Genomic DNA, 72,089 nt, shown 5'->3' on the forward strand with positions numbered 1-72,089 from the left:
TATCACGGTTTCGATTTTAGCTCGTTGTAAAACGTAGTATGTTTTAAATGTTCAGTTCATTATGAAACGGTGGCGGCAGTACAGGGTCATTAATGGGAAACACTGAATGAATGTATAGCTGATAAATGTGCTAAAGTTGTCATTGTTATATAACAAAAACCCTTCCACTGGACCGAGAGAGAGTCTCGAGGCCTGCCGCTGCTCTGAGTGAGTGACAGGAGGCGTGGCTCTGTACAACTGCGGTGTGCGTAAACGCGCTGTCGGAGAGAAGAGAGAGAAAGCGCTGCCGGTGTATGGTCGGATACTGTATCAACTTAAGCCACCTTCTTTTCACTTTTTCCGAGGTAAAAAGCGGCAAAAGATAGTTTTGTCAACATCATTCTGCTTTTACAACACGGCACGCGTACGCCGCACTAGTTTGGACCCACAAGTGGCATGATGACGTAACAACTAGCTATCCCAGACAATGCTGGCGTTTTTTTTTTTTTTTTTTTTTTTTTTTTAAGGGGGGGGGGGCTCGCGAACGTTTTGCCCAGGGGCCCACACAACCCATAATCCGTCCCTGAGCTGCTTTGTTTGGTATTCTAGTGTAACAGGACAATCAGAGAAATACAAATAATTGATGAATAATGATTAAACAAATGCACTAAATCTGTAAGTGTTGTGAAATCTCAAACCAGGATCTGAATACACTTTATATCAAGATCACATTCTTCTGACTGATTTAAATAGTGTGCTATAGATCTGTACTAACATACCATAAATAAATAAATAAAATAAATAAATAAATACATTTTGCAACTAACCAGAAGACAAAAGCACAGCCAGAATTTTTTTTTTTTTTTTTTTTTTTTTTTTTAAATATTCCTCCAACAGCTCTGGGGTTTGAAATATGTTTTTATAAAGATTATCAGAGAGTGTTGTGGACTGTAGTGAAGTTATGTAGGAAAAATTATATTTCTGTCTCTGTGTTTCTGTGAGTGAACATGTGAGTAGATTGTTGAGGCTGTAGTTCAGTTTCTCAGTAGTGATACAGTTTTTTCTCTGGGCTGAGCCTTTGTGTTTATCATGTGGTGTTGATATCAGACAGCAAACACAAAACTGTTACAATGAGATAACTAAACTGTATATGTTTTTTATTATTTCTCTCTGAATATACAAATGTTCTGTTGCTCTTCTAAATGACTAAGCAAACTGCCATGATTTTACTTTTGATGTGGTATAAAATTAGACATGCTCTGTCCCAGATTGCTCATAATGTGGATGTGTGATCTGCTATGCTTCAGTCACACGTTCATACTTAATATGAATTTTTTTGGTCACAATGAAAGTGTGTGATTTGTGTGTGTTTGTAGCATAATTAAACCATAATATGAATCTGTTTTTGGTGCAGAGGAAGAGATTTTTTAATTTCTTGCTTTAGTTGCTCTTGCCCTCTTAACTTTAATGTGTTTCTAGCTGCTGTAACTGTGTTTCTGAAGCACATTTGTTATAGCAAAAGTTGTGAGAAGAAAAGCTGATTAAAGGTGCCCTAGAACCAGTTTTTACAAGATGTAATATAAGTCTAAGGTGTCCCCTGAATGTGTCTGTGAAGTTTCAGCTCAAAATACCCCATAGATTTTTTTAAATTAATTTTTTTAACTGCCTATTTTGGGGCATTATTAACTAAGCACCGATTCAGGCTGCAGCCCCTTTAAACAAATGAGATTTATATAAGAAGGAGGAAACAATGGAGTTTGAGACTCACTGTATGTCATTTCCATGTACTGAACTCTTGTTATTTAACTATGCCAATAAACACCTTTAAATGGTGATGATTATTGATGTTTCACTGATCTCTGAGGACATATATATATATATATATATATATATATATATATATATATAATCATAACCAGCGACCAGAAGCTGACTTCAGTTCATTTAGGCACATATGAACACTGAAATCACGCTCAGATCCTCACTAAAACCATCACTCTGAGATCATCTAGTCTTGGCCTGTGATCTCCGTCCTCTTAAACAAACTCTGGAGCGATTCGCTTGTGTTGAGAAAACAATCCAAAATAACAGACCAATGAATCAGGCAATGAATGATGGGTAATTACACACACAGTGTTTGTTTCGCTAATGCTTCTCAAAATGAATGGGTTCATCTGGAGCAAAGATAAAGAGAAATGACTAACTGAAATTTGGTCAAAGATATTTCAGAACAACTGTTCAAAACACACAAGAATACCAACGAACCCTTGAAGTAATAACAGCAAAGAAAGCCACAATAAACCCATGATCTGTTGTCTGTCCATCCTGACGGATGACCGATATGAGCCCAATCCTGGAACACACACAGCAGCACGCTGACCAATGAGAGGACAGTTCATTCACATGTGACTTGAATGAACAAATTTGGGTCCATAATGTGAAAGTGAACTGAACCAAGAAGAAACTGCAACATTGTAAAATTGTAACATTGTAATTTTAATCCCTGTTTCAGAACAAATGATCCACAGGAGTGAAAATGCCTTCAGTCATTGTCAGAATAAAAACTTTTATGTGGAGATGGTTCATCTTATTTTTGCACCTGGCTTTATGTGTTTTGAGAAATAATGTTAAATATAATTTTACATTATTATGAATAACTATGACAATAAATGACTTACCAACCAGACAGCAACAGCAAAAAATAAATGTGTGAAACATTTTCTTCATCAACTCAGTGGTCTGAAATAGTTTCAGTGTGAAATCCTGTGAGTGTCTGCAGTAAAGATGTGTGGAGAACAAGCTGCTGACAGTGTTCACTATTTACTAACTTCCTCCAGACTGAATTAGACCACGCCCCCGTCTCCAACCACACCCTCTCTCCAAAACCCCGCCCCCAATGTTGTGTTTGTGTGTTTGTGCATCATAAGTGTAAAAGTTTATGAAAAAAATGTGATGTCAGATCTTTTAAAGATGATTTTAGCAGTTGCTTTATTATGAAAAGATCTACAAAGAGCTGAATTTGAAATAATTTGTCTCACTTATGCTTAAATAATACTCAAATAAAATCTTCATATTTATTCCTTTAAATAGGGCACTATTTGATGGAACAGACATTTGTAATGTCCAAAACTATAGTGGATGTTATCGAGTGCACTCCCATAACACACCACAACAGAGTGTACAATAATGTTGCCCTCATCTGCTAATGGAAATTTTGTACTTCCCACTTCTGAAGTCGAGATTAAGAGCTCATCTCAGACTTGATAGGGCGCAATTTTTTCCTAGGAACCTTCAACAGTCTGGAGGCCATTGAAGTCCACTATATGGAGAATAATCCTGGAATGTTTTCATCAAAAACCTTCATTTATTTTCGACTGAAGAAAGAAAGACATGAACATCTTGGATGACATGGGGTGAGTAAATTATCAGGAAAAGTTTATTTGAAAGTGAACTAATCCTTTAAGTACTCACTTACTCCAAACACATAAGAACATCGCTCATCTTTGGAGCACAAATTAAGATATTTTTGATGATATCCAAGGGTTTCTGAACCACACATGGGTGCAAGAAACTAAAGACATCATTAAAATAATCAATGTGACTGCCGGCCAATAAGGAGTTAGTGTTCGGACGTAGAACATAGAAGCCTTCACAGTGTAAACTATTTTAATTATGTCCAAGTACCAAACTTAGGATTTTTTTCTCTTTTTGTCATGGATGGAGATTACCAGTTAGGTTTAAGCTGCTGTAGACAAGTCATTATCAGTACAGTACAGTATATTGTGTTCACTATGTAGTGATCTGTCATGTATTTGTGTTTCTTTTAGGAGAGCATGTACACACACCAAGTCCCAGCACTGCAAACCCTGTGTCAGAGAGCAAGGACCCTCCTAAAGTGCCCAGGGTCTGTGGACTACAATCTCATTTCTATTTATAGTACTATTAAACACTTATAGATTTTATGTTCATGCATTTAATTCTACCTGGAGAAAGCAATTTTATATTCAGCTACTAATAATAAATATAGTCAAATAAAAAAGGCAAAAATAATAATACAGTTTGTCTGTGGTAGTGTGTAGAATATGAATATTAAATCTGCTAAGTGCCAATATGGAATATGACAGATTTTATACCATAATCTGATATTCATGCTAAATACTGATTGCATTGCAGAAGAGATGTTAATAACTCTTGTTTCCCTGGACAGAAATTTAATCCGCCTGTCCAGGAAAGATGTGTTTCCTGCCAAAAGACTGTTTACCCGATGGAAAAACGTATTGCCAATCAGCAGATTTACCATAAGACCTGCTTCCGCTGTGCCTTCTGTAGTACCAAACTTAGGCATTTTTTGGCATTCATTCATTCCATTCATTCCATTATTTTTTATTTATTTATTTGTTTATGACTGAAATCTAAAGTGGATTTTGATTAAATAATGGGCAGACGTGCATTATTTGTAGTGTGTAATAAAAAACTGAACACTACACATTTCTCATGTAAGCATTTTTCATCATTTATTGTTATAAAAAATACCCCCAGTTGCATGAAAAACAACATCCAAAACATATATTGTTGTAATCATATATTTATTCGGCTTCATGTTTCATCTGTAGAAACATTCCTCTCAGTTGTATATGAACACAACGTCGTAGTTCGGAAGGATTACGATCACGTAATATGATTGACAGCTCTAGAGCACATGAGCTCTCTGCAACTTGTTTTCATGACAAAATATTTAAACATTGTTACAACAGAGACACGCAGGCAGAGGTAAAAGTAATCCAGGTAAGTTTATTCACATAAAGCAGAGCACGGGGTGATGGTAAGCAAATAAATGGTTCTTGAATGATGAAGGGAATGTAATACTGTCCTGATTTTGTCTTGCAGATGCAGATGGAGAGATGCAATGGAAGGAGATGGCTGAGACACTCACACACACAGGCAGGTAGGCACACGAGGAGAACAGGAGACAAAGGAGATGGAGGAGACGACTGGAGCAGGTAAGTATGGCGTTTGGAGTCCTTAAGGTAAGCATACATGGGATGTAGTGCAAACGAGACTGGACAGTGAGTGTGTGTGAGTGTGGTGGTTTTGTACTGGTGGTGATTGCAGTGCTGATGAGTCACAGGTGGCGGTGATCAGTATGCTGGTGATTGAGTGCGTGGGTAAGGGAGTGAGGTGGAACCTGACGTGTCTGTGACAAACATAGGCTATATTAAATAATTAAAGGGTTAGTTCACCCAAAAATTTATACCTGTATGATATAATGCTGTGTAGCCACGCTGGCCCAGCGGTTTGGAAAATGGATGGCTGGATGATTTAGCTGCAGGCGCCATCTTCTGGTCAGAAGCAGGAATTCATTAGGTGCTGTTACAGTGCATTATGGGTATTTTCTAGCTGTTGACTGCATAGACAAATAAAATACATTATTATATTATTATTTTTATAATTTCTATGGTTGAGCATACATTGGTTGTACACTTGTTATTGTGATGCACTATGGGACTGAATGAGTGCACTCGATAACATGTGCTATGGTTTCGGACACCACTAAAGATGGCTGTCTCCTCAAATAGTGCCCTATTTAGGGTTATGGGTAGCGATTTCGTACACAGCCTTCCATTTATACACATATGAAAGCTGGCTAACGGAAAGGCAAGCTCATGAGAAGAGGTTTCGCACTTCGACGTGTTCCAAAGTTTAAGTTTGATGAACTCTGACCTGCGAATTTGTATCACTGGCTGAATTAAAAGATTGCACATTTTGGCAGTAAAGTGGAAGAGATTGTATATTTTAATTGTATCCACAATTAGCATGACCTTTTTATCCATGATACTGTAATTATACAATTTTTGCATAACTTTTAATTGACATCCATGCAAAATGAAAGTTTTCTAGAGGCTCTCAAAACATATTTTTCTTGCTGGAAGAAGTTATATAATAAATTAAGCATAATATAATACAATTGTAATGTGTAATATGTAATTTAGAGGGATCAGTCACATGACATTTTGACTCGGGTGGTTGACGGCTGTCATGCATGTTTCTGAACTAGAGTTGATACTCCTAATGAACTTCTGCTAATTCATGCTAGTGCTGAAAATAACTACTGAAACTAACACAGTTTATCTACAGGATCACTGCATATGTATGTGTATTAATATTCAAGTACACATGTTATTATATATTATAATATATATTACATATTTTACAGTAATTTTTTTAGCCACTTTATTTCACAAAAAAAAGGAAGTTAAGTTGTGGAAGTTCTTTCAACCATTTGCTATTCACACACACACACACACACACACACACACACACACACGTTAGCCACAAAAGTCCAGGAATAGACACATTCTCATGCAGAAGCTGTTTGTCCATCCAACAAATGAAACCACATTTCTTTTCCAGATCTAAAGAAATCAAGCCACAGCAGGTTTCTGTTTGACTCATGAACTGAACTGCTCAAGTGATGATGCTCAATTTAAAAGATAATGATTCCTATTAAAGTGACAAAATTGATTCAGTCCAGATTATTGAGTGATTTTTGTTTACTTTTGTTGTTTGATTAACATGAAAGGGATATGGAAGCCCATTTCTGCCACATTAAAAATAAAAAATGCTTTAGTAAATCATAATTGTGACATGCTAAGTTGTAATTATGAGATGAAAAGTCAAAATTATGACATAAATATGACAATTAAGTCATAATGTTATAATTTTCAGATGAAAAATTGAAACAATGACAAAAAGTCCAAATTATGACATACTAAGTCGACATAAATCAAAATTAAGAAATTATTTCGACTTAATTTTGAATTTTTACATCATTTTTTTTCTTTTTAAATCATGATTTTTGACTTTTTAATTAACAAGTTAGTCAATTTAAGTCCTAATTTTGACTTATGTCAGTGTCATAATTTTCTCTTTTTTGTCATGATAATCATTTGCTAAAACATAAAAATGTTTGTTTTTTACTCAAAAATAACCAACTGTGTTATGTTAATACTCACCATGACAGGCATGTTGACATATTTTGTCTCCATCTCATTGCACAAGTGGAATAAACCTCAAAAGAGAAGTAAATTTGATACTTGCACATAAACTCTATAGCCTACTTTCTACACTGTAAAAAAAGAAAAGTTGAGAAAACTTAAAAGTTTAAAGAGATAGTTCACCCAAAAATGAAAATTTGATGTTTATCTGCTTACCCCCAGGGCATCCAAGATGTAGGTGACTTTGTTTCTTCAGTAGAACACAAATGATGATTTTTAACTCCAACCATTGCAGTCTGTCAGTCATATAATGCATGTCAATGGAAACACAATCTATAAGAGTCAAAAAAAATGGATTGGGTTAAAAATGGGTTGGAGTTAAAAATCATAATTTGTGTTCTAGAAACAAAGTCACCTACATCTTGGATGCCCTGGGGGTAAGCAGATAAACATCAAATTTTCATTTTTGGGTGAACTATCCCTTTAAACTTTTAAGTTTTCTCACCTTTTCATTTTTTACAGTGTATGCATGTTCTTTGGGTGTGTGTGTGTGTGAATGTAAAGCCTCCTGTCAGCATACCGAATTTACTTCTCTTTGGTGGTTTACTATGCTTTAAATAGCAGCTCTTAATGTCAAGCACTTCCCAATCATGCTCTAACATGTCAATTTAAGCCATAGTGAGCTGTGCAGATACATGTACATTGTGTGATATATAGTAAAATCTCCAATAACTGACACTTTATGTTGTAGGGAACAACCCAATTAATTAATCAAAAGTGTAACTAAATTACACTGAATGAACCAGATTAACCGTGAATGATTCAGAATCAATATTTTGATACTTTATCAATTATTTGTCCACCATTACTGTAGGGAACACCTGGAGGAAGTAAAATTAGCTCAAATGAAATAATTAATTTATAGGGAATTACAAAGAGTTGTTTAGTTTATGACCGAGCAACTGAGTCATCCAGCGTTCATTTGCTCGAGCCGAAATAAGCTCTTGTAGCGGATATGAATATCCAAAAATCGTGAAAACACTGATTAGAGCGCGGTAACTTAAGATCGACAGTTTAAGACATAAAATTTTAGAAGCACATAATACAAAGAAAGAAAAGAAAAGTGAAAGAAAAGAAAAGTGAGTGAAAGTTGGATGGCTTGAATGAGCTGCTTGTCTGTTCTTCTAGTTCACTCTGTAGTTCTAGTCCACTATCTTGTGATATGACTAATTAAACTTAGGTGTTTGTCACACCTCTGAGAGGAGTTTTGGCCAATCAGATATCATCCTGTTTCAAAAGGTGGCTTTTCTCTGCCCCCAATCATACATAGGTGTTACTTCCCGTCTCTGCTTTAGCAGAGAGTACCATTTTAAACATAATTTCTTTTAAATGGAATATGATACATTTTAAACAGATTTCATTCAAGCCAGGATTTTAGAAAAGAGGAAAACAATTCAATCAATTCCAAATAAGGCATACTTTCAGTCAGTCATTCAAGAGCTATCACATTTACATGAATTGTGGGTGTTCTAAAGCAAAACTGGTTACAGGTAGTATTTGTGGACACATGATGTAAAATGTATGCAGTTAAAAGATGTTTGATAAGTCCATTTAAAATTGTTTGGAACAATTTTGTTGCAGTTTTAGTTGTAGAACAGTCTTAGTTGGTTTTTCTGTGAAGTTTGGTCTCTCAGAGAAACAAAAGTAGCCTGCATTGTTTCTCTGTCTCTTTTGATCTGGTGATCAAAGACTCTTTATCTTATCGATGACCATTTGCTGTCACAAACGGCTGTCACTTCTCCTTCTGTCAGGAAACATGGATGTCGTGAAAAAAAAATCAGCATTGGTTTTCTCTGTAGACGAGCTGGAGCCGGAACCTCGATTCTGAATTAGAATTATGTTTTGAAAGAATCATCTGAATGATTCATTTGTCTGATTCGTCCACGGTTCCTACAATGTTTTCACCACAGTATACATCATCATACCGCCCAGCCCTAATTCTGCTTTATTGAAGAAAAAAAAAAGTTGATTCTATGTTTTCATAATTGTGACATATCTTGCATTGCAACTTTTTCGTTTGAAGTTTCTCAGCTTTTTTGTTGATGGAATGATACCATTGATATCATTTTTGCATGATTTGAATTTATGTTTAAGTGATTATGACCAGATGTGGAGCTGAATTGAGTGCACTGGACTGACCTGCCTTCAGGTTTGAACATTTATCTTGTGTTCATGGTCTTTCCTGTCAGAATTACTGTCATCTCGTGTTGCCAGTAATGGCACTGAATTATTATTATTTTGTTATTTTTATCACTAAGAGGTCCAGTGGACTTCTCGTTTTTATGTTAACCATCTGTGCTGCAGGATATTTTCTCAGAACTAACTTCATCTTTTTGATAGTTGCATAACTGGTGACGCAATAGATTTTGGGTTCCCATAAAGTTCCTCAGAATAACTCAGATGTATTTGTCGAAATTCCAAAAATAAGCCTGTATATCACTTTGTAATATGTAACATTTATATATACACAGCAAAAACAGCAGTGTTAAATTAACTCTCCAGGGAGTATATTTGAGACCACACTCACGAGTGTTAAAGTGTTAAAATAAGAGTGATAAATGAACACTGAAGCAGTGTTAAAGTTTATGAGATATTAGGTTACTAATTGAGTGACAATTGACCATTATTGAATGGAAAAGGAGAAAATCACTATTTAAGTGACCTTTATAGAGATCAGTGTTTGCTTTAGTTGGACTTTGACCCTTGGCACCCCTTTTTAATATTAGATTTTGTTTGGGCTGCTGTAACTGAGTTGTGAGCAAAGTTAAAGGAAAGATTTTAAGAAATCCTTTGGATTATTTTGAAGAACTGATTCTGCTTGTATTTTCAATAATGGTCAAACAATTAATGACTTAATTATCCTCTTAACTTTAACACTGATTCAGTGTTCATTTAAAACTCTTATTTTAACACTCTTTAATGTGGTCTCACATATATCAAAGAATATACACTAACAAGAAGCAAAACTCAATAGAACGTTCCATAGCAACACCGGCGCCCAGCAGCGGCCCTGCGTTTCCGCCATTTTGGGGTGAAAGCGAGTCGGCAGTCCACTAGGTTCTTTTTGCAGTTAAACAGTTTTGCATAAAGAGGAAGATCAATTGTGGAAGTACTTCAACCCCCAAGATTATCAGGAACACGCTCACGCTATTCACTCCTTAAAACATGCAAACACTGCCACACATTAACCACTAACGTCTAGTACAGAGATACTTTCATGCACAAGCTCTCTACTCAACAGATGAAACATCATTTCTTTTCAGATAAAATGAGGCCTTCTATGGTATGATTCTATTTGCAATACTGTAAACAGACACCAAAATAATCTGTCTGCTGCTAAGATGTATCTGTCACATGTTTGGTCGGTCTCTCTACTTCATTGTGTTTTTGGTTTATTCCACGACCTAGTTTCTCCCCTGTCAGTCTGAGCCACTGAGGACGCAGTGGATTAGTTTTATTTTTGAAGATAATGCACCCCAAAATTACCTAAATTAATTTATGTCTGCACAAATTGTTTCACTCAAGACTGTTTTGTGAATGAGTGGATGAGGCCTGCCAGTGTGAAATGAGAAAGTTCCTTTGTTTGAAAGTGAACTCGTTTGCATGAGGGAAGTAAGCAGCTGATTTGTGTCCATTTATACTCTGATAAATATAACAAACTTACAATGCATTCTATGGGATGGTGATGTCCACCAAAGTCAGAGTCATTAAAAATTTGTATTTTGATATGAAACACCACCTAGTTGGGCTACATTATCTAATAGTTTGATCTGAATGCACCGAGGAGAATAATCTTCTCAAACAAATGAAGTGGCTGTTTAAACTTTGCTGGGTTTTACTGAACAAACAGAGAGTAAAACATATATAGCTACTATATATATATATATATATATATATATATATATATATATATATATATATATATATATATATATATATACTATAGCTATCTATAACTGTTTCCATCCACCATATTTGTATGTATTAGAATTTTGGAATATTGCATAAAAACACTGGATGGAAACGTCAAGATGCACATAACTTCTAAAAATGTGCATAAAAAACTTGTATGCGCTTAGTTGAGCGGGATATATTTTTAAATTCAAGTCATGCAAATAAACTTTGATGGAAAAACCATTACCCGATAAATTTCTCGATGCACATCAAAAAAAGTCATGTGACTTTGCCTCAACAGATCATGTGATTGGTTTAACTGGACTAATCAGCATAGCGATCTTATTGCACACTATCTAAAATGTTATTTTAATAATTTTGAAATGTCTATCATCAAAATGATTTGGTATAGTCACCTCCTATAACTGTCTCACACGATTGTGCTCACATCAGGCATCTTAACGCCAGATCACGACAGCGTTTGTTTGCATTTCATCTGCATGCTCTGAGGTGCAAGTCAGTCATTTATTATGTAAGAAAAAGCTACGGGCTTCCCCAGTTGCAAAAGCTGATACTTTGCGCAAGTTTCCCAGGAAGGATTTTATTCTCTTGAACACATGGTATGGAAACAGTGCTTTATTTACAAATGTTTTATGAATTTTACACACAAGTTAAATTCACAACTTTAAATGGAAACATAGCTTATGAAACATTGCGCTTTTGGCCAGAATTCAAATGATTTACATTTACATTTATGCATTTGGCAGAATTTCGCTTTTATCTAAAGCGACTTACATTGCATTATAGTATACATTTGTATCTGGGTCTGTGCAATCCCTGGGATCGAACCCATGACCTTGGCATTGCTAGTGCCATGCTCTAACCACTGAGCTACAGGAAAGCAGATGCCAATGATGTACAGGAGCTCAATTTACTTTTAGTGCCTGATTATGCTAAACTTTTTCTGCATGTGATTATGTTTGACCTTTTGACATTTAGTACAACTGAAAAACTCATTAAGCAATCATTATCATTAAAAAATGACTCAACAAAAATAATCTAACACAACACACATATATACAAAAAAAAAATGAACAGGTAAAAATGTTGTTCAGAGTTTACATGCACTTAAGAAATTGGTATAGGGTTTTTGCAGTTCTGTGTTATGTTCTTGACCTGCATTTACGAAATGGTTGCCAAACCTTCAAACTATTGTTACTAGTCATGTCTTCTAGTGGCTTTCTAGTGTGCATGTAAACATGTTAACTATGAACAGAAGATCATTAATGAGGAAACTTAGCACAGAATTTGATTATCTTCTGGCAACGATACCTGCGTACACAACATCTTCCTCCTGTTTAACACTCTGAAAGAAAACACAAAAGAGAAGTTGCCATTAAGCCAACAATATTGATAGCAAGCATTGGCAGGGTTCATTTAAAAAAATGTCCTTGTTTATGGATATAGATAAGTTAAGTTAAGTAGTGGTGGAATAATTTGGTACAGTACTTTGTGCAGTTGGTTTTCTATCACTCATTTGCATGGCATATCAATGATATCATGTCACAGTCTGAACCAGCCAATGCGCATGTGCAGTCTTAAGTGCGCATCTCAGAACGCAGACGGTTTCTATGGTTACCGGAACTTCTAATGGCAGCTACAGTGAATCGTTGACTACCAACTTGCCATTAGCTTTTATTCAGGAGGCGGGACTTATTCCACCATATTGCATGTTATACTTGCTTCATAAAAACCTTCTTTGAAATTGTATTGACAAACATGTTAATAGTTTATTTTCAACATGTTTATTGCTGTTTAGCACTCCAAGTAATAAGTGTGTGGCACGTCATGATATTGCTGAGTTAGATGCATTCCTGGGTCAACATATTTTGTTCCTACCCCTAAACCTAAACCTACCCATAAGTTATCCCAAAAATCAGAGGGAAATGATAGATGAAAAACACTGATGTAGAAGCACCAATTCATGATTTTAAGCCTAAACTTGACATAATCTGTAAACTTGTCCCTCAAATCTGATTAGTTGATTTTAATGTTGTTCCAGGATCAGCAAAAATGTTGACCCAGGAACATGTTGAACTCAGCAATATCAGGTTATGCAAGTGGGTGATGTATTTGGTTGCCATGACAACCTCACCTGCTTGCTGCTGTAAGTGAAGTGAATAGAGTACCTCAGGGATGACGTGTTTTTGTAGGCCAACCCGGAAATTAGCGGCACATGGGTTCCCTCGATCAAAAGCCTATGCATTTTCCCCATAGACTCGCAAAAAATAAGCTCTGTGTTTAACAAAGGGTTATGACACTTACACGTTTTGTCTATCAAGATAATTTTTACAAGTTTAACTCATCCAAGTTAGTGGCAGCCATTTTTGCTGTGTTGCCCGAGCAATTGGGCTTAAAAGAATCCTGCTAGTATTAAGAACCCAAAAGCTTTGGGTTTCCAGTCTGACTCTCTAACCATTAGCCACGACTAACCACGATTGAACCATGACTGAACCTAAAAGCACATGTTTGCTAAAGTTTACAGTCTTGAGGCACACACGTATCATCAAAGACACTGCTGGGATTGCCATTCGGGCGAAATGTGACAAACATGCGAATATCAGAAATGGTGCAAAGGCAGCTTCAAACACATCAAACTGCCAAAGTTACACTTCTTAGGTCTTTTCTGGGTATTGAAAATGTAAATTAACTTCCTGTCAATGGAGGCATCACTGAGACATTTTATTTTTTGTTCTGAAGACAAAGGCTGTTTCTCAATTCCAAGAACGCAGAGAACGGACTTGCGTTCTCGTGGAGTCCGGTCTTGCCGGGCGACCTTGAAAGAATGAATTCGGAAGGACGCGAGGACACCGAACGCATCGTTTGAGAATTGAGATGTGCTGCGATCTTGTTGCTCAACTGACCGTCCCAGCATATTAAGTGGCTAATGCACAATAAATACAACATAACATCACACACAATTGTCATAACCTATAAAAGATTTCTTTCATATTATTATAGACATTGTTTTCATATCATTTTATATCTTTTTTATTTCACCACGTGTATTTATAAAATGAGTAGCCTTTGTGTCACATCCTTTGTCAATGTTAAGATTATTTTTTATATTCCAATAAACATACTGCAGGCTTTCTTCAGGTTATCACTTTATTCAAATTAAGCAAAACAAACGTTTTACTTTCACGAGCCGTCTCATATATTTGCGAGCTTGTAGCGGGAATCTCATAAGTGAGAACAAGAACTTTAAAGCTTACAGGCTTCCGTATGACGACCGCCCGCAGCGTCTTCTGGGATTTTTAACGGTTCGATTCTCTCAAGTTTGCATTTGATGCATCCTCGATATCAAGAACACATCCGGGTACTTTCATGCATCCTCCGTTCTTGCGTTCTTGAGTATTGGAACTGTACTTCGACGGTTGATGATGACGTAGAGCAAGAACACAAGGACGCAAGAACGCATATTGAGAAACAGCCAAACAAAGGACTTACGGGTGTGGAACAACATGAGGGTGAGTAATTAATGACAGAATTTTCAGTTTTGGGTGAACTAACCCTTTAATGTATAAGAAGCTTATACTGTACATTAAGAAATAATAACAAGCATTATTGCATTAGAACAAATAATGGATTTTTGAGACCAAGATATTACACGAGATGAATTATATCCCATATTTAACCATTATAGAAACATCCCAGATAGCAAGCAATGATCGAAATAATGTTAAATCAATGTTAATGTGTCAACGTTAACAGCATTGATTCAATATCACTTTTGCACTCACAATTAATGTTGAAAAATGTTGAAATTTCAACAAACAAAATCAATGGTAATGTCATTGAATCAATGTTACAATGTGATGTTGGTTCAACTTCATGCTTGAACTCTCAGAAAATGAAACACAACTACAACTGACTTAAAACTCTCGGGTCGGCGGTCACGCCGGCGTGATCACCGCGTTTTTTTTTCTAACCAGTGTGAAAGAGACTCAAAATACTCTGTCAATGTTGCACATACAATTAAGAGTTATACACCATTTTAATCTGTGGAATATCTTCTTTTATTTGTGTACACTCAGAGTAAAAACTAAATATTGTGCTTTTTGTAAAATAAAGAAAACTAACATGATGCGTGATCTCTCGTCTCCCTCTGAACGAAGTCCAATCTGATAGTTCTCAGAAAATGAACTGTAACTTAGTGAATACGAATGACAAAAAATTAGACTTATGTCTAAAAAAAACGTTGAAATGTCAGGTTTTAAATCGTGTAAGTCAAATCGAAAACAAACATTCTGTGTTTATGTAATCTGTATGAAAAGAGAGCCATGTCAGAAATCCATGATTCAGCTCATTATCCGCTAATGCGTCCACGCCCACGGAGCCAGCGCTATTCAGAGGCAAATACTGAGTCAATGCATGCATTCATCGTCTCAATCGTGTATTTATTGTCTTGAAAAGTGTTTTGAATAGCCATAGTTAGCGATCTCTGGCCTCTGTTAGTTCAGTTATTTCCTGGATTGCCTATTCTTCTTTAGTGCTCAGGCATTTGTGGACTAAATGTGTACAGAGCGCCCTCCGGCTGCAAGTATGAATTGAAAACACAGTATCCAGCACTCATAGTAATGACAATAAATCTTGAATAAATATTACTCCTCTGTATAGAAAATTGACAAACATATGAGAATCCATCAGTATTTCTCCAAATGTGCATGCTTTTAAGCTAAAAGCCTATATGAAATGCCATAGAGGTAACATAATTGTTCAGACACTTTGCATCACAGAAATACATTATATTTTAAAGAATATAATGGAATACCATTATTTTAAATTGTAGTAATATTTCACAGTATTGCTATTTTTTCTGTATGTTTGATTTACACCATGATGAGATTTGAATCATGATTACAGAGGGTTTTTTCACAGCCTATCTGACTGAAAGAGCTCATTATTTATGCAGCTCATTAGAGCTCTTTATGCGATTCTTTTGTCTTCTCAGTTGAGAATCATCCATTATTCATGATTATTCACGCCTCCACACATATTGTGTTTCTTGACCAAAGATGTTTTAGAAAATTTAAATCTCTCTATTGTTTTATATGAACAAGCAGGCAGCATAATTTTTTACCTCATTTTGAAGCAAAAACTCTAGTCTACAACCTCAAATACCCAGAAGTCTTGTGAACACAGATTTAATATATATTTTTTGGCTTTATTTCAGTGACTTAAGTTTTTTGTTTTTTCAATAACCACGCATAAACGTTATTCCTTCAAAAACACAAACATGTACATACATGTTCCTCACATATTATTGTAGCCTAGTTTGTGCTGAATACAGTGTAATGACACCTTTTTCCATTAATATGTTTATGAACAACTGAAAAAAGCACAAATCTCAGGGCATGTCAAAACTTCTCCAAGGCCCCAAAAATCCTCAGACCCCTGAGGGTTAAAGCCACACAGCCTGAAATCAACTGAAGATAAAAGAAGACAATAAATCTCTCAAGATCTCAGCAGAAGCTCTTTTTGAGAATTAACAGAGGTTTAGATGTTAATGTTTAATTGAAAACGTTTGGTCACCATTTTGGTGATCAGTGTTTCCTTTAGTTGGGCAGTTTGACTCTTGGCTGTTTGTGTGAGTTTGTGCTCTTTGTAACAGAGTAACATTGATTCAATGCCATTACTATTGATTTTTTGGTGAAATTTCAACATTTATTCAACATTAATTGCGGATGCAAAAGTGATATTGATTCAGTGAGGTTAACGTTGACACATTAACATTGATTTAACATTATTTCGATCATTGCTTGCTATCTGGGATCTGAGCCAGAAGGATTAGTCAAGGTAAGGCTGTCCTTAGCAGGGTACATTAGCACTGAGCGTCTGGTGATCGCCCGGATCTTGCAACTCTGAAAATGTCAGATCAGATTTTCAAAGAGGCACTATCTTTATCAATAAACCACAGATTTGAGCTTTAAACAACTACATTCACACCTGACAGAAAACCAGCAGCATTTTTAAATTACACAGGCTTTCTCCTCAGCTATTGATATTCACTGGTTGATCCACGATGCATTCTGGGATACCTGGCTGTCTCAAGTCACCTCTAGATGCGTCCTCGATAAAAGGGGCGGATCAAGAACACATCCGGGGATTTGAACTGTACTTGGCTAGATGTGAACTTTGAATTTGAACAGCACGTGGACAGCGACTGATGACGTTTCACAAGAACACAATAATGCATATTGAGAAACGTTTTCAGTCTCGTGCTGTTGTGGTGTGGCATGATGTGACAACATTTGTGCCTGGTGTAGAAATAGTGTTACTGTCACCTGTTTTTTTTAGTAACCCCAAATAATTAAATCTAATAGTTTTATAGGGAATCATACCCATTTACACTCATACAAAAAAAAAAAAAAAAACTCAGTCCATGTCTTTTTAGCCCTAATTGTGACAAAAAAGTGACACGATCTTACCGGTGCCTTTCTTTTGACGAATGTCGTGTCAGCGTAGGTTACCTCTTCCTCACGGGCCTTAACTGTTTCTACAATAATAACAGATGTGATAAATCAATAGCATGAAATGACTAAATTCATTTTCATTATATAAAATTTTAAAATTAATATATAAAATTAATTTCTTGATGCACATCAAAAAAAGTCGCGTGACTTTGCCTCAACAGATCATGTGATTGGTTTAACTGGACTAACCAGCGTAGCGATCTCATTGCACACTATCTAAAATGTTATTTTAATCATTTGAAATGTCTATCATCAAAATGATTTGGTATAGTCACCTCCTATAACTGTCTCACACTATTGTGCTCCCATCAGGAATCTTAACGCAAGATCACATGACAGCGCTTGTTTGCATTTCATCTGCATGCTCTGAGGTGCAAGTCAGTCATTTATTATGTAAGAAAAAGCTACGGGCTTCCCCAGTTGCAGAAACTGATACTTTGCACAAGTTTCCCAGGAAGGATTTTATTCTCTTAAACACATGGTATGGAAACAGTGCTTTATTTACAAATGTTTTATGAAATATTCTAATTTTACACACAAGATAAATTCACAACTTTAAATGGAAACATAGCTTATGAAACATTGCGCTTTTGGCCAGAATTCAAATGATTTACATTTACATTTATGCATTTGGCAGAATTTCGCTTTTATCTAAAGCAACTTACATTGCATTATAGTATACATTTGTATCTGGGTCTGTGCAATCCCTGGGATCGAACCCATGACCTTGGCATTGCTAGTGCCATGCTCTAACCACTGAACTACAGGAAAGCAGATCCCATTGATGTACAGGAGCTCAATTTACTTTTAGTGCCTCATTATGCTAAACTTTTTCTGCATGTGATTATGTTTGACCTTTTGACATTTAGTATAACTGAAAAACTCATTAAGCAATCATTATCATTAAAAAATGACTCAACAAAAATAATCTAACACAACACACATATATACAAAAAAAATGAACAGGTAAAAATGTTGTTCAGAGTTTACATGCACTTAAGAAATTGGTATAGGGTTTTTGCAGTTCTGTGTTATGTTCTTGACCTGCATTTACGAAATGGTTGCCAAACCTTCAAACTATTGATACTAGTCATGTCTTCTAGTGGCTTTCTAGTGTGCATGTAAACCTGTTAACTATGAACAGAAGATCATTAATGAGGAAACTTAGCACAGAATTTGATTATCGTCCGGTAACGATACCTGCGTACACAACATCTTCCTCCTGTTTAACACTCTGAAAGAAAACACAAAAGAGAAGTTGCCATTAAGCTAACAATATTCATAGCAAGCATTGGCAGGGTTAACACAACATTTACACATTTTGAAGCCTAAATAAAGTCATCAGCAGAGGTGGAAGTCCAGGGGTCAGAAAGTAAAAGTCCTGCTATATGTTTATTCCATCCACTGATGGCAGGATTTTTACTTTCTGGCCCCTGGACTTTCCACCTCTGGTCATCATATAAAAAGCTAACAGTAGGCTGTAAATGGACTACAGCACACCATAGTCGCGGATCAACGTCATCACCACCAAGCTTCCACAAACGTTATTTAACAAGCAACTTTATTTAAAAACATGCTCGCTGATTATGATCTGTGCTGTGTATAAATACTTATCCACTTTTTCATGAGAAATTCTGTCCAAATGTCCTGTTTGTCATGATGATGTCTAAAGTCCCCACCAAAGGAAGTATTCCCTTTTAGCAACTTGTTTGCAACCGCCGTTTTTAAGACATAATAAAGGTTTAAAAAAAATCACAAGTGGGTTATAACTGGTATGTTTTATGTCATAGATCAAAACTTGAAAATATTTAGAGGCTTTGTTAACCACAGACCTTATTTCAGGTGATTTAGCAAAAACCCATTTAAAGAACCCATTGAACAAATAATAGATTTTTGAGACCAAGATATACACGAGATGAATTATATCCCATATTTAACCATTATAGAAACATCCCAGATAGCAAGCAATGATTGAAATAATGTTAAATCAATGTTAATGTGTCAACGTTAACAGCATTGATTCAATATCACTTTTGCACTCACAATTAATGTTGAAAAATGTTGAAATTTCAACAAACAAAATCAATGGTAATGGCATTGAATCAATGTTACAATGTGATGTTGGTTCAACTTCATGTTTAAACTCTCAGAAAATGAAACACAACTACAACTGACTTAAAGCCACACAGCCTGAAATCAACTGAAGATAAAAGAAGACAATAAATCTCTCAAGATCTCAGCAGAAGCTCTTTTTGAGAATTAACAGAGGTTTAGATGTTGATGTTTAATTGAAAATGTTTGGTCACCATTATGTTGATCAGTGTTTCCTTTAGTTGGGCAGTTTGACTCTCGGCTGTTTGTGTGAGTTTGTGCTCTTTGTAACAGAGTAACATTGATTCAGTGCCATTACTATTGATTTTTTGGTGAAATTTCAACATTTATTTAACATTAATTGCGGATGCAAAAGTGATATTGATTCAGTGAGGTTAACGTTGACACATTAACATTGATTTAACATTATTTTGATCATTGCTTGCTATCTGGGATCTGAGCCAGAAGGATTAGTCAAGGTAAGGCTGTCCTTAGCAGGGTACATTAGCATTGAGCGTCTGGTGATCGCCCAGATCTTGCAACTCTGAAAATGTCAGATCAGATTTTCAAAGAGGCACTATCTTTATCAATAAACCACAGATTTGAGCTTTAAACAACTACATTCACACCTGACAGAAAACCAGCAGCATTTTTAAATTACACAGGCTTTCTCCTCAGCTATTGATATTCACTGGTTGATCCACGATGCATTCTGGGATACCTGGCTGTCTCAAGTCACCTCTAGATGCATCCTCGATAAAAGGGGCGGATCAAGAACACATCCGGGGATTTGAACCGTACTTGGCTAGATGTGAACTTTGAATTTGAACAGCACGTGGACAGCGACTGATGACGTTTCACAAGAACACAATAATGCATATTGAGAAACGTTTTCAGTCTCGTGCTGTTGTGGTGTGGCATGATGTGACAACATTTGTGCCTGGTGTAGAAATAGTGTTACTGTCACCTGTTTTTTTTAGTAACCCCAAATAATTAAATCTAATAGTTTTATAGGGAATCATACCCATTTACACAGTCCATGTCTTTTTAGCCCTAATTGTGACAAAAAAGTGACACAATCTTACCGGTGCCTTTCTTTTGACGAATGTCGTGTCAGCGTAGGTTACCTCTTCCTCACGGGCCTTAACTGTTTCTACAATAATAACAGATGCGATAAATCAATAGCATGAAATCACTAAATTCATTTTCATTATATAAAATCTTTTTATTTGAGGTGTATTATTAAAGTATAAACTCATTTATTATAATACTTAAAGGGTTAGTTCACCCAAAAATGAAAATGATGTCATTAATGACTCACCCTCATGTCGTTCCAAACCCGTAAGACCTCCGTTCATCTTAGGAACACAGTTTAAGATTGTTAAGATTTAAGTTTAAGTCTGTTGTTCATCCGGGTTCATGACTCGGGTTCAGTGAACCGCAGCGCACTGCTGATGTAAGACGCTGCTGACATGTTATCTGGTGCGCCAGAGTTTCGTTTACAGTCTGAGAGAGACGCCCGCTGTATTCAAGCTATTTTTTAAAATGGTGCGTAAGTGTGCATGTCGCGGATGTCCTAATCGCCAAAAACAACGATGTAAAAGTGCATTACCAACGCCGACAGATGAAAGGATTCAATGGAATCAATTCAATGGAATCAATTCAATGGAAAGGATTCCGGAAGAGAATACAATGCTGAATAAAGTCGCATTTTTTATTATTTTTGGACCAAAATCTATATAAGATGCTTCAAAAACTTCTAACTAACCCACTGATGTCACATGGACTACTTTGATGATGTTTTTATTATCTTTCTGGACATGGACAGTCTACCGTACATACATTTTCAATGGAGGGACTGAAAGCTCTCGGACTAAATCTAAAATATCTTAAACTGTGTTCAGAAGATGAACGGAGGTCTTACGGGTTTGGAACGACATGGGGGAGTCATTAATGACATCATTTTCATTTTTGGGTGAACTAACCCTTTAATATATTTTTTACAGATGTGTCAACAGTAAGTAACACTTGCCCTGCTGATCTGTTTTTCTGTGTTTCCTGTAGATGAAGAAGATCACAAGTGCAGCCACAATCAACAGAAATCCGGCAGAAGCAGCTAAGATCGGCACTGGGTCAAAGTCTGAACCTGAATGATCAGATGGAGTTTGACCTGAAGAAGATTTTGAAGCAGAGGGCAGTTTTGGTGTTGTTGGTGTTGTTGTTGGTGTTGTTGTTGTTGGAGCGGCTGAAGAGGGACAGTTATTAGTTTGAGTGAATGAGTGGGAGAAAGTAGTAGATCTTTAACGAAACACTATAAAACATGAACACTATTATATAAAAGTGTATTGCGATGTCAGTCAGTCTTTTTTTGTGAGAATGAACTCTGACTCTGACCACCTGAATAAAAAGTTTGCTTTTGGCCCTGGTTCTTAATTCTTACATGAATAAGTAAACATGAATAATAGAAGCCTGTTGAATACTGTTGTATATGACACAACTCGCTGAAATGAGATGTGTCTAAACAGTTCAAGATGGCAATCTTGTAAGTATTATCATAGTCAACACTTTGTCTCACAGTGATCTCACCCTGCATGTGGTCAGTCACAATGTAAGGTTGTGGTGATCTGACTGAAAGTGTAACTTCACAGCACACTCACTGTGTGCTCATATACTATTGCCACACTGTGAAGTCACCCAAGCTAGACATTTTACTGGAAGTAGACTCACAGCAAAATGCCCAGTGTTAAATGAACACCCAAAGTGTACATATGACTCCATCTTGTCGGGTGTTAAAAAGTAACACTGACGCAGTGTTAAAGTTAATGAGATAATTGATTGATAATTGAGTGATGATTGACAATTAGTGGAGACACCTGATGATAATAAGCAGAATCACTGAAGAAACAACAAGAGAAAAAGAGAGAGACACAACAACTACAACTGACTTCCAGCCATTAAACATTATTACACTTATTATTAACCAGTTTGATTTGATTTCTGTCATACATCAACAAAAGTTCTTACTGAGAATTAACAGATGTTTAGATGTTAATGTTTGAATGAAAGTTTAGTTTGAAGTCACCATGATGGTGAAAAGCATTTCCTTTAGTTGGGCTCTTGACTCTATTTATTGACATTAATTTATCTCTGGCTGTTCCAACTTTGTGTTTGTAAAGCACATTTGTTGTCGTCAGAGAAACTATGATCTATACTGTGTTTCCCAATAGTGCTGTAAGCCAAAGGTTATTAGTTTAGGTTTACAATGCTTTGGGAATCACAGTCATAATGGTTGTGTTTTCTCATTGTGAAATGGTCAGATTCATTGGTGACATCCAGCATTAACTGGTGATATAGATGTTATATTATTTCTTTACAGTAAATCTGTTGAGATCCAGCAGAGCTCTTACAATCTGAAAAGTTTTTATTTTTAAACACAAACAGACATCAAGAATCAGCATATGACCCTCAACAATGGTGACAATCAAACAAAGTGCTTCATGTTGCAGTGCATGATGGGAGCCACCAATCAAAACTCATCCATGGCTCCCATCATGCATTGCTGCATGAATAAATTATGCAGCTGAATTGTCCTGTAATTTTCGTAGATTGTTCATGTTTGCTTTATTTTTCTGTTGTTTTGTTGTGACAGTAGCTTGTTCTGTGATGTTCAGAGTCGATCTGTTTGTCAGTATTTTGTATTTATTTATCGTCACCGTTCTTGAGAATCAGATGCTGATTCTTGATGTCTGTGTGTTTAAACACTGAAGCTTCAGTGCATAATGTATTATTCTTAAAAAAAAAGAGAAAAAAAAGGTCTTCCTGCTGTTGGATCTCAAGCTGTAAACTCACATGACTACAATCATTAACACTAAAGCTACACATCAAGCACACAGTCAAAGATTTAGACTTTAAATGACAACTGGCTTAATTCAATATTCATAAAATTATATTGTGACCAGATCCTTTTTTCTCTGACTATAACAAATGTGCTTTACAAACACAAAGTTGGAGCAGTCAGAGAAAATTAATAATAAAAGGTAAAGAGTCAAGAGCCCAACTAAAGCAAACGCTGACCTCTTTCATGGTGACTTGAAATAAAACATTCCATAAATCATTAATTAACACCTTTTTTCTCTCTTTCCTTCAGTGATTCTGCTTATTAACATCAGGTGTCTCCACTAATTGTCAATCATCACTCAATCATCAATCAATTATCAATCAATTATCTCATTAACTTTAACACTGCTTCAGTGTTACTTTTTAACTCCCAGTAAGATGGAGTCATATGTACACTTTGGGTGTTCATTTAACACTGGGCATTTTGCTGTGCTCCAACATCGCTCAGATGTCAAATTTTGGTTGAAAATGAATTTTGGGTTGACATCTAAACATTTGTTTGATGTCAGGCTTCAGCATCATTAAACAACTCCATAAACAGCATTACCAGCTTCACTTATTACAAACCTGATCGACTTTATTTCTGTCATATGTGTACAAAAGCTTGTATTGAGATTAAGAGAGGTTTAGATGTTGATGATTAATTAAAAATAATAGTTTGGTTAGATGTCACATTATGGTGATCAGTATTTGCTTTAGTTGGGCAGTTTGACTCTTGATGTTTTAAGGTGCCCCTATTATGGATTTTTGAAAATGACCTTTCATGTAGTGTGTAACATAGCTCTAAGAGTATGAAAACATCATACAAAGTTTTAAATCTGAAAGTGCAACGTATACATTGTCTCTTAAAGTAAAGGTGCGTTCACACTGCACTTTTCTTCCATTGACTTCCATTCAAACGCATGTGAATGTGTCAGACCGGAAACGCAAGCTTGTGCGGAAAAATTTTCAAAGTTCAAGTTTGGTGAACTCTGACCTGCGAATCGATTTGTCACGGCTTGACCTCAATCAAAATTGACCCTATTTAATTTGTTAGTGCATATTACTAGTCTTGTGGTGAACAGATAATCCATGCAAGTTAAAACACAGAAAAAAATAGTTTGTCATGGTAATCTGTAATCAAAATCTGAAAAGTTACTTCCGGTCTGGAATGGTATTTCTTCTCTGATGACGTCAGTTTGACGGCTTGGGTTGAAAACGCTTAAACCACTCTCCTCCAACCGTTAGTCTGCTATGAGCGAGAGATGGAGAGGAGGAGCGCTAAAGTAAAACTCTGCCCTCTATTCAATATTCCGTTTTGCTTGGAAATACACTGGAGAAAAGACGTTTGTAACTTCTGGTTCACAGGGACTTTAAAATAATGATATTTTTGCAATAAAATTGAGTAGTTTCTATATTTTTACATTTTGAATGTTATATGTTGTATTCATGTTTATAAAAAAAAGACGACGTTACAGCATCCAAGAAATTTTGCACGTTCAAAGTCGTGTGACCGCGGCTTTAGAGTCGTCTCTGAGTCAATTAAATGAGTCGTTTCGTTGTGACGTCAAGCCGAATCATTAGCATATTGCCTGCCCACTTATTGCACCCAAAGACACCAGAGAAAACTTGAAACTCCTCAAACACTGCCAATATGTGAAGAATCATCTTTACAACGATACCATAGCAGTATAGCCCGAACCTTGTGCTGTGTTCCTGCCATTTTACTGACGACTGCTTCTTCAACCTAAATGCGTTCAACAAGGGATTTGCAAGCCGGTTGTTATTGAAGGATGGGTCAGTACCCAGTTTATTTGGACCAGCTTCTTCCTCCTCCAAATAACAACCTGCAAGTATGATTAGTAGTTGTTGCTGTTTCTCTGTAGCATGCGCAATATGTATTCAGTTGTGTGTGTTGTGTACGCTTCACACAGCTAATATGTCTCCGGTGTTGGGGAAAATTTAATCACAGAAAAAGATTTTATTTTTGAGTTCACACAGAAGTCAATATCTGTTTCAGCTATGCAAAACACCTCTCTGAGCTCAACAGACAAAGCGTCTGGGGGTAACGATGGGACATCCAAACTGAGAGCTTTCCCGAACCAAGGGTGTCGGATCATTTAAATAAGTTCTAAGACAGAAGGGGGACCATTGTGTTAAAGTTCTAAGTTCTAGTTCTAGCCATTTGTGTATGTGTATTGTCACTTTTACCCTGTATGGAAAAGTACTGAGAAGAGTTGCTCAAACATTGGGGGTATAAATGTTTGTGGGTTCTCTTGTGTCCTTAGTTCACACTCGGGGCAGACATTGTATGGTTGTGTCGACTGTGGACTCTTTCTTGCAAGAAATAAAATCTTTATAAAGTGAATTCTCCTAAGGTTTGTCTCTTACTAGTGATGTCAGCTAATTAATTTTTGCCGCAACAATTTTGGTGTCAGAAGTGGGATTCCTTGGATGGACCTTCTGGACCTGGGCAGCACCGGTGACCTGCAATCCTGACCCAAGTCAGCCCTAACCCCGTTTAGATTCAGGGACGAGGGGCCGATGCTGTGTAGGTCCGGGAGGACGACCACTGGAATCAAGAGAAAAGAACCCGAGACGGCAACGGGAGCTTCTGGTAAGAGACAAACTTGGAAAATTCAGGGGGAGATTTTTTTTTTTTAAATAGAATTTGGTTAAATAGAAAATTGAATTGATAGGGATAACCATAAGGGGAGTCTGAATCTGTGGCAAATGCAGCGTGAACTGATGTTTTTTACGAGGTAAAAAAAAAAAAAAAAAAAAAAAACTGAAATCACGTGGGCGAATAAGAGGGACTGAGTTGTGTGCGGTCCGGGGACTAGAGGGACTGAGTTGTGTGCAGTCCGGGGACTGAGTTGTGTGCGGTCCCGAATAGGGCGCTATTGAGAGCGTCCGCCCGGCTGATCTTGGGTGAAGAGATCAGATCTGTACGGAGACGTCCAACAGATTAATAGCGCGCGCGCGAAAAGCCACAGAATCAGACTGCCAATATGGGGAAATCCCAAAGCAAGCTAGCTGAATACGAGACACCGGTATTTTGTCAAATGAGAAAATTATATGGCCAAAGATGCATGCAAGATATAGAAAAGTTGATCAAATATCATGATTTCCCAAAAGAAGGAACACTTAGTAGTACAAGATTGAAAACGGTAAAATTGTCGATTGAAGAAGGGAGTGACATAACAAAGGGTTGTGCTAAAAAAACATGTATGTGGGAAATGTGAGAAAACAATTAATTGCTGGGTGGAAGAGGCAGATAATAGGGAAAGAAGAATGTTGAAAAAAGAAAAGAAAAATGAAGAAAAGGCGACTGCGCCTCCACAGAATGAGATTACTATTACTAACACATCTTATGCTTGTGCTTTTCCACATGAAACACCGCCGAGCTACACAATTTATCCCAATGTGGAGCTCCAAGGCCTGAAAGTGGACCCCGACCTCGACTGCTCTCCGTTTCCACCGAACCAACCAATTCTACCAGCCAAACCAACTCCAGCTCCCCAGCAGAGAGACGGGGGAGCACGCGCCGCTGAGATAAGAGAAGAGAGAGCACGCACAGCTGAACGGTCAACAGAACGAGGAGCATGCGCAGCCGAAAGCTTCTGGGGCAAAGAAACACTGCCGTCCGGAAGGAGAAAGAGACTAGTGATCCGGAAGACAAAGCAAAGAAAGAAAGGTGCGCAATCATATGTTTTACGTTCCAACACACATGCACGAGCCAGAATGCTGGAGTCAGACGGGGACTTCAATCTGAATCCTGATACCCTCACAGAGAGCGACGAGGAAGAGGAAGAGGAAGATTGAGATCCAGAGTCCGAAGAAAACAAAGAACTGGGACAGAACTGCGAAGGAAGAGCGGGTGAGCATCACAGCACCCATGGTGGAAGTTATGGGAACAAATTCAATAGAATTAGTATACCGCCCTTGGAATTTAACCGACATGAAAGAGGCGATGGCCCACCTGCCGAATCCCGACGACGCAGGGGACCGTTTCGCCACCGAACTGATGACATTCTGCCAAGAGTTCAGCCCGACGCTAAATGAACTGAAAAGAATCATGATGGCAAAGCTGGGAGGAATGAACTGGCACAAGATCAGCGCAGAATTACCAGCAGCAGATCACAGACGAAGTCACGTTAACTGGCATCATGCTTCAAACGACGGATATCGAGCAGCTGTGACGGGACTGACTGAGACTGTGAGAAGAGCATTTCCAGCGCGCATCGACATGTCCAGAGTGAGCCACTGCCGTCAAGAACCAGGTGAGAGCATTCAAGTTTATTATGAGCGACTCTACAGTGTGTTTTGCAAGCACAGCGGGTTAAAGGAACCAGCAGATCGTGGCGACAGACCAACCACGTGGGAAAGTTGTTTGGCGAATAGTCTTTTGAATGGACTGAGACCTGAGATTTCCCAAGCCGTGAAACACAGCTATATTGAATGGACTGAAGGACGAGTAAGCACCATCATGAAACATGCCATGCACGCGGAAGATGAGCTGAGGGCAAAGAAGGAAAGGTCAAGAATAAAAGAATTGCAGTTGGCAGCCGTGCAAAGACCGCAAAGATTCAGCGGGAACATATGGGGACACAATTCAGATAAAAATGGCTGTTATCTGTGCGGAGCTGATGACCACATTGTTCGTGAGTGCACGAGATGCAGGAAGTGCAAAATGGACGGACATTGGGCAATAAACTGCCCTGAACTGCGAAAGGCTGACTGAGAAAAAGGATGCGGAGAGCAGGAGGAGATCGGGTGGACCACGGCCAAGGATGCAAAAAACGCCGCAAAGGGAAGTACACATTTACTAATATCACACACACACGCACCCACACCTGAACACATGCACTGATAATGCTCTCCACAATGAAAAAAAAAAAAAAAAAAAGAAAAGCTTGCACCTCTTTGTGTGTTTCTGAAACAAACAGAGAAGATTTTGACAAATGTTTGATTATGTATAGCAGTAAGGGATTTTTAAACATGCCTGAATATCCCCTGCTAGTTGAAGGGACAATGATTTCATTTTTGGTAGACTCAGGGGCGACCCGATCTCTTTTGCGATCATGTGACTTGCCATGTGAACCAGCGCTAAAAAATAAAACGCATGGTTCTTTGTCTATATCAGGATATTATATAACAGAACGGTTCACTGTGCCAATTAAGTGTGAGACGGAAGGGGGCCACATGCTGAAGCATGCATTTTTTAACTTCAAAAACATGCCCAGTACCCGTTCTGGACCGAGATTTAATGTGCAAATTAAATTTGGTAATGGTTGCAGATCCCTCGGGCATTGTAGTGAGAGAGGGTGAGCAAATGTATTTGAAAACAGAACCAAAAATGGGTTTACAAATGGCACATAACCAAAACTGAGTGGGCAAAAACAATCTGTGAATTGGGGAAAAATAGAACGTTGTCATTTGGTACAGATTATATGATGCCTGACAATTTGCATTGCATGTCACATGTCGCAACAGAATGAGATCAATTTTATGAAAAACAATGGTTTGAACAAGAGGAAGACATCACATTTGTCAACAGCACGATGGCTGAGGTATCACACAATTTTGCTGGATATGCCAAACATCAGAGTCAAGCATTGCACAGTGCTGAATCCTGCCACTCTCCTTCCTAAACAGAGGAGGATGGGGAGGAACATCATTGCTGTTTGACTGCACTCAAACAGATATGTACCCCACGCCCTGACCATTTCGGACACACTGCTCGAAAACAGTGAGCATATCCTGTTTGTGGATGGCTCTGCGTTCAGAGATCCACAGACAGGTCTGAACAAAGTTGGTTACGCGGTGACCACTGAATTCGAAACATTGACATCTGGCACATTGCCATCAAATTTTTCTAGCTCAAGCGGCGGAGCTCGTAGCCCTGGCAGAAGCATGCAAGCTTATGGAGGGTAAAAGTGTAACGATTTACACAGATTCACGATACGCGTTCGGGGTTGCGCATGATTTTGGGGCTTTATGGAAACATATAGAAATTTTTTGAAATCTGATGGCCGGCCAATTCTAAATGCTTCTCTTGTGTCTACTCTTTTAGACGCAATTCTCTTGCCAAAACAACTTGCTATCTGTAAATGCGCAGCGCATACTAAAAACAAAGATTTCATTTCAACAGGAAACACAAGAGCAGATATGGCTGCGAAGGCCGCAGCAGCACAGCAGTCAAAGGAACCAGAATGCATTTTATTATCTGAAACTAACACAAATGCTTTGACTTCTTTACAGAGTATGCAGGCGTTTGCTACAGTAGCGGAGAAGAACCTGTGGAGACGTTGTGGTTGCAAACTTGAGAATGATGTGTGGATGAGTGTGGATGGCAAGCCTTGTTTACCCCGACATTTTTTCTCTCATTATGCTAAATGCCTCCATGGGCGTGACCATGGAGGCAAAGGGGCTATGGTAAGACAAATGAAAGACATGTGGTTCACGAAGGGCTTTACAGTGGTCGCTGAAAATTTTTGCAACAGATGCGTCATCTGCAACACACACAATGTGGCGAGAGGAGTGAAAATGCCCCTAGCATCTCAACCAGCATCAGAAGGCCCATTTGAGTATCTCATGATGGATTTCATTGAATTGAGTCCGTGTGAGGGAAAGAAATACTGCCTGGTGATGGTTGACATGTGGTCAAAGTGGGTTGAAGTTTTCCCCACCTCCAAACAGGATGCAGCAGCAGTGGCCAAAGCCCTGCTGACTGAAATAATTCCCAGATGGGGAATTCCAAGAAAGATAAGTTCAGACAACGGAACACACTTTGTGAACGAGGCAATAAAACAAGTGGGTCAGTTTTTGGGAATAGATATGAGAACACATTGCAGTTACCATGCTTCTTCAGGGGGGGCAGTGGAACGTGAAAACGCAACAATCAAAAACAAATTGGCAAAATGTTGTGAAGACACTGGTCTCACATGGATAAAAGCCTTGCCTATTGTGTTAATGTACATGAGAATGAGAAAAAGAACCAGAGTAAATTTGAGCCCGTTTGAAATTGTTTTTGGACGACCGCCATTCATGGGAATGGAAGGGGGTAAACAACAGCTGCCATCCACAGATTTGTGTGAGCACAATATGCTGAATTACTGCAAAGAAATGTCTTCTCTGTTGTCTGATGTCTGCGTGCAGGTGAAAGCTGCTCAGGGGAAACCGGCTGAGACTCCCTTGCACAACATCAAGCCAGGAGATTACGTGGTGATAAGGGACCTGAGGAGGAAGAGCTGGAAGGCGAAAAGGTGGTTAGGACCATTTGTCGTGCTTCTGACGACACACACCGCCGTCAAGGTAGCTGAGAGAGCGACGTGGGTGCATGCGAGCCATTGCAGAAAGGTCCCACCAGTGATCGGGGAGGAGGAGCCGAGAGGAGAGGAGCAGGAGGCACACGTCTGTGCGGGTAGAGATCAAATATAAACATCATTTGCCGTTATCATCTCAAGAGTAGAGACCCTGGCACAAAGTGGTGCTGAGCCAACCAGTTTTTTTTAAAGAAAAAGCACATCAAAGACTAATCTTCCTCACACGTTCTGGACGTACAACTGTGCGATCCATTTAGCCAACTGTAAAGAATGGAGCAAGTGAGACCATGGCACCGGTTTCAAGTGCCCGGAATGTGTGGCATAAAGGTAACCACGTGCATACTGACTTTATTCAGCTTGGTGATGAGTAAACCAGCACCACAACAAGTGAAACCACCTGTTATACCAGCATTTGAACCTGACATTCCCAGCTGGGATGAAACAGTGTGGATGGGAAATGAAGGAGTAGGAAAAGGGGGAACAAAACCGGAAGTGGACAAGGCAATGACAAAATGCCAAGGGAACAAAGCCTGCACTCTGGCACTGCTGCAGAAACAGGAACTGAAGATAAACACCAGCTGCTGGCTTTGTCTGCAAATGTCTCACGCCTGGAAGACAGTACCATTGACTGTTGCAACAATAAATGAGACTGGACTGTCTGATCCCAAAGCAGATGACGGAGGTGCTTAGAGCTGCAGCAGACATCGAGCAAGGGAAGATTCCAACAAAACATCCAACATCTGCCTGCAAGAGAACACAACGGTATAATCACACAGACATGTTGATTCCACCATTGAGAGTGATGCATGTTCAAGGAGATGTGTGCGTGTGCTCACAGAGACTGAAGCTGAACGTGAACACAGGATGGTCTGACTGCAGAGTCAGAATTGACATCAAGAATTCAACGACAGGGAACTGCACAGCCGTAATAGACGGTATCACAACAGACTTTACCTGCCCGTTTAGCAAACCAGGTGACACTTCACCTGCGGCAGTTTGGGTTTGCGGTGACAGAGCATATCATTTCATGCCACAGAAAGACTGGACAGGTTGCTGTTACCCAGCCTTAATGAATGTGGGAACATCTGTGTATTTTCCGGATAATGAAAAAGGAGAAAAGACCAGACAGAAAAGAGATATTGTTTCTGAAATAGGGACATTGCCAAACCATTACAATGGTTATGTCTTGTCAGATCCGTGGACAACACCTGGGGCAAATGTGGGCTGGTCTATTTTTCTGGGGGTGGGAACAGCAGTAACGATAAACAAAATTAATGGATTAGCATGGAGTGTGTTAGCTTTAGCCAATAGCACCGAACATGCCATGACAATGGTGAATGAGGAAATGAGACAGATCAGAGATGCAGTTATTCAGAACAGACTGATTTTAGACATGCTCACGGCAGAAAAAGGAGGAGCTTGCAAAATGTTGGGAATGTCATGTTGTTTTCACATTCCAGATTACAGTGACAACATCACAAACATCATAAACCATATGAGAGCAGCTGTAAGGGAACCTGAGAAAGCTGATGATTCATGGTTTGGGTGGATAACAAATCTGAGAGTTTGGGGACACTGGCTATGTTACACTGTATTGCCAATTTTTGCAATAGTGGTACTAGTATTGCTATGTTTACCATGTATTTTTCAGTGCACTTCCAGCATAGTACAGAGAATGGTGAAGACCAATATGTCTCAGCAAATGGGTAAACTAACTGTTTATGACGATTACAATGAGTGGATGAGCGAATTTGATGAGATGTTTAGCGAAGAGACACCTAAAACAAATTAGGGGATTTTTATTTGTTTTTTTTTTTTATTATTTTTTATTTTTTTTTTGTTTTTGTTTTGTTTTGTTTGTTTTTATTATTAGGGAACCCAGATATCTAAATGTTTCTTTATTTACAAATTTAAGAGAATGATCATTTATACAAAAAATCAGAAATGAAGAGTGTAAATGTGATGAGTGACTTAAATTAGCTTGTTTTATTATTACTTTTTATTACCTTTTAAATACCTTTATAATTGTTATTTTTTATTTATTTTTTTCTTATTATTATTATTTTTTTTTTATATCTACACATTTTAAATTTTCCTTGTGAGTTATCAAAGAATGATAAAAGGGGGAATTGTTGGGGAAAATTTAATCACAGAAAAAGATTTTATTTTTGAGTTCACACAGAAGTCAATATCTGTTTCAGCTATGCAAAACACCTCTCTGAGCTCAACAGACAAAGCGTCTGGGGGTAACGATGGGACATCCAAACTGAGAGCTTTCCCGAACCAAGGGTGTCGGATCATTTAAATAAGTTCTAAGACAGAAGGGGGACCATTGTGTTTCTTGCTTTTTAATTTAAAATAGTCTGAGACAAAAGGGAAGGCCATTTGTGGGCCATTTGTGTGTGTGTTTGTTACCTACATCCTGTATGGAAAAGTACTGAGGAGAGTTGCTCAGACATTTGGAGTATAAATGTTTGTGGGTTCCTTTGTGTCCTTAGTTCACACTCGGGGCAGACATTGTATGGTTGTGTCGACTGTGGACTCTTTCTTGCAAGAAATAAAATCTTTATAAAGTGAATTCTCCTAAGGTTTGTCTCTTACTAGTGATGTCAGCTAATTAATTTTTGCCGCAACACCGGCTAACCAGCTAACAGCAATATGTGCTTGCTCACAACTGTCTAGAAATGTGTCAAATGTTGTTATTACTTGGAGTTATGATAAAGAATAGAGCAATACGTTGGTGTACAACTGCAGTGCTTTATCAATACATTTCTGCATTGGGCTAACGCATATACCGTGACTCTTTGGGTGTTTTTTGCCCTTGCATGCATGTAAACCTGTTGTTGGGGACTTCTCATACAAAATAGGAACCTTTCAAATGCCATAATAGGAACACTTTAAAACTACGTTTTTCTCTGGTTGTTGTAACTGTTTGTTTTATGGCAAGAGCAGCAAGAAAAATTGTAACTAGATGATGTCTGCTACTCGATGATAAAGATATAATCATCATGTAGTGTTCTGATCAGCTGATGTCATCTAGTCCATCACATGTGTTTTGTATGATACACCCCAGAATCCATTGCGGCATGAAGCATGTCACCGTTATTGAGATTCACTGATTTTTTATTCGGGTTTGTGTTTGTCTTGGTGAAGGGGTTTGAGAATTATTAGGGAATCTTCTAGTTCAACATTCTGGTAAGAAAAATAAAGCTCACTACTGAAAACATTACAAGAACACAACATAATGTTCTTAGAACTATAGCATGTCTGGCTGGTGTGACTTCACATTGTGGCAATAATTCATGCACACAGTAAGTGTGCTGTGAGGTTTTCAGCTCACTGTGACCACATGTTAGATTACTGTGAGTACAAACTGTTGACTGGGTAACAATTATAAAGGAAATGGAACAAGAAAATATCTTGTTTGAACAACTCTGTTTGGTGTGTAGGAATAGCTGTTTTGTTCTTGTATCTACTGGGCATCAGTGGTCAAATCAATCATGTTTTACTGTGGAGACAGTCCTGTGCTGACATGTTTCATACAGTAATGTCGTAATGTGGAGGAAGTAGAGAACCAGTTTTTGTTGCAACTTTGTTTAAAAAAAGTCATAAATCTTTGTAAGGAGGAAGTTTTCAGGTTGGAAATGTAAAGTTAATTTTTATAATAAAATGACCTTAAATGTCAAATGATTATGTCAATAAATATGCAGAAACTGTAATGTAATATAATAGAGTGAGCTGTAGTTGTGTACTCACCATAGACAGTAACATTGAATATGTGTTTATACGATGAGCTCCTGCTGATGCTGATCTCAACTTCATAAACTCCAGCATGTTCAGTTGTGATGTCTGTGATGGTCAGAGATCCAGTTTTAATGTCCAGCTTCAGTCTGTCTCTGAATCTCTCAGTAAGATTAACAGGGATGTCGATGGTCAATGCAAAGATTTTAGCTATTAAACTCCCATTAGCTCCGAATTTCCACTTTATCCGATCACCTGTCTGTAGTTCAGTAAGATCAGTCTGTAGAGTGACTGAATCTCCCTCCTTCACTGACACTGACTTCAGTTCATCAGCAAACACTCCTGAAGAACACAGTCTTTCAGTCACATATATTAAAGTTCGGTTTAATAATGCTTTAACTAAAGTTTGAATAACTGATTTAAATGATTTAAATTATTACAAACTTTGGAAAGGTAGAAAGATAAAAACCATAAAAGATAGAAACAGCATTGTGTAAATTATATGGCAGGGTGCAAATCATACTATCTAAATTCACACATCTTCATATATTTTAAATTTTAAGTTTTGGTTTAGTGTTAAGAGCTCATAGAACAGTGAAAATATCTCACATTTTTTTATTGATGGTGGAACTGAAGTTCATTAGAGCTCCACGCAAACAACTTATTGGCAAAATATAAAAACCTTGTATCTTAAAATAAGAAAAAATGAAACAGATGTTCTGCTTAGTATCCTAATTTAACAGGACAATGAGACAAATAAAATTGATAAATACATGAATAATGTTGATTAGACTAATGCACTAAATCTGAATCCAGACTACAACTTATCGTAACATCGAGGAATAAAAGCAAGATCAAAAAAACAAACTTTTATGACTTACCAACCAGATGAAAAAAGCACAGACAGAAGAAAACAAATGTTTTTTCTTTAACCATTTTCTTCCAACCGCTCTGGGGTTTGAATTAGGTGTATAGTAAGCTGTAGCAAAGTCTACTTCTGTCTTTGTATCTCATGCCTGAGTGAGAATGTGGGTAGTGTGTTGACGCTGCAGTTCAGTTTTGCAACAGTGATATTTCTGGGCTGTGCCTTGTGCTGATGCTGTAGTGATACCAGACCTCGCAAACAAAACAAAAAATCTTGGACTGGAATATATAACTAGACTGTATACATCTTTAAAATTTTATCCCTTAAAACACATCTTAGATCACCAAGATGACATATTTAAACATTTTTTTTTCCTGTGAAATTTTTGTTCATGCCTTAAAATAGCTTGGATGTAAGTCTACACCCTTGCCTCATTTAGTATACATGGAACAATTATTATGCAAATTAGCCCCGCCTCCACTTGCTCGCATGAGCTCAGAGATCCACACGCTCAACTTACTGAGCTAAACATTGCACAATCTCTTTTTACAACGTCGGACACATAACGGAAATTAATATGATTAACCTTTTGACTAGGTTATAAAAAAATTAATAATGTGTTACACAACCCATTCGCCATGTCAGAGTCAGACAGCTGCCTTCAGTATCCTTACAAACTCAGAACATCAGTGGGGAAAGGAATATAGTTCATCATAACATCATAATATACATTATAGACACATTATATTGCTTAATCTACCTGATTTTTCATATCAACAAAACAATAAACCAGGATAACCTGGCCTCTCTTGAGACTTAACTGCTTCAAAGCATATTAATGATATGTTAAAGCCCAACCATGTGACGTTGTGACCATTGACATAATTGGTTACAAGGTTTGTGATGTCAGAAACACCATCAATTTCAAACAATGGTGTTGACTTATGAATCAGCACATGGTTTGTCTTAAAAGGATCACATTATGCTTTTCCACTTTTTCACATTTAGTTGAAGTTGTCTTTAGTTTAGTGTCAGTAGCGTGTTTACCCACTACACAAAGCACGCAAATTTATTGATTTCTCTGCAAGGTTACAAAGCGTAAAGTCCGCTCCAAATGGAGGTATTTTATTTAACAGAATCCTCTCCTCAAGAAATACAGTGAACAACTTGTTTGGACTACATCCCTTTTTTTCCAGGCTTTATGAAGTCATAATGTTTCTCAAAGCAAAAAAAGTTCAAGTATTTCTGTCATTACAACTCTCGAAGTGTTTATCATGGTAATGGGTATGACAATGTTGATATGTTTGGTCTTGGCGGATATATCTGCTACGCTGCTGCTGTTGATTATTGCTGCTGCTGCTGAGAAAGTACAGGACTTGCTACTACCAATACATACACAACACACTGCTGTGAGCAAGACGCGCTGCTGCTGTATAATAGAGTACATGAATTACCCGTAGCTTATCTATACAGGTGAAGGGTTTCAGGAGTGATCTGCTAAGGAAAATGTTACTCATGTATTTGAAGATTGAGCGCACAAGCTTATTGGCTACTGATACAGCAGGAACCTATCATCTGTGACCTATAAAAAAATGATGTGATTACAAGCAGGTGAGTTAAAGGACCCATTAGAGTTTCATGCCAGAGCTTTGTCTATCATAAATTTGTCACACTGTTACAAAAACCACAAACTCACACAAAAAGCCAAGAGTCAAACTGCCCAACTAAAGGAAACACTGATCACCAAAATGGTGACCAAACAATAAAACATCTGGTAACGCTTTAGATTACAGCCCGGAAAGTACTGCGTAATTACAACGAATTTACAGCATAACTTTCAATAATTATAGTGTAACTATACAGTAAGTATGTGTAAGTATAGGGGAACAATATGTAAAGTATTGGGAATAAAGGGGTAACAACCAGGAAAATAACAAATTATTTATACTGTAAATATTTTATATCTAAGGGGTACTTATGACATATAACTAAGGGGTAAGTATGACATTACGGGCCGTAAATTAAAGTGGAGCTTGTTACCCTCTTATTTCATGTAGTTACAGGGTAAGTATGACATTACGGGCCGTAAATTAAAGTGGTGCTTGTTACCCTCTTATTTCATGTAGTTACAGGGTAAGTAATTAATAAAATGCAAACAATCTGATATCACTGACTCCGAAACCTTTATTTGAAAAACAACTTTATTAAAAACAGGTCTACAACACTTATTATTCATTTTTTTAAATCAACTTTTCATTTCAAACTCTAAAGTCCTGACAGAAAGTAACAAGTTTTGTCCTTTTTTTGGTTGTTGTTGTTTCTCGCTTGGCTTCCACCTGCTGTTGTTTCTCAGCTGATGAATCTTAAGAAGGAATCCCGTTGCTATTCTGTATTATAAGAAAATACAGTACACCCCGAAATTTTCTCATGGTTTAGGCTATTCATCTTTTCGCTTCCGACCAACTGTCACCAGTGCCTGCATGAGAGTCGACTTCGCGTTCGATGAAGCACATTGAAATGAGCAACGTGAAGCTTTCATGACGTTCTCGCGGGAGATTCATGTGAAACTCGCGCGAGAACTGCCGTCTCTGTTATTCTGTCTTGTTTGTTTCTCATTCTCATTATCTGCTATTCTGTGTATTTTGTTGTGAGCATTACTAAAAAAAAAAAAAAAAAAAAAAAACTGACGGCATACAACATCTGCGTGAGTCTCTCGGCACGCTTACGTCACGCTTCAAGTTACGTCAAGCATGAACTCTCAACCCTCGCATGCACGCGCAGAAGACAGCTGGTCGAAAGTTTTAAAAATATTCAAATATTTGGTATTTTTCTTACAAATACGTATCGTTTCACTTCAGAAGACATCGATTCATCAATTAGGGTCGTATGGATTACTATAGTTATTGCTGTTTGTGCTGTTTGATGCTTCGACTTTTAGGAACACGTGAGCTTGCATTATAAAGCTTTCCCAGATTATTTATTTTTTTCCTAAATCCTTTTTGTGTTCATCTTAAGAAGGAAAGTCGTATACATCTCAGATGGCATGAGGGTAAAAGATGAGTAAACGGTGAGCACATTTCCGGGTGTTCTGTATTTTTTAAATACAGAATAGCAAATGGGATTCCCTCTTAAGATTCATCAGTGGAAAGAAAGAAGAAGAGGAACAAGAGGAGGAAGAAGCTAAGCAAGAGAAACGAATAAGAAGTGTTGCAACTTTAAATCTGTTTTGAAATAAGTTGTTTTTCAAATAAAGTTTTCCAAGTGATATGACTGTTTGCGTTTTTATTTATTTATTTATTTATTTTTATGAATTACTTACCCTGTAACTACATGAAACAAGAGTGTAACAAGCTCCACTTTAATTTACGGCCCATAATGTCATACTTACCCTGTAACTACATGAAATAAGAGGGTAACAAGCTCCACTTTAATTTACGGCCCGTAATGTCATACTTACCCCTTAGTTATGTCATAAGTACCCCTTAGTTATAAAATATTAAAAGTATGAATAATTTGTTATTTTTCCTGGTTATTACCCCTTTATTCCCAATACTTCACATATTGTTCCCCTATACTTACACATACTTACTGTATAGTTACACTATAATTATTGAAAGTTACGCTGTAAATTTGTTGTAATTACACAGTACTTTCCGGGCTGTAATCTAAAGTGTTACCAAACATCTAAACCTCTGTTAATTCTCAAAAAGAGCTTCTGCTGAGATCTTGAGAGATTTATTGTCTTCTTTTATCTTCAGTTGATTTCAGGCTGTGTGGCTTTAAGTCAGTTGTAGTTGTGTTTCATTTTCTGAGAGTTCAAGCATGATGTTGAACCAACTTCACATTGTAACATTGATTCAATGACATTACCATTGATTTTTGTTGAAATTTCATAATTTTTTCAACATTAATTGTGGGTGCAAAAGTGATATTGATTCAGTGAGGTTAGCATTGACACATTAACATTGATTTAACATTATTTCGATCACTGTTTACTATCTGGGATTGCCATTTGTGCATCCAAAGTGAAATCCCTGGAAAGAAAACAAAAACATTTGTGATATTTTAAGACATGCATCTATTCTAATTTAAATGACTTTTTAATCGTGCCGTTTAATGGTTAATGATCGGTTAGTGAGTGATTGTCGGTCAGGAAAATAATCCAAATGTTGTCATGACAGTTCTCCACCAGATTTACTATTCTCTACGATACATCTTTGTACTTTTATAGAAACAGTAATAAAAAGGATCTTGCTTGGAAGAAAGTGAGTGAGGAGGTCAGACAATCTGGTAAATTGTACAAAAAAAAAAAAAAAACGCTCTTTACTCAACTTGAGCTATATATTTACATATTGAGATTGTTGTGAAGTGAATGAAGTGAATGAAGCAAATGTCACACGCGAACGAAGCGAGTAAGATCAAAATGTTCAAGCGTCCAACTACGTGCGAATAGCGCGATTTATTTGCGCAAGTCGCGTCTGGTATGGACGCCCCATTAGTATTTGCCTATTTAAATCCAAACAGCTACTTTTTTTTTTCCGAGCAGTGTATCCTTGTTTTATTTACGACTGGTCTCAAAATTATATTTTACAATGAAATGCAACATGCTATAGTGACCCCTGCTGGTCAGAACAGTGTAAACGCACACAAAAACTCAGGCCAAACAAGCATAAAAACTACTATTATTCCTTTTAACTACAATAATGTCTAATTAAAACGTCTGCAAACGTATAAAATCACATCTTAAGAGAAATAAATGAGGCATTTTAATTCAAAATTGCTTACAAGAATGTCAAACATAAGCATATGCTGTTTTTTTTTAATTATTTTTTGATAAACATGACATAACATCACGACTACATGAAGAGCTTTTCCTGTTATAAAAATACGGATTTGTGAGCATTAGTGGAACTTAAGATTTCACAATAAACACGAATCACGAATTGTTGTCATGTGGTGAATCCGGCCAATCATGACACAGCTGTGTCATCATCAGAGCCAGTACAGCCACTCTTGAGTAGTGATGGGAAATTCAGATCATTTTACCGACTCAGACTTTTGAGTCTCGTTCAGCAAAATGAACAAATCTTTTTTCGAGTCATTTCGTTCATTTTAGCAAAATGCAATTAAAATGTTACGTATTACTTCCCCAACACATCTAGCCTACTACTTAAACGTTGATCACACTACAAACAGCCGGAAAGAGAATTGATTTGTTCCTTTCATGAGTCTTTCGGGTCGAGTTTGAGTCGTTCCTAATCACGTGACAGACCCATACGCTAAACCAGTGGTCGCTAACCCGTCGATCGCGATCGACCGGTCGATCTTTATCACTGTTCCAGTAGCTCGCGAAAACAACAGAAATATGAGTGCAAAAATACATTACATTTCTCCAGTCTTTGTACTGTATTTTTGTATTTATTTTTCTGTTATTTTCGGGAGCTACTGGGACAGTGATAAAGGTAAATATGAGGTCCAAGGTTATATGAATGCATCTCTAAAAGTAATTACTGTCTTCAGAAAAATTTCGATGGTAATGGCATTTTATTTTCCTCTGACCTCCGAATAAAGTAGCTAATTATTAGCGCAGTTCAGCTTTGTTTACACAGCGGTAACCAAGGAAACACTGTAGTGCTGCTGCTCCATAAGCGCCACCTGCTGTCAGAGAGTGAATTTGCATCTCATTCAACCTGCTGTTTTTGTTTCAAGCTTTTTTGTGTAGCATATAATTTCACAAAGATAAAGTCAGACCGTTCAGTTTTTGCTTTAAATCTTGAAATTAAATCTCAATTAATTCAAATAAAAAAAAAACTGCTTGTGCAATGTGTAAGCATCTTTGTTTGGATTGTGATTAAAAAGCAGTGGTTCCCTCTAATTTCAAATGGCTATGTATTTTTGTTTATAATAATAATAATAATAATAATAATAATAATAATAAATATCTGCAACCAGTATCAGAATCGGCCAATTTGCTTGTAAAAATAAATAAATAAATCAGAATCTAAATTGGCCACGAAAAAAAATACTAAATACAATCTGGGCTGTCTTTTTCTGTCAAGTAGATCTTGTCTTTCATAAAGGTCGAGGTCAGGGATCTTGGGCTTAAAAAGGTTGGTGACCACTGTGCTAAACCAATGCAGTCTGAGCCGGAAAGAAAATTGATTAGTTCGTTTCATGAGTCTCTCTGGTTTTTGAGTCGTTCCTTAATCACGTGACAGACCCATACGCTATTTCTGACATTTCTGTCACTATGTTTTTGTTACTGTTTCTTGAGGATGTGTTATTATTTTATAAATAAATAAAATATTGATTAATTTATCTTTTTGACTGTCTATCTGTAAATAAACACTAGGCTATATAATAATATAATAATCCAAGCCTACAATACAAAGTATTTATAGCCTAGTTTGTTCATTTTTACTCCAATTTTGAGTTTGCTGGTATAATAATTGCTCTTTCCGGCTCAGACTGCATTGGTTTAGCATATGGGTCTGTCACGTGATTAAGGAATGACTCAAAAACCCGAAAGACTTATGAGATGAGAGATGAATCAATTCTCTTTCCAGCTCAGACCGCATTGACTGACGGTGTGTTCCAAACGGGATATATCGCCCTCCAAAGGGCACTTCGGAGTGAAAACAATCATGGCTGCCATATTGAGGGGTCGTTCCAAACCGAAGTGCTCAAAACTGGCCACTTCAAAGGGCCCTTCGGAATGAAGGATTTCGAAGGGTACAACTGATTGACACTTCGGGCCCCCATGATCCTTTGCACAGGGAAGTTGTTTGACCTCACAGAATGGGTACAGGAGGATAGGAGTTCGATTTTACCTATAAATGTATGTATAGTATTTTTCTATACTACTGTAATATTTATACGAGTTAGATTTGGTACATTATTATGGTCAAAATGACATTGTACTTCAACAAAATACTTAACATCTACCTTTATTAGTCCATTCAAATGTTTCAAATACATACATACATTATATTTAAAGTGAAAGACTGCAGTAGCTTATATTGTTACTACAGTAAATTAATGTGTATTAATACAAAGAGTAAACCAGGGGAAAAAGACGAAGGCGCCTCCGTGATTGTCTTGTTATGATGACGCAGAAGTGCGTTCCAAAAAAATGTTTTTTATCTATAGAATATTGCGCATGCGCGACTCAACGACTCGACTCGTTCTTCCCGAGTCACATTAAAGATTCGTTCAAAATGAATGAATCGTTCAAGAACGACACATCACAACTCTTGAGATGCTGCGCTACAAAAAGGGATCTTTCTCTCCTTTTTTCAATATTACATTACGTTCATTTATATTACCTTTAAATTAAAATAAAATGCCGCTGGCAGCCAAATAAATGCAAATTTTCTAAATGCAAACTTCTTCTTTTTTTTTTTAAACCTTTAAACATAAGATGTAAATGTATTTTGAATTTATTGAGTTCTCTAAAAATGCCAAACGTCACAGTCATGTGGCGCTGCCGTCTCAAGTCGGACAAAACTTCTGCACTGCTTCAAGTCTGATGTCGATCGGTCTGCGCTGTATGAAGTTGAACAAGCATACACACTCCGAACCACTGAATTTAAACAAACGATTCACAAAAGTTTCGAAGCTTCATGAAGCAGTGGCTACATCTGAAAACTGAAAAATGCAAGGTAGGAAGACATTAAGGCACGTCTGAATCCAAAGTTAGCTTCACTCTGTCTCATGAGATGCTTTCATCTGATCAGTTTTTGAAGGCAGCACAGATGTATCCTTCGCTGTCTTTGATATCCCACAATCCTAAAGATTGCGTCTGAAAGTTGCGGTTGGTAGTCAGTTTGTGTGTAAATGTACGTTTGTGACCATTGTTTACTACTTTTGATGTTATTTCTAGCGAAGAATTACTTTTGTAGTAGCCTATAGTTTTCACCAAAGCTCGCGCTATTTTGCTGTGGATCATTAAACCGTTACGTTGCCTCGATCAGAAGTCAGTTTCGTGAGGTTTCTTCGAGCTCAAAAGCCTCCTGTAAAAGTCATTGCATGACAGAGCAACAAGTCAAGTTTCGAAATCGCCCAAACACTAGGCGGCGCTGTGATTCAAACAAGCGGAAGATTCTGTCATTTTAGATACAGGACTACCGGAGTGTGCTTTTCTGCTGCTGTTGAAAGTGAAAAGCAATATAGGCCTACATGTTTCAGCGTAGAAGAACTCATCCAGATAATTCGCAAATAAATGCTCTTCAGTGTAAACAGTCTCCCTGTAACTCGTTTCTCTGTCAGTCGTCTCGGATAGTATCTGGTTGAGGGTGCGGTTCTCTGACGAACAATCAGAGGACTTTAATAACTTCAAGGATCATCTATTCACGCAACTGTACAAGAAGATGAAGAGCGCACTTATACTTGTTCTTTCCCCATTATTCGTGATCGGTAAGTGCGTTTTTGAACGTAGAAGCTGCAGAACTTTCGGTTTCGTTTTTCTACCCAGCTAACAGAATTTTGACTTCGGTAAAGTTGGTTTTATATTCGCACATTCGGACTTCTGATAAATTCCGACTTTCCAATAAATGTGCAATAAATTAATGTTTGCGAATTTTAAGCAGCGACATGATATTGACAACCAACGATTGTCAACTTACAACATTTTTCACAGTCAGAGGTGGGTAATCCAGGGGTCAAAGAGTAAAAGTCCTGCCATATTTTTATTCCACCCACTGAAGCATTAATGAGATAAATAAGTGATTAATTGAGTGATGATTGAGCATTATTGAAGACACCTGATGATAACAAGCAGAATCACCAAAGGAGAAAATCACTATTTTTAAGGGCTCTAAATGAGTTCAGTGATCAAATAATGATTATGTGAAAACATAACCAACACCTGATCATCTTTTAACTTTGCTTGTCTGGTTTGTTTTAATGCAGTTAAAACTGCCCAAACAAAATCTAATATTAAAAAGTCAAGGGTCAAGAGCTCAACTAAAACAAACCCTGACCTCGATGATGGTGGCTTAAAAATTGTGATTTTCTCCTTTGGTGATTCTGCTTGTTATCATCAGGTGTCTTCAATAATGCTCAATCATCACTCAATTAATCACTTATTTATCTCATTAATGCTTCAGTGGGTGGAATAAAAATATGGCAGGACTTTTACTCTTTGACCCCTGGATTACCCACCTCTGTTCACAGTCGATCAAAATAGGCAAGTATTGTTTTAATGGCATATTTACTTGTGATTGTCCAATGTAGTGTGATTAACAAGGCTATTGAATACGGATGTCCGAATGTGCGAATATAAAACCAACTTTACCGAAGTAGAATTTTGTTATAAGAACGTTCTCTAAATATTCAGTGTTGTTCTGAACATTGAAAACATTCAGGTTTTTTGACATTACAGGAATGTTTTTATAAGGTATAATGTTCCTCAAAGTTATTTCAATTTAATTTTGATCTAAAATTCAACATTGTAGGAACGTTGATTTGTAACATTCCAAGAACATGAAAATGTCCAGTTTCCTTAATGTTATTAGAATGTTATTTAAAGGTTAGTATGATGTTCCTGAAACATTCTTTCACTCATTCAAACACCTGCTGTGAACAAACACTGAAAGAAAGAGAAATAAGACCACAAACAGTTGTAGGGGTTTTCAGAAAACATTTCTGCATTGATAAAGTTGATCAATGTTTTAGTAACAGATAAATGACTGCATTAAAGAGGTTTAAACAACTGCTTATTTAAGGAATTGAAATAGCCTATTAAACTAATCCATTGTGATTTTTTTTTTTTGTAATGCCATTATGTTTCAGAAGTTGAATGTTGATGTCTGTGAGTGTATAAGTAACACAGACATTGTTAATTTTCTGTTTAAAACATTGTTTTGTGTCATTTATACACTCACAGACATCAACATTCGGCATATGTAACACAACAATGGTGACCTGCTTCATGCCATCATACAAAACACATGCATGGTTCCCAGCATGCATTATGACATGAATAAATTATGCAACTGAATTTTTTTTTTTAATTGCCACCATTGTTGAGGTTTTATGATGAGTGCTGTTGTCTAAGTGTGTCGATTTTAACTTTTAAATAGTTTTGGAGAATCTTAAACAAATCACTTCAGTGTTACCATTTTTTCTCACATCATTTGAGTTTATTACTTCATTCTCATATTATATTTCAATTTTAAAAGTAAGGAAAACTACAGAGAAATTAATTTAACCACTTTAATGCAATCACTTGTCTATTAAAACAGACATGTTGATCTGCTTTATCAACACAGAAATGTTTTCTGAAAACACCTGCAGTTGCTGATAAAGAAACAACTCTACAACACTCAAGGGTCAAGAGCTCAACTAAAGCAAACACTGATCTACATGACGGTGACCTCAAACGAAACATCTAAACCTCTGTTAATTCTCAGTAAGACCTTCTGTAGACGTGTGACAGAAATAAAGTCAGTCTGGTTAGTAATAAGTGAAGCTGGTAATGTTTATCTTCTTACTCCCAGCGCATCCAAGATGTAGGCGACTTTGTTTCTTCAGTCGAACACAAATGATGATTTTTAACTGCAACCGCTGCCGCCTGTCAGTCTTATAATAAGAGTGAATGGGAACTCGAACAATAAGAGTCGAAAACAAATAGACAAATCCAAATTAAACCCTGCGGCTCATGACGACACAACTGGATGCGTTCTGCACTCGTTTGGTGAGGCCTGATTGCGCTCTGACAACGGCAGTGATCTCTCGCACTCATTGAAGTATCTGCCGTTGTCAGAGCGCAATCAGGCCTCACTAAACGAGTGCAGAACACAGTTGGACATAGTGGTGTATCAGAGGTAAAAAATTATATAAATACTGTTCGGTTTCTCGCACCAACTGATCGTTTCGTGTCTTAGGACATCAATGTGTCGTCACGAGCCGCAGGGTTTAATTTGGACTTGTCTATGCAAGTGTTTTTGACTCTTATTGTTCGAGTTCCCATTCACTCTTATTATAAGACTGACAGACGGCAGCGGTTGCAGTTAAAAATCATCATTTGTGTTCGACTGAAGAAACAAAGTCACCTACATCTTGGATGCGCTGGGAGTAAGCAGATAAACATCACATTTTCATTTTTGGGTGAACTATCCCTTTAAATAACATTCTACTAACATTAAGGAAACTGGACAATTTTATGTTCTTGGAATGTTACAAATCAACGTTCCTACAATGTTGAATTTGAGATCAAAACTAAGTTGAAAGAATGTTTGAGGAACATCACACCTTATAAAAACGTTCCTGTAACGTCAAGAAAACTGGACATTTTAATGTTCAGAACAACACTGAATATTTAGAGAACGTTCTTATAACAGAATTCTGTTAGCTGGGTTTGCACATTTTCTTTTCCACACTTTATTTTTTAGTTTATAAAAAAATAATAATAACCGTGGTCACTTTTATCAAGGTGTACCGCATCTTTTTGTATATTGTTCAACAACAATGACTACATCACCTAATATGCTAGTCATAGTAATATTTAAATTAGAGTTTAAATATTAATCAGTTAACATAGGCTTTAGTTGTACTAAATATTTAGCCTGTATAGCCTATGACATCTTAAAGATATCTATCAGATGTTTGTTAACAGCAGATGCTTTCCAGATGAAGTGAACTTTAACTGACATCTTGCAGACGTACTTGTGCTATTATTTATTTGGAACCCTGTTATTTGCTTTATTAGGCTATTTTGTAATGGTATTATATAACAGTATTTTATCATTTTAATGTAAGAAAATAGATTTCCACTGATCATAACTGTTTGTGTTTGTTCTTCAGGTGTGTTTGGTGAGTCAGTGTCAGTGTCAGTGAAGGAGGGAAAGTCACAAACTCTACAAACTGGCATTACAATACAGGGTAGTGATGAGATAGAGTGGAGTTTTAAGGATCAAGTTATATATGTAATCAGTAGTGTAGCTGGTGAGATCAAAGTATTAGATCAAACTGAAGGGGCATTCGGAAACAGGCTGGAGGTGAACGAACAGACTGGAGATCTCAAATTCACAAACATCAAAACCACAGACTCTGGAAAATATAATCTAAAGATCAGCAGCACCAGAGGGTCCTTAGAAAGGATATTCAATGTCGATGGTGAGTATGTTTTTTTTTTTTTTTTTTTAAATATAATAATGTTATTTACATTATTAATGTAGGCCTGTTACATCCTGTTATTTGCAAGCTGTGTCACTTAAAGTTTGTCAGCAAAGAAAACTGACAAATCTATCATTAGATATTTAAAGGGTTAGTTCACCCAAAAATGAACATTCTGTCATTAATTACTCTCCCTCATGTCGTTCCACACCCGTAAGACCTTTCAATACCCAGAAAGCTACTAAAGATATTTAAAACAGTTCATGTGACTTCATGTTATGAAGTGACAAGAATACTTTTTGTGTGCCAAAACAACAAAATAATGACTTTATTCAACAATATCTAGTGATGGGTGATTTCAAAACACTGCTTCATGAAGCTTGGAAGATTTACGAATCTTTTGTTTCCAATCAGTGCTTCGGAGCACGTATCAAACTGCCAAAGTCATGTGATTTAAGTCATAAGTATTTTGAAATTTTAATGGATCACATGACTTTGGCAGTTTGATATACACACTCCGAACCACTGATTCGAAACAAAAGATTCGTAAATCTTTGAAGCTTCATGAAGCAGTGTTTTTAAATCGCCCATCACTAGATATTGTTGAATAAAGTCATTTTGTTGTTTTGGTGCACAAACAGTATTCTCGTCACTTCATTACAGAGGTGGACATTCCAGGGGTCAGAAAGTAAAAGTCCTGCCATATTTTTATCTCATCCACTGAAGCATTAATGAGATAATTAAGTGATAAATTGAGTGATGATTGAGCATTATTGAAGACACCTGATGATAAAAAGCAGAATCACCAAAAGAGAAAATCACAATTTTTAAGTCACCATCATCGAGGTCAGGGTTTGTTTTAGTTGAGCTCTTGACCCTTGCCTTTTTAGTATTAGATTTTGTTTGGGCAGTTTTAACTGCATTAAAACCAAACAGACAAGCAAAGTTAAAAGACGATCAGGTGTTGGTTATGTTTTTACATAAACATTATTTGATCTGAATCACTGAACTCATTTAGAGCCCAATCTCTGAGTTAGTTTTACATTATTGATTACAGCAGCACTGTGATTCTGCAGCACAAGATCAGCTTTATCAATACATTTTTTTTTTTTTTTTAAGAGTTCTGATTTTTTTTTTAAAAAAGCGCTCATTTAAACACACAAACATCAAGAATCATCCTGTGAATCTCAACAGTGGTGGCCATCATAAAGCATGTTGCAGTGCATTCTGGGAGCAGATTTACATTATTGATTACAGCAGCACTGTGATTCTACAGAAGATCAGCTTATACAATACAGAATTTTTTTTTTTTTTTTTTTTTGTGATAAGGACTACTTTTAAAAAAAAAAAAAAAAAAAAAATTCTGTATTGTATAAGCTGATCTTCTGTAGAATCACAGTGCTGCTGTAATCAATAATGTAAATCTAACTCAGAGATTGGGCTCTAAATGAGTTCAGTGATTCAGATCAAATAATGATTTTGAGAAAACATAACCAACAACACCTGATCATCTTTTAACTTTGCTTGTCTGGTTATTTTTAATGCAGTTAAAACTGCCCAAACAAAATCTAATACTAAAAAGGCAAGGGTCAAGAGCTCAACTAAAGCAAACCCTGACCTCGATGATGGTAACTTAAAAATTGTGATTTTCTCCTTTGGTGATTCTGCTTTTTATCATCAGGTGTCTTCAATAATGCTCAATCATCACTCAATTTATCACTTAATTATCTCATTAATGCTTCAGTGGATGAGATAAAAATATGGCAGGACTTTTACTTTCTGACCCCTGGAATGTCCACCTCTGCTTCATTATATTAAATTTAAACCACTATAGTCACATGAACTGTTTTAAATATGTCTTTAGTAGCTTTATAGACATCTAAATGTGTAAATTATTAAAATAGAGGCCTCACTGAGCCATCGGATTTCAACAAAAATATCTTAATTTGTGTTCTGAAGATGAACGAAGGTCTTACGGGTGTGGAACGACATGAGGGTGAGTAATAATTTTTGGGTGAACTAACCCTCCAATCCAACTGCTTCATTATAATAGGACACATCAACAGATTTATTTCAGATTTATTTAAATTCTGTGGTAAAAACAAAAGAAATGATTTGTTGGTAAATGATTCATCAATCAGTGGCTACGTTTACATGCACCAATTTTCCGAATGAATTGAATCTGATTGCAGATCTGTTTACATGTACTCTAAACATTGTAATCTGATTCAAATATCCGTTTATATGTGTTTTATATACATTTTTGCGCACACGCTCTTCGCGTGTGACGTCATATCGTTCTCACAATAACCAGGGTTGCGTCAACAGACGATAATCATGTATCGACGATAGCCAGAGATATTGTCAAAAGCATCAAATCTTGGCAATATAGACCCTTTTACAGCCCACGTGATCAAATAGTCACGCGCACATTTTGGCAACGGAAGTGGTGTTGTTCCCCAGTGGTTCTAATGTGTTAGCAACTCCGAAAGTTTATCAAAACGGTTTCCCAGGATCAAAATGTCTGGTTGTTGCGTTTACGGTTACACTAATCGATATTCCACCAATGCGCTTAAGTTTTATAGGATTCACGGCCGTTTCAGAAGAATCGGCGGCGCCTGTGATTAAACGTGTTGATTGGAGCGAGGACATGTCAGTCATGACAGTCATGTCATGGTATTTGACGTTCTGTACATGACCACAGACAACGTATTCATAAGCATCCAGTGATTTACATGCTCGTAATTTCTCTCGGGTGTACACGCTCGGTTTAAATACGTATATATCTGGCCACTGTATATTTGGCCATCTGCTAACGTCTTCTATCCACTCCACTATAGTACACGGATCTGGTAGCCGGATACCATTTGATAAAGTCAACTTTTTAAAATAACTTTCTCTGTCTGTGTTGCTTAATCCGCTCGCGTAGCTTGACACGCTGCTGATTCTCGCCATAGTTTCTTTGCCAAAATGCGCGCTCATACGTTGCTACGTCATCATTGTGTACAAACAGTAAAAGGGTCTATTAAGAGGATTTGGTATTTCCAATTAATGTAGGCCTGTTACATTCTTCTATTCTATTATTATAACTGTTCGGCTTCTTTTATTATTAAATATTATATGTGCTGTGAGGATAATAACACATTAGGCTATTAGCTATCTTTATGTTTTAAACATTTGTTTAGGTCTATTATACAATGAATTATAGGCCTATAATTAAAAATAGGGATGCACTGATACCATTTTTAAGGACCGAGTACAAGTACCGATACTTTTTTCTAGTACTCACCGATACCGATGCCTATACATTTATTAATTTCTCTCTCTCTCTCTCTCTCTCTTTTTTTTTTTTTTTTTGGTGATGTTGCAGTTTTACAAGCTGAGACTGGTGAAGGTAGGACAACTTCTTTATTATTACTCTAATGAAAAAAGTAATAATTTTTATGTGCTTGTCCAAACTTAAAGAACTAAAATTTCACAGTGTCCAATAACCTTCAAAGGGCATAATTACATATATTTATAATTGTTGTTATATAAAATGGAATTTACAAACAAATTACAAACATACAACAAACACTATAGAGATAAAAATGATTAAAGTTGTTTTTCAGATACAGTAGGTTTATTTACCATGTATACATTTATTTAACATATTTTGTTGTTTTATTAACATTAATGACAAATATAGGCCACGGTCCCTTGGATACTGACATCCTGTTTTCACCCAAATGTTTACGTCCACTTAAGCCATAACCGACTGTATTTACGTGAGATAATCCACACGATGGACATTTTGACAACTGTGTGTGCATTTGACCATTCATGTGCGAGGAGAACTGATCACGCGCTGTCTGAGAGAGCTGGGATCGCACACAAGAAAGAAAGAGCATTTCTGGTCTGTCATTCAGCGCGATTCCGCCTATCCCACCTTCACTAATCGAGAATGAATATGAATTGTGATTGAAAGCATGCAGTTCTCAATGTGTGTGTTGTCATCATTAATTTTGAAGTATTTCCACACCCCTGAGGCTGACATTGTTTCTGCTGCTGCCGCTGGTGTCTCTGTGCGCGGAAAATTCTGTCAGTTACGTCATGTGAGGCATCGGTCTTTGGTATCAGGGATATTTTTACGAGTATGAGTACAAGTACATGAGCTTGGTATCGGTGCATCCCTAATTAAAATGATTAAGAGTGTAGGCTTGTCTGGCTATCACTAGACCAAGCTCAATTTAAAATTGAACATTGGTCTGGAAAGTCTGCTATGTATTTTCTACTGCACAAGAGGCGTGATCAACGAGCATTATTCACGCAATTGGATAGTCCTACAGCCAATCAGATCAACGATCCGGGTGACGTACTTTGCAGCGGGGCAGGCTGGTAAATTAGGCTTTTACCAAAGCCGATCGGTAGTAAGGCAAACACATCCTTCTTTTTTATGAATTGCTCCAGGGCAAGTCTCTGTTTCGTTTTCAAAGAAAACTTGCCTTTGAAATCTTTTAAAACGTTGCTGCGCTTCGGTGGCCGCCATGTTCAATGTAAACAAAAAGCTGTTTACTGTCGCTTCGTCATCGTGTTATACCCACCAATAGCGAGCAAGGTGGATAAGCCAGTCTGTGATTGGTTCCCACAAAAGTGTAACAGAAGCAGTAGAAATGAATGTACGGGTTTCCAGACTGAGTTGCCGGACGAAATCAAATCGCCGGCAGATCAGGCTGGGTTTACCCAGACTAAGTGTAGGCTATAATATTTCCTAACATTGCAGTCATCAATGGAAATTAAGCGCAGCCTTACTTCATGCACCGACTTTAAAAACGACCTGTTTAACACAAAATACTTTTATTTGTTTCACTAGCCTATATGAGAAATAATGGAATAAATTAAGACAGTTATATACTGTTATCAGCATATTATGTTGAAATTCGTCCCCTTCTTGTTTTAAAACGGAAAGATTTCCAATATTATGACGAGGGGATACAGCTGCGCCACTGCCTGTTGGCACATCTTTACAACTAAAGACGTGAACGTGAACTTACGCACTGCGTAATGCGTGTCAACATTGCACTGCACATGTGCCCCAGAGACTGAGAAAGTAGGTGGTTTCAAGCGTTTACATGGTCATTTTTTGCTGTTGGATCGGATTAGAAAAGGAATAATCCACCCCTTCCAATCCGATCGAAATTTCATTCGGATCGAGCTCAGTCGGATCGATTAAAGGATTAGTCCACTTTCAAATAAACTTTTCCTGATAATTTACTCACCCCCATGTCATCCAAGATGTTCATGTCTTTCTTTCATCAGTCAAAAAGAAATGAAGGTTTTTGATGAAAACATTCCAGGATTTTTCTCCTTATAGTGGACGTCAATGGCCTCCAGACAGTTGAAGGTCAAAATATCAGTTTCAGTGCAGCTTCAAAGGGCTTTAAATGATACCAGACGAGGAATAAGGGTCTTATCTAGAGACACCATCGGCCATTTTTGAAAAAAATACAACTGTATATGCTTTATAAACACAAAATATCGCTGAAACCAGAAATACGTTCAAGGCAAATGTATGTCCTACGCCTTTCCTATTCTATTTACGGAACGAACGCAGCACCAGTTTTGTTTTTTTCGTCCCTCATGTCCCTCAAAACAGCTGTGAAATGAGACTGTTTGTATTTTGTGTTGTTTGAATGTATTTAGACATTGGTAGGTCTAAGTCATCCAATATTGAATTTTTCCACTATAGATAACTAAGAGTTGTCTGTATTTCATTGGCTCTGTGCTGCGCTCTGTTCAATACAAATGAATCTAATCAAAGATGGGGAAAACCAGGTTTCAAAATAATAGTCATTCAATTGTTATTCAATATTGAGCATGCTAAAGTTCCTTAATAAGACCAGCCGCCCAGACAAAAAAACAATCTTTCAATGAGTTTACTGATGATAATTCATATGCAAATAGGTGTGGTTTTACAAGAAAATACAGAAATAAACTTGCATGAGTGATGAATTTACATTAACATTTTACAGGTATCACATGATACAGACTGATGGCGGACCACACTGAAGAAAACAATTTTCAATCTGAAATAGTATTTTCTTGTAAAACATACTCCAGTAATCTTTGTTTAATGAAGAATCATTTTTCACAGTATAGAAGTGTCTGTTAGCCTACAAGCAAACAGCTCTGACCTCCTTCACTGTCAGTGAAATTAATGACTCTCTTTCTCTCTAGTTGTTCCAGGTCAAGGTCTGCATCCAGGTGTGATAGCAGTGATAGTTATTGCTGTTATTGCAGTGGTGGTTGCAGCTGTTGGTGGGATTATTTACTATTTCTACAGGAAAAACGGACAAATGTGTAAGTATTACAGCTGAAATATATTGTGCAGTAGATTGTAAAGGTGTAGCAGATGATGCTTAGTCAGGTTTAAACCTTTTTGTGCCTTTGTGATTGTGATTGAATGTGTTTTGTTCAGGTTGATCTTGCAGCAGGGTCATTCTGTGTCAGCTCAACCTCAGGTCCTCGGCTCATTTTTGATTTTGGTGATATTTTGTTCTGTAGAAAGACAAACATAAACGTCTTCACGTCTGTGTTTTCAGCTCCTCCCCGATTGCATGTAGGTTAAAATGACAATTTTCACCTGAGCTTTGGAGCCAAATTAGAGGAGTGTAAAAATGACTTTAGAAAGATGGCAGCATCATTATTTTATTTTTACAGAGATTGGTAGGTCTGTTAGTAAAATCTGTTGACTTTAGCCATCTTTGTTTCGTTATATGCCAACAGTGACAGTTCAAAAATGGCAAAAAGCACTTCTTGTTTTTTGTCTCAAGTTTGCATGCCTGTAAGTCAAGAAGTATTAAAGATATCTTAATATCCTTTTAGATTCTGTTTTTTAACAAACTTTCCTTTTGGGATCTTCTTTTTAAAGGCCATTAATGATTCAATCCCAGAGATATGGAGGTCTTAATGTGGATCCATTAGTAAATCGGTAAATTGTACACGTTTTCAGTGATCAAACACCAAATGTGGTTTATTTTGCACACAGCTGATACTGCATTTAAAGATTTAAACTAGAAATGTATCTTGTTTCCCTCTATCAAAAGAATTGAATATAACAAAACTCTTGGAGTACCAAAATCAACCGAAGATGGTTAAGGTGAGGCACATTAAGTGTATTTATAAGAATCTGTATTTGAATCAGTTTTAGGGATATTTGGAAGAAATGATTTTGTTCATTTTAACAGCTTCTGAAGCGGTATCCTAACTACGCGTGACCGCATTGATGTCCCTATATCTATGAGATTGAACCATACAGGGCCTTAAAAATGAAGATTTCAAAAGAAAAGATTAACCGGAACAAGAATCTAAAATGGCTTTAATATATCTTAAACTTAAAAGGTATGTAAACTTCAGAAAGATGTTTGTTTTAGCACTCAGAGATGTGTGTTGTGTTCAGTTGTTTAGATAGAGGGGAAACAAGATACATTTCTAGTTTAAACATTATTTATTCTTCAGACATTCCTCTTTACATGCAATAAGTATCGGCTGTGTGCAAAGTGAACCACATTTGGTTTTTGATCACTGAAAATGGGGAAAATGCTTTGAGATCCCCATATCTATGGGACTGAAGTATGTATGTAGGGCATTGAAAATGAAGATTTGAAAAGAAAATAATCTAGAAGGATATTAAGATATCTTTAATACTTGTTGAGTTACATGCATGCAAATTTGAGGCAAAAAAAACAAAAAACAAAACAAGAAGTGCTTTTTTCCTATTTTTGAACTGTCACTGTTGGCATACAATGAAACAAAGATTGCTAAAGTCACAGATCTCTGTGTAAAGATAAAATAATGATGCTGTCGTTCTTCTGCCGTGTGAAAATGGTGGATTACTCAGTAAACATACATCTGTGATATTTAATATTTTGGCTTTCATTACTATTTATGTTTGTCTTTCTACAGAAAAAAAATATTAACAAAATCAAAAATTTGAGCAGGGGATTTCTGGTTGATTTGACACAGAATGACTCTGCTGGATAAAGAACAACCTGTACAAAAACACATTAAATCACAAACACAATCAAAGGTTTGAGCTGCGGAGGTTTCCCAAATTTCGTTGATTTGACACGGAATGATCCAGCAGCATTATAAAGAACTGCCACTAATACTCAAATATTAAAGATGGCAGTGATATGAAAGATTTTGAAGATTTGATGACCAGGAAGCAGGAGGCAGATGTGAAGCAATTGTTTTTGTTCATTTCTGTTGTTATTTTTTTTTATTGTTGTTCTTATAATTTGTTTAATATTTCTCTCTTTGTACAGTATGAGCTTCTGTGACAGATATTAACTCTAAGTAAGTAACTCAAACCTTTCAGTGTAATACATTCACTTATCATTACTGACATTTATTCTTAATTTAGCAATATGTGAATTTTAATGAAAAATTGTATATAAAAATGCTTTACTGCAATGAATTTTGCTCTTTTGTCATATCAGTCTCAATCCTCATGATGCTGTGAAATCAGTTTTCAAGAACAGCTTTTATTTGAAGAGATCTGATCTAAGAAAATACACTAACTTGAGATATGAAGAAAAAAGTTCTTGACATAAGTAATATTGTATTGATATTGTTTATTATATCCAGTGATTTTCCAGTTATGCACAAATGCTATTGTGTGACTCGTTTAATTGGTCAAAACTCCTTACTGTACAAATGGTATTTTGTGTCTTATGTTTTTCATTTTTGATTGCATCTGTCTCTTAATGTTTTTGTTGTTGTTTTTGGTCAGATTCCTCCACATAGAGAAGAAATGAGCCAGAGGACACAGACCTGCCTTTGGTGAAGGAAAACTCTTCCAGCAGCTTCATTATGAAACCAACATAACAGATTTCCCCTCGTGAGCCTCTAAAATCCTCTCTGCAGATGAATCTAATCTAAATCTCACATTTCATTCCTGTCACTCACTCTGAATTCTGGATAATTCGCTTTACACCATTCTTCAGTTATTAGCCAAAATATCTGATGAGAAAAGTCATGTATAGACTAAAAAAAAAAAAAAAAAAGTGACACTTGTACAATTTTTAAAAGCTTCTAGAAACACGTGTTTGTGCCACACTGACTGTTTTGCTCTGTGTACAGAGTTTGATGTGATTGCAGGAATTATCTACTCATTCATTTCTATTTGCTTACCTTATAATATAAACTGCCTTATTTTTGTCACACAACATAATTGCACTTAATTTGACATCCTATTTCGTGTTATCTGCAGGAAATCTGAACATCTGATTGTGAATGTAAATGTAAACCGTCTGATATGGGTAATGATTAATCGTTGTGTGAGCTGATTTTTAACTTGTTTTTTAGTTATTTTTTTAGTGAATTTTCAGCTTGGAATTATTTTGTATTTGCTGTTTCAAGACTAATGCAAAACTTTGCTTCACTAAATAAAATGGTGAGAAAAAACAATATTCTGAAATATTTTATGGCTGCTGTTGTCTGTTTGTTCAGTCTGTAAAAATGAGATGACCAACAGCTTCACCAGTGTGTAGCAATGGATGTGGACTCCTCACAAATGAATGTCAGATTAATTGCTAGATTCAACTCTCTTGTGCTCTAGAGCAGATCTACTGAACAGGGCAGATTAGTGTGAGACCACAATCACAGAAAACTGCAGATGGGAGAGGAAACTTCTGTGGTCGATCTACAGACACAGGTGATTTCCATCATGACCAACACATTCACCAAGAGTTGAGATCCAGTTAATGGAGCACATGTTGAGCTCACAGTGCTAAAAAAAATTTTTTTTTTGTTTGTTTGTTTTTTTGCTGTTCCTTAAAAGTCCACCAGATGGCGTCATTTATCAGTTAAATCAATATACTGCAGATGTAAATATCAGTACATCTCTAACTGGGTCATTCTACAGAAACGTCCACTTTTGGTATGACAAAATGTCTTAAAATGTATTTCTTTTTATAACATTTAAACTTAGACCACATTATTATATTACACTTTGACTTTATGAATACACATGACAGCTTAATGATTTTTTTTTTTTTTGTACATTTATTTAAAGACTGCATGTCCCCTTTTTTGTCACTGGTGTTACCTTACTTTACTTCTCTGGCATTTTTAAACATTTTTATGAAATATTATTTCTCAATTTTTTCAGCACATGCAGTCAGAGTTACAGAATAATAAAGATAATGCAAAAAATAAGGAGATTATGTGTTTTTTTTTATTTTAATCAGGTTAGTTAAAAGCGTGATTGAATGATGATAATTCAATTGTGCAACCACGTATTTGCTATAACAATGAAAATATTTGAAAAACAGTTATAAACAAGTAATGATGCAATCCTTTAAATCTTAATTCTTGAGTGTAGCAGAATTCAATGAATGTAAAATTATCATCATGTCACAAATGACACATTTTATTTAATGTGACAGACAAAAAACAGTAACACCAGTGACACAATGAATCTCCAGTGACGTATACATAGGACCAAAGATCCTTAATTTTTCAACTATAATTAAGTAGATTGGACTAAATTTTTACATTTGGTGTACAATAAAAGACTTAACATTGACACTTAGTGAAAATAGTCAGAAAAAGATCATAAACAACTTTTTAAAACTGTCTGTAAAATACGCTGTCTGTAAAATCGCTGCACTGAATTTAGCCATATCTGACCAAAGGAGGATTAACAATGAGAAAGAAAAGTTAGAATCATGTAATCTTAGTGCTATTTTATGCAAAAGAACTAAATGAATAGCTTTAAATAAAGTTTATCTATAAACGGGGAACACCAGTGACATTTTTCATGAAAAATGCATTTTACAAAATGGCTGCTGCAAGGTATCAACCCACATGTTGTCAATCATGATATATTCATTAAATCAAATAATTTAATCCATTTGTATTCTAGTTTTTTATAATTCTCTAGCAATAAAGTAGGTCACATCAGTGACTTCATATGAAATTATGATTTTCTAATTAAAATTTCTGATATTTGAAAAGAGATAGTGGACTTTCCATTGGTCTTTCTTCATTGATCTTCTGGAAACAGGAAGAAGGAAGTCAAGTGATGTCATCAGTGTGATTATTTATTTCAAAATAAGAGATTTTTGTATTGAATTTTCTAAAAACCTGAAGGCTTTGAGAACAATATTATGTGTTTAAGGACTTGGCACTTAATCTGGACTGAAAGACTGGACTCTGGCGTATTGTTTTATTGTTATATGACGATGACAACTGTTGTTATTTTTTTTTTTTTCTGTTAAACATTTAATTAAAAAAAAAAAAAAAGAGATTTTTGTTAAAGGTAACACCAGTGGCACAACACCAGGGGACAACTACATTCATTATATATTTTATAATATTTATTCAGCATTTGTTTTTTTTATGTCATTTACATTATATATTTGATAGTTATGCATACATTATTGTAGCTGAAATGGTAGAAAAACCTGTTTCTGAGCTCAAAATAAAGCACTTTCCTTCTGTACATGACTGTGGGGACGAGCACTTCTGTGGCGCTTGGAATTTTTATAATTAATTAAAAAACAAATATTGCCACATTGATGGCTCAAGAAGGCTTAATTGTTCAAATAACATATTGTTTCATATTAAAATATATAAAAAATTGTAATCCTAAAGTGTTTTTCAAGTGTAATATTTCTGTAAAGTATATTTTCTGTGTGTAGTATTTTGTGTAACTGAATCCTCAATCCTGTTCATTTCTTTTACCTTCTGTGGATCCTGTCATTCAACACTCTGATGCTCTAAACTTTCACCTTTATCGTTTTAGGATTCAGCATTTGACCTTTACCCACTTTGAGTAGCTGTTCAACTCATTCCTGAACACAGTGTCTAATCAACTGTAATTTAAAAAAGATTTTCTGTTTCATTTAGGCCTATACATATAGGATAGTGAAGCTAACGTTATGAAGGTGATTGTGGTTACTAGATGGCGCTCTTGTACAGTATAAGTTAGGCAATTCATGTTTCCCCCTTCAATTTATTTGTAAATTTCTGCACGTATTATAAGCATTTCCGACTTGAGATTCATGCCAGGCTATTTTAAAGGAAAGTTTTGTCCTTAGTGCAATGCAAACATGTTTGCTTTGGAGTTATTAGTAAATTAGTATTTAATACTAATTTACTTTTTTAAATCCTTAACATGACGAAATAGTCATGAAATAGTCATGCCTGTGTAAATAGCATATTAGGCGTCGTTTATTCTTTGATAATATGAATCTTCGCTTTAGTTATGTTATAGTTTGATTTCTGAGGGTGTTTACATCTGCTGCTTTTGTGTTCCACCAAAAAGGCGGTCCATTTCATGATAAAGAAAACACATACCAGTTTTGCAGTTGTTTGTTGTCAAACACACAATTATTCTTGCTAGGTTTTTACCGAATCCTGGCGGATAGACTCTGCTAGCACTGTTGTGTTTGTACCGTTATCAACAGAGAGGGTCATTTAACATGTTTCACACACTTGATTCCGCAAACGTTTACTGAGCTGTTTTAATATATTGTGCATTGTATAAATTGATATATTGTATTCATATTCGATCAATTTTATGTTTAAAAGCGAATGTTTATCATGTGTTTATCATATCTCACTGCGTGCCGCCATGTTCGCGTTACGTCACATGTAAACAAACGTTGAGGACTTCCGCATGAGCTGTAAAAAAATAAGTGGCGTTATATTGCACTTTTTTTAGCACAAGTTGGAAAGTATCATTTTGTGAGGTGGGCAAAATAACATTTAATTAAAAAAATTGAAATTAAAAAAATATAACATGCACAGTTATAATCTGCAAGTAAGTGATTTTCACCTGGTGGACGATAAACAGTTAAATTCGATCAAATGACGGACCCAAGCAATATCATAACTGATTTGGCTCTTTAGACTGGTACACCACCTAGCAACCAAACAGAACACCCTAGTGACCGCATAGCAAATCACTGACACCTCAGGACACCTTGGCAGGTGACTTATATTCCAGAACTGGAGCAGGAGGATCTTCACGAGGAGTTTGGCGCCATCAAGGTGATTTATTTTTTAGTGTACGCTTTTTCCTGACACATTTGGGGTTTAACTTAATTTTTATGAGACTGTTCTACTGCTTGAAAAAAAAATTTTGTTTTAAATTTCTGATTGAATTACATTTGATTACAATTTTAATTATGCATTTTGTTGTATATTTTGGTGTTGTGAAGCACAGAATGGGCATAAATGCGCAGAATGGGCATTTGTAATGGGTCTTTTGTAATACTCATTAGGCAATTCATGAACAAAGTTGTTTTGTAGATAGCAATAAATTAGGTGTAAAATGGTGACCCTGTCTGTTACATCTGCAAACTGCTTTAAACTACACTGCAAATCACGCTCATATCACCATTTAAAACCAAAACAAAAATATTTAGCCCTATAAAAATCAAGCTGTCCTTTAATTTGCTCTTGGGGGCCCCTGGTGGAGGTGGGGCCCTAAGGCTCTGACTGTAGTTATACAATTTTGCAGGCATTTAATAACCATTTTCCATTGATGGTTATTAAATGGTAGTAAAGTATTTTGGAGGCTTTTAATAGTGTAAAATAGACATGTTTTTCACTGTCTGCTAAGGGAAGTTTTAATGTAGAGTGATCAGTCACATGACATGAAGACTGTCATGCTTCACTGCAAGTGATTGAAAAAATTGGTTACAGGAAAAGTCCATTTTTAAAGCAACAATTATGCTAATGAAAGAATGTCATAACTTTTAGTAAGAAACTCCCCAAAATGGATGAAAAAAAAAAAAATCACTTATTCCTGATACACAAAATATTACAAACACAGTAAATATTGCAACTGGCAGTAAATAAGGCATTACATTTATTTTTAAAATGATTCACTTATTTGTGTCTTTGACACTGACAGACCAACAGTTATTTGCAAAAAAGATGGGTGGAGCAGGCGTGATAAGAATAGTGGAAACTTCTCAGAAATATCTTAAGTGTTGCTGGAGCTGCAAATAACTAACTGAAACTAACAGTTCTTATCTGCAGGGTCACAGCATGAGTTTAAGAGTATAAGGTCATATACATAGAGAGATGCATATGCCGCTGAATATTAATTTTATATTTCACATACACATAAATAGTATATGACATTAATATTTCACATTCACACAGCAAGATCTCACAGAGAGTTTATTTTTGTCAAACATTTTCCATTCTGTAAAATTCCATTTTGCAGTAAAACATTATATTTTGCATAAAGAGGAAGTGAAATTGTGGAAGTTCTTCAACCACACGATTCTCAGGAACACACTTTCACTCTATTCACACCTCAAGACATGTAAACACAGATGCACAGTAACCACAGACGTCCAGTGATCACACATTCTCACACACATGGTCTCTACCCAACATATGAAACTACATTTCTTTCCAGTTCTAAAAATAAGGCCTTCTGTGGGGTGAGTCTGTTGAATACAGTACTATAAAAATACACAAAATACAAAAATAAAATAAAATAAATAAATCCCATCAGTTTGCTGCTAATATTTATCACAACATTAAATGTATTCTGTTATTCTGCAGTTTTATGTACATCGATCAGTGACTTGATCTGAATGCATTGAGAATGTGCTGCTAAAACTTATAAAATGGCTATTTGAAGTCTGCTGGGATTTCCTGAACATACACAGAGTAAAACTGACAAGTATCCTCCTAAAATTAATACTTCTGAATAAATATCTGAGCCGTTCTCACATCAGTCCCAGTTATGAAGATTAGTTTTTATGATGCTGCTTAGTTTTAGTCTATGTAACTTCGCACTCTCCCCAAATGTTGTGCTAAATTCGGTTCATGATAAATGTCTGTTAAATGTAGATGAGTTTTGAGCTTGTTGAGAATCCACATGAGGGTTTTAGGAGCTCTGAGGAAACTATAGACTTGCTTCATCTGTGTAACTTTGCGGTCTTCACCAGAATTTGTGCTAAATTCAGTTCATTTATCATATATCATGTATATTTATAGTCTTACAAACTAAAATGAAATGCTCAAAATGAGAAACTCTCAAATAAAATCTAGTTAATGTCCCACTTTCTCTGTATGTTTGACCTTTTGAACTTTAGTAGAACTGTAACACATTAACATGCAGAATCAGAATCGGGATTTTTTTTTTTTTTACAAACAACACAAAAATATTTGGGAAGAAAAACAGTTTACAGTACATTTAAAAAAAGATTATTGCAGGGGTTTTGCAGAAAGTTGTGTTAAACCCAAAGTATACTTTGTCTGTCTGTGTTCCACAACGGTCCGCGTAACGTAATTTTAATCATCCGGAGGGTCTGTGGACGTCTGGAGAGGCTGCTCACTGCAGAGCAAATGACTGAATTACATCTAGCTCCTTGATGTCCGGCGAGGAGCAAATATAATTTGGGCCTAATGGATGGAGTTATATCCAACCACATCTTAACCCTACCCACAACTCTATCCCTCCACTCCATTAAACATCCAGAGAGGTGGAGCTGGACATCACCTGTCTATGCACTATAGTACCGTGTGAATGTCCACGGGTGAATGTTGAGACAGAAGAGTCCACTAAATGGCAATATGCATAGTTGTGAGGCGGAAAATAAAGTACTGTGTAGAACGTTACTTGGGCCTCAATTTTTGTGGGTACAACAGTGCATCTGTGAGTCACTTGAGTGCTTGAAAACAAAGACCACTAGAGCCAAACGTGTCGTTCTACACTCTTTAAAAAACAACAAAACAAACAAACAAACACATGTACACATAAGCTGCTGCTAGCACAGTGCATGTAAGCACAAACACCGCTTTCCCTCCTTAAACAGCTTTGTTGCAATAATTGGCTTAACCTACTGACTGTGATCAGAACATCATTAATGAGGAAACTTCTTTCTTTTAGTTTAATTAACGTCTGGTGACAACAGCTGCGTACACCACCTCATCTTCCTGTTTAACAGTCTGAAAGAAAACACAAACACACAAAGAGACAAATTGTCATAGCCAACAATATTCATAATATATAATGCATGCATTATATTATTTGAAATTGATCCTTTGTGATGTTGGAGGAGATGCCTCAGAATGCAAAATCTCTTTTGGTGGAGATATGGAACATCATATATTCATCTCATCATGCTTCCATGATGTATTTATTTAGGTGCCCAAACCTGTTCCTGGAGATCTGCCTACCTGAATCAGCTAATTAAGATCTTCAGGAACAATTAATTGTTACGGACTGGTGTGTTGAGCAGGGCTGGAGCTGAACTCTGCAGAAAGGTAGATCTTTAGGAACAGGGTTGGGCACCCCTAATTTAGGGTGCGTTCACACTTGTCATGTTTGGTTCGATTAAAACGAACCCTGGTGCGATTGCTTGGTTAGTGCGGTTCATTTGAACATATGTGAACGCTGCCATCCGAACCCTGGTGCGCACCAAACAAGCGGACCGAGACCGCTGAAAAGATGGGTCTCGGTCCGCTTCCAAACGAACTTTGGTGCGGTTCGAATGATATATGAACGCAACACGGATCAAAGACATGTAACCGAACCAAAAACAGGAAGACGAGACCCTAAAAAGGACAGAATCCTCACGCGTGTCGGTTTTTCTTGTCATAGTCGTGAGTTTGCCCATCACAGGCATCAGACGCGCGTCTCCATGCAGCAGATCATTTGTGTGTGTGACGGATGGATTCCTGCCAGTGTTTTGACTACTTTACACATTTTATAAGCTTCCAGCTGGCCAAAATACCATCACACGCAGGCTACGCACCACTACATACACACAACGAGCGCATTTATCTCAGCACACAGCACTATTTTGGATGTTCGGTAAGTTCCGTCTCAAAATAGGCAATACGTCATAAAATCCGACCAGTCATGTTGTGAATGTATCCCTATGCCTTAAGGTTCGGTATCTTTTGGTTCGGTGATAAAATTGCCAATCTGAACGCTAACCGGACCAGGACTAAATGTTTTTTTTTTCTTTTTTGGTCCGTACCAAATGAACCAAATGAACCGAACTACAAGTGTGAACGCACCCTTAGAGTGAGCTTGAGTTTAAAAATCATAATAGTGTGAAAAAGTAAGATGCATTTTGTGAGGAATTATTTAAGTAAGAGGCCTGTCTCATTGTCTGGAATTTAACATGGAATTACAGTGTCATAGAGAAATGTGTCAAAATCACATTAACTTATTTTTTATGCATGCAATATCAAGAAGAATTATGTCAATAAATATGCCAAATCTGTCATATATAATAGAGTGACCTGTATATCCACTAATTAATCTGAGTGTGATGTATTTGTTTGCTATGACAACTGCATATGCCTGCTGCTGATCTATGTCAAATGTCAAGCTACACCCATGAATAGAACCCATTATATCCAGTGATTCTGGCTATGATGTATGTGGCGAAACACAATAAATCCCTGACACTAAACTTATTAATGCCCCTTTCTTTTTCTGATGTACTCTAAGCATTTGCACTATGCTTACAACAACATGACTAATGGATTATGAACGGTTGCTTTGACGCTTCCAGTGTGATGGGACAACGGTTGTGCCTGGTGTAGACACAGTGTTATCACCTATTTTTTTTTTTAGCAAACCCAAATAACCAACAACACTAATAGGTTTATTGGGAATTATACCCATTCACACTTAAACATCTAAATGTGACTCTGCTGAATAAGACACACATGACAGAATCTTACCGGATTGTTTCTTTTGTAGAATTTCGGGTCAGCGTAAGTGATCTCTTCTTCACGGGCTTCAACTATTTCAATATCAATAACAATAGATGCATTAAATCAACAAGTAATCACTAAACATATTCCATTATTTGAGGTGTATTAATAAAGCATAAATGTATTATAATAATTAATATGTTTTTAAAGATGTTTCAGCAGTAGGTAACACTTGCCTTGTTGGTCTGTTTTTCTTTGTTTCCTGCAGGTGTAGAAGATCCCAACCGAAGCCACAATCAACAGAAATCCAGCAGCAGCAGAAGAAATCTGTACGGCCAGGATTGAGCCTGAAGAAGCTGAAGTATGTGAAGTAACTTCAGGAGAACGTAAAGGAGAACGTGAAGTAGAGGGCGGTTTTGTTGTTGTAGCAGCTGAAGAGGGACAGTTATTAGTCTGAGTGAATGGGTAGTAGAAAGTAGTAAATTTGTAACAAACATTCTGAAACATCAGGACTATAAATGTATTGCTATGTCAGTGAGAGTTTATTATGGTGATGAACTCATAATTGTATAAATTTCAGTAATCATTTCATAATACAATTTCCACCCATTCTCTTGATCATCTGAATTTTGGATTTGGCACTGATTCTTGTTAAAGTCTTCAAGGAAAATATGAATGTGTAGCAACATTAGACATATACACTGTTAAAAATAAATGTAAATTTACAGGTAATGGTCTGTATTTTTTTTTTTTTTTTTACAGATTTTTGTTCCGCTTGTCAAAGTAGTTCTGCTGCGTTCAATGTTTCGTTTCGTAACGAATTTCTTTTCATAATATCATCTCGTAATATAATATAATCATACATTCTTTGTTGAAAGACACTGACATTTCAACAATGTAGAGTTGAAAAAAAAAACGACCTCTATTTAAGTGTTTGGTGAACCCTTTTTTCCCCATTTAGGAGAATTTTTGGTGTCACTGAGTGCATCACCTGTTGGATTGTATACTCAGGGTAGCTAGATCACTTTTTGAAGAAAAGTTCGTTTGCTCACATACTGTTTTATTATTACACTGCTTCAGGCCCTGCAGCATGTCTGTTTGAGGTAGCAAGCTTAATTAGCCTCCCTTAGACCATGTTGGTTGTGTTGGTTCCCTATAGTCACAGAAACTTAGGGTACTTTGGGGTACTGTTTGGAAAGTGTAGCCTAGCACAGGTAGCAGTTAGCTTCCCGTAGTTAGTGGGTTAGAGCTGGTTCCCTGTAGCTTGGTTCCCTGGAAATTCACGAAATGAAACCACGTGTCATTGAATCGGCAGGCCTCTCTAGGCCTCCTTTTTAGTTTACATGTTGGCACAGATTGTGTTTTTCTGTGCGGCTTAAGATGAGATGTCAGTAGTGAAACCTTACTGAGGTTTGGTTTAACCTATTGTTGCCTCTCTGAGTCGATGATTCTAGTTGAGCTAAGAGCCACCTAGCGCTTAGGTTGGATCTTTGTGCTCCTGGAAACGGCCACGAGACTTATGCCACGTGTCCTGAAGGATGCTAAGCCTGAGGGCCGCCTTTTTTGGACACACTGGTGTTTGTTTAGGTGTATTTCTCTCCGAGAACTATTTCTATACACTTCGCTGGCCAGGGGCCCAAGTGGTAGATCCAACCCCCTCTTTTGCGGGTTGTTTACCAGGCTTGGGACCTAAACACTGCCACAAGCTGATGCCATGTGTCTGTTGAGGTTATAGGCCTTCCAGGCCTTCCTTAATACATGTTGGCGTACGCAGTACTCCTCTTGCTTAAAGAGTAAAAGGGGCTTTTACTGAGTACACTGCTTATTGGATTGTGTTGGGTGGATTATCATAAGAGCACTGTGCAGCTTTCTATTGCTGCCATGGAAGTTGTCTGTCTGCCGCCGGCTTAGACAGATGTTCAGAATGGCTTTACCAAAAACAGGCTACTTTCTGAAGTTTACTTCTGTTTTCATATATAAAACTGTTGTCATGTTGTAAGCCCCTCTTGGGCCTCCATGAATATGTGCTCTTGGCATAGTCTACCTGTTAGGTGAGCTCTGCGCTTCCCCCTTGGGGTTGGGTTTGTAATAGTGCTTAGCTCCCTAAGCTGATTATGATGGTTAGGCCTTGATCAGGCCCCGTCTTAAGGGTCAGCCCCAGGCTGGTTTGTGCTCCCCTTTCAGGGTTTTCTGCGCACAGCCTCCTCAGTGCGTTAATTAAGCACTGGGTAGATCCTAGGTTGAGCGGATTATCTCCCCTCGATATGAGGGTTCATAGCACTCAACTGAGTTCTGCTCTCCAGGATGCCCGTCTCTACGCGTGGGTCTGAGCTGGTTTCTGCCTTTCTGCAGTCACTCTTACCTACTATCTTCCTGAAGAATGCGTTTTAGAGGCTCTGTATTCAGACAGGGTTGGCCTGAACTGAGTCTGTTCCCTGAGAAGACCAGGTCGGCCTCCCTGGTGGCAATGAGGGTGACCCCGTTCCCCTCAAGAGTGGCTGGCCGAGGTTCCCTTTGGTTCCTTGGCCACATTCCCTTAAAGGGACCACTTTTCTTTACGGAAAAGTGGGTTCTGGACGGCTTAGCGATTTCTTTAGGCTCTATTTGTTAAAAGAGAAAGGTAGAAGCCTTTTGGAAGTTTAGCTTGGGCTGATGGCCAAAGGGAATGCTGTCACTGACAGCCTGGTGTGACCCGAGGGGGAGTTGCTGAGCAGTTCGAGAACTGCTTTGAGGCCTTTGTCTCAGCCATATTTTTTGGCAGGCACTCCCCTCGAGCATGGCAGCGTGGGTATATCGTTCCCCAAAGCGTTTATGGCAAACGCAGAGTAGAGTTCCCTTTCGAAAGGGAACGTCTCAGGTTACGTATGTAACCGTGGTTCCCTGAGAACAGGGAACGAGACTCTGCGTTTCCTTGCCATGCTTCGGGTTGCCTGCCTACAGAACAGTCCCACAAGACGATAGATGGAGACTCCAGGCGCTCCTTTATACTTACGGGTCGCGCCGTATGACTTCATAGGCTGTCGCCGGTCAATAGGAATTGGAGTTATTGGATAGTGCTTTCAGACACCTGGGTCACGTGACGTTCCCCAAAGCGTTTATGGCAAACGCAGAGTCTCGTTCCCTGTTCTCAGAGAACCACGGTTACATACATAACCTGAGACGTTCGTTTCATGAGTCTTTCGGGTTTTTGAGTCGTTCCTTAATCACGTGACAGACCCATACGCTAAACCAATGCATTCTGAGCCGGAAAGAGAATTGATTAGTTCGTTTCATGAGTCTTTCGGGTTTTTGAGTCGTTCCTTAATCATGTGACAGACCCATACGCTAAACCAATGCATTCTGAGCCGGAAAGAGAATTGATTAGTTCTCTTCATGAGTCTTTCGGGTTTTGAGTCGTTCCTTAACACTCTGAGGTCTGAGGTATCGCCGGCGATACCACCGCGGTTTTTTTCTTACCGGTGTGAAAGAGACTCAAAATACTCTGTCAATGTTGCACATACAATTAAGCGTTATACACCATTTTAATCTGTGGAATATATTCTTTTATTTGTGTACGCTCAGAGTAAAAACAAAATGTTGTGCTTTTTGTAAAATAAAGAAAACTAACATGATGCATGATCTCTCGTCTCCCTCTGAAGGAAGTCCAATCTGATAGTTCTCAGAAAATGAACTGTAACTTAGTGAATACTAATGACACAAAAATTAGACTTATGTCTAAAAAAACGTTGAAATGTCAGGTTTTAAATCGTGTAAGTCAAATCGAAAACAAATATTCTCTGTTTATGTAATCTGTATGAAAAGAGAGCCATGTCAGAAGTCCATGATTCAGCTCATTATCCGCTAATGTGGCCACGCCCACGGAGCCAGCGCCATTCAGAGGCAAATTCAGTCAATACATGCATACATCGTTTATTTATTGTCTTGAAAAGTGTTTTGAATAGCCATAGTTAACGATCTCTGACCTCTGTTAGTTCGGTTAGTTCCTGGATTGTTCCCGGCTGCAAGTATGAATTGAAAACACAGTATCCAGCACTCATAGTGATGACAATAAATCCTGAATAAATATTACTATAGAAAATTGACAAACATATGAGAATCCATCAATATTTCTCCAAATGTGCATGCTTTTAAGCTAAAAGCCTATATGAAATGCCATAGAGGTAACATAATTGTTCAGACACTTTGCATCACAGAAATACATTATATTTAAAAAAATATAATAGAATACCATTATTTTAAATTGTAATAATATTTCACAGTATTGCTGTTTTTTCTGTATGTTTGATTTACACCATCATGAGATTTGAGACATGATCACAGAGGGTTTTTTCACAGCTTTCCTGTCTGAAAGAGCTCATTATTTATGCAGCTCATTAGAGCTCTTTATGCGATTCTTTTGTCTTCTCAGGTGAGAATCACCCATTATTCATGATGATTCACGCCTCCACGCATACTGTGTTTCTTGACCAAAGATGTTTTTAAAAATTTAAATCTCTCTATTGTTTTATATGAAAGAGTAGTCAGCATAATTTTTACATAATTTTGAAGCAAAAACTCTAGTCTACAACCTCCAATACCCAGAAGTCTTGTGAACACAGACTTAATATTATTTTTTTGGCCTTATTTCAGTGACTAATGTTTTGTGTTTTTTCAATAACCACGCATAAACATTATTCCTTCAAAAATACAAACATGTACATACATGTTCCTCACATATTATTGTAGCCTAGTTTGTGCTGAATACAGTGTAATGACACTTTTGTCATTAATATGTTTGTGAACAACTGAAAAAAGCACAAATGTCAGGGCATGTCAAAACTTCTCCAGGCCCCAAATCAGCCTCAGACTCCAGAGGGTTAATCACGTGACAGACCCATACGCTATTTCTGACATTTCTGTCACTATGTTTTTGTTACTGTTTCTTGAGGATCTGTGGTGTGTTATTATTTTATAAATAAATAAACCCATGTTATAAATAAAATATTGATTAATTTATCTTTTTGACTGTCTATCTGTAAATAAACACTAGGCTATATAATAATATAATAATCCAAGCCTACAATACAAAGTATTTATAGCCTAGTTTGTTCATTTTTACTCCAATTTTGAGTTTGCTGGTATAATAATTGCTTTTCCTAGGCAGACTTGACATATTGGTCTAATATATGTATAAGAAGATTGCTCAAAAAGGACATATAATGACATAAATTAAAAGCAAATAACATTTTGAATTTGAATTATTAATGTTAGTTTAAAACGTCAAGGTTATGATAACTTCAGCTTTAACAGTTGTAAAACAAACTGAAATAAAACTGGAGAGTTAAAGTTATTTACCAAGAAATATAACGTGCTTGGGTCACACAGCATTGGTTAGCGTATGAGTCTGTCACGTGATTAAGGAACGACTCAAAACCTGAAAGACTCATGAAATGAACTAATCAATTGAATCAACAGGTGAACTACTACTAGCAGTACAGAACCTATAGAATATTACGCATGCGCGACTGAACGAATCACCCCCCGAGACAACTCGTTCTTCCCGAGTCACATTAAAGATTCGTTCAAAATGAACGTATCGTTCAAGAACGACACATCACTAATGATCAGGTGGTGTTTGTTTTCACGTAATCATTATTTGATTTGAATCACTGAACTCATTTAGAGCCCAATCTCTGAGTTAGATTTACATTATTGATTACAGCAGCACTGTGATTCTACAGCATAAAATCAGCTTTTTCCATATAATCCAAAAGGATTTCACAAAAGTTGTTCTGAATGAATGAATGAATGAATGAATGAATGAAATAAAAATACTTAATTAAGGCACACACAGACATCAAGTATGAGCCTGTGAATCTCAACGACGGTGACAAGCAACATATTCTGATCAACAGATCAACTCTGAACATTAGAAAACAAGCTACTAAAAAGTCACATAAAAACATTAAAAAAAAAATAGTGACAATAAAGGAAATTACTAAGACAATTAAGCTCATAATTTATTCATGCAGCAATGCATGATGGGAGCCATGGATGAATTTTGATTGGTGGCACCCAGAATGCATTGCAACATGCTTTATGATGGTCACCACTGTTGAGATTCACAGGATGATTCTTGATCTCTGTGTGTCTAAATGAGAGCTTTTTTTTTTAAAATCAGAACTCTAAAAAAAAAAAAATTGTATTGATAAAGTTGATCTTGTGCTGTAGAATCACAGTGCTGCTGTAATCAATAATGTAAATCTAACTCAGAGATTGGGCTCTAAATGAGTTCAGATCAAATAATGATTATGTGAAAACATAACCAACAACACCTGATCATCTTTTAACTTTGCTTGTCTGTTTGATTTTAATGCAGTTAAAACTGCCCAAACAAATCTAATATTAAAAGTCAAGGGTCAAGAGCTCAACTAAAACAAACCCTGACCTCGATGATGGTAACTTAAAAACTGTGATTTTCTCCTTTGGTGATTCTGCTTGTTATCATCAGGTGTCTTCAATAATGCTCAATCATCACTTAATTATCTCATTAATGCTTCAGTGGATGAGATAAAAATATGGCAGGACTTTTACTTTCTGACCCCTGGAATGTCCACCTCTGCATAAAAGTACTATACATATTTATATATTTATCTATTGTATTTTGGAGTTACACTTTCATAAACTTTTCTATTCTCCTCTGATTATATAATGGTAAATATTACAATATCACAGCACAACAACAGTGATCAGAAATAATGATAAGCCTAATACTCACAATAAAATTAATGTCATATAGATCATTTAGTCTCGGGCGTAAGAAGTGGATTATCCTTCACTTGAAATGTTTGTCTTTTCATCCTGAAATGCGAGGCAAATGTTGGATCACAATAATTAGAAGTATCCACAAATCCCTTCACTCGATTGGGATTGTTCT

General features: G+C 36.9%; 3 protein-coding genes and 1 long non-coding RNA gene across 7 annotated transcripts in view; all 4 read right to left on the reverse strand.

The window, feature by feature from the left end:
* The window catches only part of LOC125261181, an 18,840-nt gene extending 16,038 nt beyond the window's left edge, over positions 1–2,802 (reverse strand). The window contains exon 1 of the mRNA XM_048179794.1: positions 2,658–2,802. Within this exon, the coding sequence (XP_048035751.1) occupies positions 2,658–2,706 (49 nt within the window). The 5' untranslated portion in view covers positions 2,707–2,802. The remainder of the gene's footprint in view (positions 1–2,657) is intronic.
* Positions 2,803–11,513: 8,711 nt separating this feature from the next.
* LOC125261177 (CMRF35-like molecule 1) lies at positions 11,514–35,659 on the reverse strand. Of its 4 annotated transcripts, none has more exons than XM_048179787.1 (7): positions 35,382–35,659; positions 34,516–34,842; positions 21,588–21,701; positions 20,641–20,708; positions 18,665–18,698; positions 17,420–17,487; positions 11,514–12,294 (listed from the first exon to the last, which is right to left on the reverse strand). In XM_048179787.1, exons 1-7 carry the CDS (start codon positions 35,434–35,436, stop codon positions 12,241–12,243), a joined length of 720 nt encoding a protein of 239 aa, XP_048035744.1. In that variant the 5' UTR covers positions 35,437–35,659; the 3' UTR covers positions 11,514–12,240. The 4 variants fall into 4 exon arrangements, with proteins under 4 accessions (XP_048035744.1, XP_048035743.1, XP_048035741.1 ...); XM_048179786.1 differs by having other exon boundaries at positions 21,588–21,725; XM_048179784.1 differs by having other exon boundaries at positions 21,588–21,800.
* A 25,987-nt stretch (positions 35,660–61,646) lies between these two features.
* LOC125261185 lies at positions 61,647–65,264 on the reverse strand. The gene is made up of 2 exons (XR_007183236.1): positions 65,201–65,264; positions 61,647–63,448 (listed from the first exon to the last, which is right to left on the reverse strand). It is a non-coding gene; the product is annotated as an uncharacterized LOC125261185 (long non-coding RNA).
* Positions 65,265–65,368: 104 nt separating this feature from the next.
* The window catches only part of LOC125261182, an 8,461-nt gene continuing 1,740 nt past the window's right edge, over positions 65,369–72,089 (reverse strand). The window contains exon 3 of the mRNA XM_048179795.1: positions 65,369–65,604. Within this exon, the coding sequence (XP_048035752.1) occupies positions 65,378–65,604 (227 nt within the window). The 3' untranslated portion in view covers positions 65,369–65,377. The remainder of the gene's footprint in view (positions 65,605–72,089) is intronic.

This window comes from Megalobrama amblycephala, unplaced genomic scaffold (genome assembly GCF_018812025.1).
Source record: "Megalobrama amblycephala isolate DHTTF-2021 unplaced genomic scaffold, ASM1881202v1 scaffold343, whole genome shotgun sequence".
Classification (NCBI taxonomy): Eukaryota; Metazoa; Chordata; class Actinopteri; order Cypriniformes; family Xenocyprididae; genus Megalobrama; species Megalobrama amblycephala.

Excerpts from the sequence above, each read along its gene's own strand:
- LOC125261177 (XM_048179784.1), bottom strand. The coding sequence starts at position 35,436 with ATGGTTAAAGAAAAAACATTTGTTTTCTTCTGTCTGTGCTTTTTTCAT. Across the intron at positions 17,488-18,664 it reads GGAAGATGTTGTGTACGCAG|AAACAGTTAAGGCCCGTGAG; the intron begins GTATCGTTACCG and ends TTATTATTGTAG. Across the intron at positions 12,295-17,419 it reads TCGTCAAAAGAAAGGCACCG|AGTGTTAAACAGGAGGAAGA; the intron begins GTAAGATCGTGT and ends GTTTTCTTTCAG.